At 40.1% G+C, this 72,089-nt stretch overlaps 3 protein-coding genes across 8 annotated transcripts in view; 1 reads left to right on the top strand and 2 right to left on the bottom strand.

Moving 5' to 3' along the window:
* Positions 1–8,242: 8,242 nt before the first annotated feature.
* On the bottom strand, positions 8,243–11,951 carry S100P (S100 calcium binding protein P). The gene is made up of 2 exons (XM_027899748.1): positions 11,637–11,951; positions 8,243–8,527 (listed from the first exon to the last, which is right to left on the bottom strand). The coding sequence occupies exons 1-2, from the start codon at positions 11,874–11,876 to the stop codon at positions 8,378–8,380; spliced, it is 390 nt and encodes a 129-aa protein (XP_027755549.1). The 5' UTR covers positions 11,877–11,951; the 3' UTR covers positions 8,243–8,377.
* A 20,283-nt stretch (positions 11,952–32,234) lies between these two features.
* MAN2B2 (mannosidase alpha class 2B member 2) lies at positions 32,235–63,801 on the bottom strand. 2 transcript variants are annotated; one of them, XM_027899743.1, is made up of 19 exons: positions 63,640–63,801; positions 59,935–60,081; positions 56,265–56,370; positions 53,745–53,917; positions 52,418–52,533; positions 51,423–51,600; positions 48,138–48,336; positions 44,689–44,879; positions 43,667–43,853; positions 42,635–42,768; positions 40,263–40,519; positions 38,152–38,343; positions 36,184–36,436; positions 35,968–36,078; positions 35,663–35,855; positions 34,851–35,003; positions 34,357–34,469; positions 33,371–33,488; positions 32,235–32,479 (listed from the first exon to the last, which is right to left on the bottom strand). In XM_027899743.1, exons 1-19 carry the CDS (start codon positions 63,775–63,777, stop codon positions 32,385–32,387), a joined length of 3,054 nt encoding a protein of 1,017 aa, XP_027755544.1. In that variant the 5' UTR covers positions 63,778–63,801; the 3' UTR covers positions 32,235–32,384. The 2 variants fall into 2 exon arrangements, with proteins under 2 accessions (XP_027755544.1, XP_027755545.1); XM_027899744.1 differs by having other exon boundaries at positions 34,851–35,000.
* A 3,330-nt stretch (positions 63,802–67,131) lies between these two features.
* Positions 67,132–72,089, top strand: part of PPP2R2C (protein phosphatase 2 regulatory subunit Bgamma) — a 198,045-nt gene continuing 193,087 nt past the window's right edge. For 2 of the 5 annotated variants that reach the window (XM_027899737.1, XM_027899741.1), the window contains exon 1: positions 67,494–67,574. Coding sequence is in view for 2 of the 5 variants with exons in the window: in XM_027899733.1 (XP_027755534.1) it covers positions 67,283–67,298; positions 67,494–67,574 (97 nt within the window). In the remaining 3 variants the exon portion in view is untranslated. Of the gene's footprint in view, positions 67,299–67,493; positions 67,575–72,089 lie in introns of those variants that run through there. The other 3 variants (XM_027899733.1, XM_027899734.1, XM_027899742.1) reach the window with 3 other exon arrangements.

Below are 72,089 nucleotides of genomic sequence, written 5' to 3'. Positions count from 1 at the left end.
CAGAGTAATAACGTGGCCAAATTTTTTCTTTGCAATAGCAGAAATCTATGTAAAGCTACCTCCTCTTGCTATCACCTTGTCCAGGCTCTCAAGGCCTGTGGGGTGGGTGGTGGGGGTGATACTTGTCTCCCCTTCCCATCCAGGGGTCAGCAGCCCTGCTCAGTTTTTTCTGAAGCACCCAGTTATCATCACCTGCATGCTGCTGTCAGCAACCTGTTCCTGATACACCAGGGAACTGGTCCAGAGGTTCCCTGGATCTCTTTAAAAACCATTCCCTCAGCCTTCCTGAGTACTTGAAACACTCCTGTAGAGGAGAACTTAATCCAAGAGTGGGATTGCAGGAGACCCAAAGTGACCCTGGACTTGCTTACCGGTGAAGAGCACCATGCTTATTATCCCAAAAGAATGATTAAACAGTTATTTAGAACTGTGAATTGTCTCTTGAAAAGCTGTCCTTTCATAATCAAAGGTATCAGAAAAATGAAATTATTTGTCCTTCTGCTGCCATTAGCACTGAGCTCTTCAGAGGACAGGCTGCCCATGGAGAGATCTTTAGCTCATGCTTCCGTAGACAATATCCCCCAGAAAGAAGGTTAACATTGCTTTGCTTTTATTGCTCCAAAACTGGGAGGGCTGCAAAACCCAAACTAAAGCACAGCTTTGTTTTATCTGAACCCTGCTTCAAACCAGTCCATTAACAAAGTAATTGGGCATGGCCTGAGCAAATTGGAATCAGACATTGCTTATATTCAGCTCCTAATGTGCTCATTCTCTGAGGGCTGAAAGACTGAGCTGCGATGCAGCAGGGTGAGACTCGCCAGAAAGGACTACGTTGTGCAGGCTGGACCGTGAGCCAAAACAGCAGCCGCCTCTGTCGAGAAGAGGACAGTTCATTTGCTTGTGTTTGGGGGACTTTGCAGGACAGAAACGCTGTGGCTTGTTATTTACAGAATAAACAACAGAGTGGCTTTTCTGCTGAAAGGCTCCTTTGTATTTGGGCTGCAAGAAAATAGGAAGAAAGAGAAGGAGAAAAGTGTGGAAAGCAGGGAAAAACAAGGATATGGGGAAAGCATTCTGTCCAGCAGGTCTGCCTCACCCCATTCTGATGTCTTGGCTTCATCCTGCCCTTTGTTATCTTCCCTGCCTCTCCGGCTCAAGGAGGTGAGGTGATGTGCCTGAAGTCTGTTAGCAGGGGCAGGCTGTCAGCCAGGATCCGCTGCTGCCTCATTACATGGGAAAGCCGACAGAGTTTCCCTATCAGAAGTCTGGTAGGGCAGTAGTTGGGTTTGTAGGAATTGCCCTTATCCTGCCCAAACCAGACACAAATCCTCCTGCCCCTGAGATGATGGCTGGGAACAATACCAGACTAAGGAGTGTGTGGCTTTCAGCATCCTTGTGAATTTGGAACGTAAGGTGGCACATGGCCAGGCACCCAGCTCCATGTTCAGACCACACATTCAAGCAGCAGCCCCAAGTTAGCTCTGGAAGATGCTTTCCAGCACCCTAAAACTGCAGCTTGAGCTTTCCTTTTCTTCCAGCCCCAGCCACAAGGTGAGTCCCAGGCTGAGCCCCTGGCAAGGCACTTGTCTTTGCCTCCAACTACAGAGCCCTCCAAGACAAACCTAGCACCACCCCTGCTTTACTTTGTGTTTTTCATTTGCTTTAGACCCTTTCCAGTTCCCCTACAGCTGCAACTGTGGGTTTTAATCTTCTCTCACCTGTTTCATTTGGGAAGTCAGTGATGGGAAGGAAGAAGTTGGTTTTGTCATGGGAGATTAAATATTAATTTCAGACAACCCTCTTAGTACTTGCAGAAAGAACAGCAGAGGGCATTGGGTCTTTGACCTTTTACCTATTCTGCAGATTTTACTGCTCAGTCTTTTAAACCTATTAACTTGGCAGTGACAGATAGGAAATCTCACAGAGAGGAGGGGGAGACTGAGGTCAGCACAGGTGAGGAACTTGATTCAGAAACACAAAATTGACTTTTGTGATGTATTGGTGGCTTCCACAACAACTCCATCAGGAACTGCTTAGTCAAAGTTAAGTCACAGACTTAAATTACAGAGAAGGGCTTGGAATGGAGGGGGGGGGAAAGGCTTTATAATCACTGTAACAAGGATTTTGCTTCCCTAAGTAAAAATAAATACTTGAACATTAAAATGCTTCCAAAGCAAACCCACAATCCCGAGATTTCAATCCTTCATCAGGTTTAAACCCTTTTAGGTAGCAAGGCTAAAACTGCACAAGAGACTTGCAGGTTGCTTCTGTCTCTCACTTCTTGCATCCTGGAGAGGAAGTTCCTGGTTCTTGCAGCAGATCTCTGCTCAGCTTTCTTACCCATTTCTTTTCAGGAACCTTTTGTTCCTTCTGAAGGCAACAGTCAATAGCTACCTAATGCTGCAGATACCTACTGCTTCTCGTCACAAAACTAAAGAAAATATTATTGGTAATTGCATCTAAATAGGAAGTTATAAAATCATGAGAAAAAAACCAGTACTTTTTTTGGATATAATGGAAAGTTTAAAAAGGCAAACTCAAATCTATTTATAGAATATTCTGATGCCTAGTCCTGCAGCATGATATGATGTATGTACACCTACTGATCACCTGCTGGAGAGTAGCAGAGCTGTGCCCTTAAAAAAGGAAGTTTTATCTCCCTTCAGATAATAAGCAGCTTCCAGAGTGGAGCTATGACCCAGAGGTCTGTAGATTGGTACAGAATCAAGAGAAAATTATTGAGTAAGAAGAAAAAAGAAAGGAATGAGCCTGGTGAAGAAAATGGCCCGAAAAAGCTGTACAAAAGCATAGTCAATTAGCTGCTGGAATGACTAATTTCCAGGTGGGTGGATCTGAGCAGCCTGCAGAAACCTGTGTTAAGCCCCAAGGCTGTGCTCCCGGCACGTGAGAGAGGTATCTCAGAAAGGGACCCAAAAGCACGAGCACATCTGCTGGGGAGCTCCATGACACAGTCAACAGGGGATGGCCCAGAGGAGGCCAGGCAAGCTCAGAACCCACCTGGGCTGCAGTCATGAGCCCTCTTTAGCAAAATAGAGACATAAATCCTTCCTTCCAGGTACCTGAGCAGGAGTCAGCTTCTTTTTCTTTTCATATAAGAGCTTTGCTGAGCTCTGCTGAGTGGTTAGAGTGGGGAAATGTGCCAACAGGACTTTGACTCTGCTGGAGGCAGGCTGAGCATCACCCACTGTTTCATAGGGCAGGAGGAGGAGATGCTCCCTCAGGGAGGTAGTTGAGGTTGAGGAGGAGCAGGAGCAGGAGGAGGAGGAGGAGGAGATGGAGAAGATGCTCCCCGTCCTCCTCTGCTGACACCTTTTTAGCCTATTGCAGAGAACACAGTCAAAGAGAGAGGACCAGAGCAGTGACCACAGTTCTGCTGTTCAGTGGTTTGGGAACTCACCTGGCAAGGAATGTCTTTTCAATCATTCCAGCTGTGTATTTTGTATTAAACAGTTACTAAAATACAGAATCTGCCCTTATCATGTATCTGGGACACAGACACCTCTGCTGCCAGCTATATAGCTATATACTCCATCTACCAGCCTACAGAGACATGCTGCTTCTCATGTACCCTTTTTCAGACCCCCCCAGCCTCACTGGCATCTGCCACAATGGAGGGAACCAGTGTCAGGTGCCCTGGGCCCCCTGCTATTTAGTGCACGCAGCTGGAGTGTGTGGGTTTGAGGCAAGGAAAGGTTTGAACACAATTTCCCAGCTCTTAAAGGAGCATTTTGCAGTCAGACTGTTACATAAAAGACAGGTAACATCTCCTCCTCCTTCTCTGCCCACCTTTGGTAAGGAAATCAGCAGCTAAAATATATTTTGGAAAGGGCTTGATTTTGGCACTCCAGGTCAAGTGTAGAAAGTGCATGTTGCTAGTGTAGGGTGCTCAGAGGGCTTTGGGAAAGAAATCTCCAGTTTCCATCCCCAAAATGGGTTTACTGGGGAGATAAACAGGATGGTTGACTGGGTGAATTATTTTTTTCCATGAGCCTCAGTGAACTTGAAGGTAAAATACTGAGGAATGTTCCAAGGTAAAACCACAGCATAAGTGACCACGAGTGGCTGCAGGGTTAGGTAACATTATTCCTGTTTTCTCCTGTGTACACACTCAGAAATCAGATTTCAATATGCCATTTTAAAAACTGAAGAGTCACCAGATTTCAAAATGGCAACTATAGGTACTGGAGTATCTTGATCCATAGAATTGATTAAGTGTTATTATGAATTTATATTTTTTTCAGTATAAGATAATAAAAATGCTTATTAGCTGGTTTGGTGACTTTTACTGACTTCTGCCTTTAAGCCTTGCTTAATTTGGAACTCAGCACAGATGATGATTTCCCACATCATCATTTGCAGGTAATATATTTTCGCATATATTTTATTTTCTGTTAAGATAATTAAGTCAAATATGCACAAGCCACAACTGTAAGCTTGTATATGCCAAGGTGTTCTTGATGTTGTCTTCTCCTTTCTCTTACAGCTGCCTACACTGTTTCTTAAACTATCTCATCCTACATAATGCATTTAGGTCTAAGAGCTGAGATTAAATGGCAGGTATAAAACCAGGTCTAGCATCCCTGTAGCTTGAACCTTGAATGACAAAAGTTTTCTGAGGGAAGGAAATACATGGTATATTCAGGGTAAACTGTGGGTTCATAGTGAAAATCAGTAATACTGTGAAAGAAAATTAATAGATCGAAAGATACTAAAGTGACTCTGTTCAGATGCTTTTAGGTTAAATAATATATTCTGAAAAGTCACTTTTGTTCTATGGTAAGGTGGGAGCCATATGTTAATTTCTTTTATTCCTGGATCATTTTCTCTCTGAGGTGTCATCAGTTGAATTTTCAGTACTACATTGAAATGAATATTCATTACAGAGTTACAGCTTTTGAAAAATCTGCAGGGAAAAGGAAAAAAACCACAAACCACCTAAACCCCTTTTTTGTTGCCTCTTTCTGCAGCTCTGAACGTGCACAGCTCCTTGGGGTTAGCAAAACAGTTCCCAGCATCCATGTGCTCCCAGGCACTGGCTCTGAGCTCTCAGGCATCCCCACATGGGTGGTGGGACCAGGGGGCCTAACAAGAGTTCAACCCAAGAGTTTGCAGGAATGGGGTCTGTAGGAACAATGAGAAAAATAAGATCCCACACATTTTAGAGCACACTTGTGCCAGTGGCAAGAGGGATAGCTCAGGTCCTCCCTCAGGGAAGTGAAGGTGCTTGAGCTCATCACGGTGGGTCTGAACCCCTTTTGGGAAGTGAAGGGGTCACAAAACAGCTTTGGGCTTCTGTGAGCAGAACTGCAGATAAGCAGGGTAAGCCAAGTCCTCAGAAAAAAAACCCTATGGAATAAATATCAGGAAAATGGGCAAAATAACATTAAAGAGTGAGTCAAATAGTGTGGCCATTGGACACTGGGGGCAGGAACTTCAGGAAATAAGAGTGAAACGCGGGGTATGTCACAGCTCTCACTGCTCAATAGTATGGTTTTAAAAATCCAGTACAGAAAATGGAGTAACAAGGTGACTCCCTTGGCTGACAAGACAGGAGGAGCTTTTCACCAACCTTCCCTTTAAGAGATATGTTTTAGAAGTTATTTCAATGGCGTGGAGAACAACACTACAATAAATTGCACAAGGGGTTGCAATTTACAAAGGGGAAACTCTTTCACAAGAGTGAGACTTGGCTGGTGCAGCCCTTCTGAAAGCTCAAGAAATTGAGCCTCTGCCTGTCCCTCAGCTCCTGCTGTTTCCACTGCAGTCAGTGAAATACTCTCGATGGGACACGGCTAGTATTTGTCCAGAACACTTTCGATTTCTTTAATCTTAACACAGATTCTGTCTCAATAATGATACATGCAATTTTGGGCTCAGTGAGTTATAAAAAGGCTGCATTTAGTGCCACACAGTGGTTGAAAAAATAATTTCAGTGAGGATGGGTACTTTGAAGCAATGCAGAACATTAGATGTTAATGCTAAACTTAAAAAAGGAACCATACATTTTAAAAAATTAGGATACACCAATCAATTAGTGAGAGGTATCACCAAGATTTCCTCACCTGAGGATGGTTTACACCACTAGCCAGCTAGATGTGCAATATAGGAAATGTCACTCTGGAATTTATAATCAACTTACTCTGCTTATTGCAGAGTACTTTGTTCATTTATAGCCTTGATGAAATTGTGAGGGATGTGACACAGCCAGCCCTTGCAGGTGGTGAGCTGCACAGCAGCCATTGGGCAGAGTCATGCTGGCTTAGAGCTGTAAAGATATCTCAAACAATGGAAATAATGCGGAGTAGTCTCTGAAAAAAAAAAAAAAAAAGCTAATTTGGGATCCCTGAGTTGGGAAGAATTTTGCACATTTTGGTGATGAGTAGTTTTCTTGCTTAGTTAGTGCAGAGAAATATTACTGTTAATTACACAAGTAATGGTACTTCTGCAAGTGTGATGCATTCTGTAATGCATGTGATGCAATTAATCTCCAGCCATCCAGGACCTTCAGCAATCCTCTGAACGTTGTCCAGAATGACTGTGTGCCACAAGGATTCGGGGATTAGAAGGCAGAGCCCTGCTCAAAATGGTTGGTTGCAAGAGCTCAGTCTGTAGCTGCGCTGGAATGGGGACAAAGCCCTGCAGTCCCTTTCAGCAGGGGACAGACACACTCACAGGGGAGGCAGACACACACATACAGACCTCCTTTCTGGAGAAATTTCTTGTGCACACAGATATTAATTTATGAACTTACACCAGGCTGTTTCAGAATGAGGTCTTACCAGGGTTGGACAACTCTGGTGGGGACAAGGGTGTTCACCAAGGGCAGCCCAGCCTGTGGATCATGGATGCTTGATCTCACCCAACAGCAACAGCAGAGCCTTTCCCAAAGCAGCCAGCAGTCACATCCATTAATGTGTATTGGGACGCTGGGCCCTTGGTATTAGGAATGAAGTTTTAAGTGGTGTTTAGTTGATAGAGCTGAACTAAAGAACCAGAGTAAGCTAGATGAGATGGCACCTGTAATGTTTCAAACAGGCTGAAATAAGTTAATAAGTCCAAACTTTTCCGAACTAGTTCCCCAAAAGATAAATAAACATACGTATGTTTATACAGGGTTATGAAAAGGTCAAAGCTGTGGCTTAACTTCAGGTTCAGGAAGCACAGTGAAACTGAGCTCTTGTTCCAGGCACGCAACTTTGTCAGTCAGCATATTGTACCAGGCCCCAGCAGGAAGAGGAAAATGTTTTTGCACAAAACCAGAGTGTGGCTGCACAGGGTGTTGCGGCACCTCTACCTGCACAGCATGTGCAGTAGGACAGGGAAAGACTTGGCTTTTGGTATAGGATAGGAATAGCACCAAACAGGACTGTTCTGGAGATAAAGAAACTAAATTTGATGTTTTTGCATTTTGCACTGGGATGCTCACCTGCAAAGTGCTTCAAAATACAGACTGAATCAGTCTTGTTCCAGCTACAGAGTTCCAGCTGATGCCTGTTGCCTGTTCCTCTGAAAGCAAACTCTTACAGTTCTCTACACAGACATTTTTCAGATAAAGAAACAATAATTGCTGACATTAGTCTTGCTTCAGGCAAAAGTAATATGGCACACTATTTGGGAGGATATTTAAATTTATTTAAAATAAAGTGGTTGTACTATACAACCCTACCTACACTGACAAGAGTAAAGCAATGTCAATACATTCGTATAAAAAGTCTTATGGCGTCGTAGGAAGTAAATCTATAAGAGCTGGATGAGATGGTTCACCAGCACACAAAAATGCACAGCATTCTCCAGGCTGCAAAAACAGGGGTGTTTGGCTTTGTTTTGTTGTTTTAAGAAAGAAGGAGCCCACGAGGCAGCCCTGCAACCACCACGCAGCTGAGGGTACCAACAGGCTGGAAGGCAGCACCAGGAAGGGAGGTGTACACTCCTGCACAGCTGTGCTGGCACGGGTGTGGTTGGGGCTGCAATCTGTCAGCAGACGCTTGGTGGCTGCATCCCAGAGATGCTGATGTATAAAAGCAGCCTCCAGCTGATCCAAGGCTCCAGCAGCATTTACCCTTGTGCAACCTCTGCACTGGGATGAATATTGAGCCTTTTGGCTAAGAATAGAATTTTAAGAAGCAAAGAAAGAAAGAAACTACTCCATATGAGTTAGTGGGAGCCACTAAACCCAGGCTGTTCCACAAATGAGGAGGAATTAACATTCAGGACAGGGAAGTTAAGCACAGTGGAGTTTATTTTTACAGCCCAGCATGCTTGCAAACTTCATGGCAGTACATGGAAGGAGTGAAGGGATCCATACCACTAGCATATGGAGCACAGGCAAAGACAGCTTCTGTGAGCAATTTGACAACTATTTGGCTGCATTCTGCTCGAAATATTTATGACAGCAGCAAGTCAGAGCTGCCACAAAGAGGACAAATTCTTTGAAGTCCACTTGGGAATCTCCATTTTCATCCAGGTTCTTGAAGACTCTATCAATAGCATCCTTGTCCTTCCCTGACTGCAAAAGAAAAGAGCAGGTTGAAGTGAGAGGAGACAAAACCCTAATGCAACAGCATCTCTACCCACACCCCAAACAAGGTCCCTGGTGGGGCTCTGGGCCCTTGCTGAGGTGGGGAGAGGCACCCATGGAGCATGAGGCTGGTGCCAGCTTAGACACATGGTACCTTTCTGTTGGGAATCATGATGGAGTAGCCTGGAGGTGGACGTGTGCTGGAGGTGTAAAGGCTCCCACCTGCAGCCCTGCCATCAGCCTACCCAGAACGTCAGGTTATCATGTTTTCTGCTAGTGAGACCTTTTTTTTCCCCTTCTCTTTGCTTGTTTTGTGCATTATATCTCCGGGTATAGAGCCATGAGTTCCAGGCATGAGCCCCATCATCTTCAAGGCACAGGCGCAGTCTCAAGTCTTCCCATCCCCTGCACAGGGAACCGTGTGCTCCCTGGGTTTATTACACCTGAGAGCTGCAGTCGTGGAGAAACATGTTTTCTACATTTAAAACCGCATTCATCGTGATTAAAGCTGTGTGACACAAAGCCCTGAGGACGTGACCCAGATGAATGAAATGCCGAGCGTTCCCCACCCGCCCCCCTGGAGAGGCTCGGCTGAGCTCAGGCGGTTTGTGGTTTTGTGAAGTGATGCTTTCCTGGGGCAAATGTCGAATTTAAGCTTCACTGAGTACCTGCAACCCGGAAAAGGTACAAACAGCCTCAAAAAGTCCTTCAAGTCCTGCCACAGGAGCTGGTGGCTGAAACCGGGGGAATGCTGAGCTTGAACTACTGCAGCAAAAACAGCAGAATAACCTAAGTTTTGTGGTTTTCGATGTTTGTTTTTTATTTTGCCAAAATATACTAAAAAAAAAAAAAAAAGAAAATGAAAAGGTATTTGATAAAGTAGCTAAAAGGAGGGCTTTTTGGCCTGAGCCCTGGAAGTGATTATCTCCAGGGATTTTAGAAAGCGCAGTTCTAAAAATAAACAGCGGATGGCAGTACAGACCTACCTATCTAACCTGAGAAACAACCCTGAGGACTTTGTTGAAGATAAAAAAAAATAAATCTGATATTATACTAGAAAGAAATTATATAAAATTTTGGAAAATTTCTACGAGTTTAAAATATTTGCTACCTTTATTTAAATCTGAAGGCATTTATTGATTGTGTTCTAATTAACTAAATTTCTCATTCTGTAATTTCATTTTTCACTTTAAATATATGCACCTTTAAAATCACTAAAAATTGAATAGTTCTCTAAATTTGACTGATTATTATGTCTGGAAGTTTTTATTCCTTTTTATTTTATAAATTAAAGTGAGTTTTAATTTTATAAGTGAAATATATGAGCTACTTTTAGCCTCTGAATTACTTCTGAAATGCACAAGTGGGAATTGTTTTTTTGAAACTCATTTTATAACTTCCTTCAGTCCTGTGGTATTTCTGCCCCTGACTGATTCAAGACCTTTCCAGACAGTTGTGAGCTGTGTCAGTTATAATGAGTTCTAAGGCCAAAAGTATACATGAGTATTTTAAAAACACTGTTTCCCAGAATTTCTTGCAAATAAAAAAATATGGATATAAATTGCAGGAAGATGCAGGTAAAAGTTTTTTCCTGAAGTCATACTTATGGCCCATGATTCTTTGTTGCAGTTTTCTGTCTGGCAGGACGGCAGCAAAGCAGGACATTGTTGGTTTAAATTTATTTGATATTCTGCCATAAAAGTGCTATTTTTTTTTTTTTTAGAATAGGTAAAGCAGGGAAGGAAGATGGAAACTGGAACATAAGAGGACATCCAGCTAATTATCTCCTGGAGAATTCCAGTTCTTCCAGCAGTTGCTGGAAATAAGTAGAGCCACTAAAAGTAGCTGTGGGCAACTGGAAAAAGTGGTGCCTGGCCAGTAAACATTGGAGAGACCTTTGAGCATCATCCCATTTGGCAGGGATCTGGTGCAGTGTCTCCCCAACTCTGTTTAGACCAAATCTTGAGTGTCTGGGGGATTTCCATGCCCTCTTAGAACTGTGGTTTTGTTGTTGACTTTGTTTCTCTTTGCCTGGGAGTGCTACAGGTAACACCCAGCTCTGGGCTCGGGAGCTGGACACTTCTGTGATGCTGCTGGGTCACAAGCACTGATCTGTTTGATACAGCTTTTTCAGGAACATTTTAATCTATTCCCCCTGAGCCACCCAGGTCCTCATTCTGAATATTGCATCTCTGTTTCACTAGATACATCAGGCATGGATTTCATGCGGTGAATTCATACAACTTGCATGTAAAGATACTAAACTGTGTCAAGTACCCTGGCTGCAGTGCCCAGAAATAGTTATTAAAAAACCCTGAATTATTCTGGATACAAAAAGTGGGAGCCACACATGGACCACTTGGTTCTAGACTTTTGCCATTAAGAACAATAAATGTACCGACAGAGAAACATTACTCTGATGTGGAAAGAATAAGACCATGAAAAGTAGTGAAGGGAAGCAAATACAAAACAATCGAAAATGGAAAGCATTTTGTCTCCCTGGCGGCGAAAACTTTTACTATAACATATTAGATATCTTGAATACCTACTTAAATGCACCTGATGATTACATACAAATCTATGTTGTAAAATGTATTTTCAGGTCTTTCTTTTGCTACTAAAGACAAATGCCAAACACTCTGCTCTGAGTTCATCTGTTGTTCTGGTTAATGCATCATTCTGATGAGCATACTCTGTATGTAGTTTAAATACCTGGAGAAGGTAAGTGTATAAATATTTAGAGAGATTCCCCATCTGCAATCAAGATCTTCAACTGCTGGCAACACAACCACCTTCACAGCAGTTGTGACATGAGCTGATAAATCCAGTGATAAACAGAAGTAGTAGGTGAATTCTGAAATTGAAATTCAATCTACTTCAAAGCCATTGTCCTGATAACTCGAGTGATTAATTTAGCAAACAGGAAATGGTCCTAAATATTAGAATCAGTTCAAGATGTTCAAGACCTCTTTTTTATTTCACATTTTCCTACAAGCCATTGCATATTTCTGTACGTAATTTCCCTGATAATGTACTAAAAACTGTGCCTGCAGGCAGCTCTTGCACCTGCTACACGGAAACGATGCTGTTCTCTTACCGCGAGGAAATTTGGGAACTCTTTTTCCAGGAGTGTCTTTAGCTCTGCTTTGCTGAGGGTTTGCCTGTTGCCGTCAGTCCTTGCATACTTGTCAAAGACAGCTATGATCATTCCCATGGCAGTTTCCAGCTGAGACATGTTGTTGCTGGAGTCCGGCTTTCTCCTGAACAGGCACAGTCGGGACTCTCTCGGAGGACGGAGACTGGTCTGAGTCCGGGGTTCTTTATGCAACTGTCCCATCCAATGAGCAGTCACACACCAGAGGGGCACTTATCCCTTGGCAAACATCCGTATCTGAGCACCGCCTGGAGCACACACCTCAGTGCTCACAGCTATTCAAAACTCGAGTTTTATCGCCCTGGAGTGACCGGCACAACCAGTTGCTCACCACTAGAAACCAGCCTCTCCTTCAAGGTACACAGTGTGACTAACAAACGAAAATCAGATTTTGTTATTGGCTGTTTGCTCAAGATTTATTCATTCAGATATGGCCATGGCAGCAGTGGGTTGGTAGCCCAGCTTTGGCACAGTATGTGCCAGTCTGCTCAGCAGGAAGAGGAGATCTCATCTCTCCTTCACTACCACACTTAGGGGCTCTGTGAGGGGCTGCAGACACAGACTGTCCCCTCTGCCATGCAGAGGAGCTTGTTACAGACTAGGTGGTTCACTAGCACACACTTGGGATGAGATTCTCCGGGTCAAAGTAGAGCTCTGCCATGCAGTCAGCTAACATAGTCCCCCTGAGCTTGCACTCAGTCCATAGTGGATGTCTCAAACAGGTCTTATGAACCAGCCTCTCTCCAGGGCCAGCAAAGGGAGTTTCGCAGAGCCCTCCACAAAGAACTTGCTCGGGTGGAGATACCTGAAGCAGTAAATCTGATACTTGAGCAAACAACCAGTGTCAAAATCCATCTTCATCTGCAGTAAAATAGCTTGCTATTTACCCTATGCAGCATCAAATTTTACAATAAAATGTCTTGTACTGGAAAAAAAAAAAAAAGTCAATCTTAAGTCCTGTGCTCCTCTGTGACTTCTGACGAACTTTGTGATTTGCTTGTAAATCATAGAGCCCCATCAGTAGATGCCAAACACACTGGACTCACATCTACACAGACCAGAGCAGTTTGAGGGGCTGCCCTGGGAGCTGGGCAGAACCTCAGTGTGAGCTCAGGCGGAGGGAGTGGATCAGCTCCAGCCACACCGAGTTTGAACAACTTACAATTTCTGGCCAAGCACGGGGTAACTTGGCCTCTGTCAGACTCCAAGCGCCTGCACCAGACCTGGAGGAGCTCATTTGAGGTGAGTTACATCTACAGTGGTGTCTGCAGAACAGACACAATCAGAGCAAATTATATGGGGAAACCTACCAAAATAGGGTATCTTGCATGAGTAGTGCTGATGGACCCCAGGGAGCAGTATTCAATGTAGAAACCCCTGCTTGTGGATTCCCAGAATTAAACCTGAGTTTGGATGTCTTTGGACATACCTCTGCATGCTTGAAGATAATTTTCCACTCATGATATGCTCTAGACATGTTAGTGAAAATTGGTTTTTAATTAAGAAAAAATTTAAAAATTAAACTCTTTTCTCCCAAATGCCTGTAGCCACCTGTTTCCCAGGTAAAATCTGTCCTGTAATATCAACAACATCTCAGAACAAGACTGTGCATCACATGTACATTTAAACCTAGAACCTTTCTGAAACAAACCCCTCATATCTTATATTTTCCAACAAGAGATTTTGCATTTCCAAAAAAAAAAATCAAAGCAGCATCTTAAACTGTGTGCTTTATTTAAACAGCTCATGAGAACTATTTGTTCCTGTGACTTCAAACTCATGATATAGTTGCAACTGATATGCATTACAGGGGTAAGGGTTTAAAGTAAACTTGGAAGTTTTTACATTTAAATGCATCTTGAAACCTGTGGGGTTTCTTTAGAAGGAATAAGGAGAGAGAAAACTGGCTCTTGTTATCTATGAACATCATCTGGTGTTTGCATCAGATGTAGAGTGCAAGAAACTTCTCTTTGTCCTTTTCTGACAAGTATTGGTAAAATGAATATTAAACAAGACCAGTAAAGAAAAATCAATTCATCCCTCTAAAGGAAAAACTAACAAAACAAAATGTTTACTTCACAGCTTCTCATGACTTTGAATCACTAATATCGGTGCAAGTTACAAGGGAGGAAAAGTGCCCTGCAAATGCAGAGAGGGAGAACAGCTTCAGTCAAGGGGATATGTCAGTGTGTCCACACCTTTGCCACATAACCTGGGAGAAAAGGTGTCCTCACTGTTGACCCATTTTCCTTTGCAAACACAGGTGACTCACAAGTTTTGAGAATACGGCTGCAAAAGTGCTAAAACACAGAATAAACCACCGGGCTTGAATTCCTACTGACTGAAAGGTCACCATGGTAGCACTGCCTGGTTGACTTCCTTTATTTTTAATGTGTCATATTTGCATTCATGCCCGTGCACACACATCAGCACTGCTCGGAGTTTTCAGTTCACACTTTCTGTATTGTTTAAATATTTTCTTATGATTTGTTATTAAAAATAGCGGCTCTGTGCACACAACATAGACTATTAAAACTGTTTGCAAAACCCAAGAGTACAAATAGGAGGCCCACACAGGAAAGCAGGCAGTGTTTTGATGCCAACCCATCTGTCCAGCTCCCCAGCAAGATAAATAATTTTCTGAGGGCTTGTTTAAATTTATGTTATTGTTTTAATGCAAACAATACCCATTATTTGCTTCCTTCAGGTTCCTTTCTTTGAAGAATGGTAAAGGCAACAGCTTGGATGAGTATTTACTGAGGGTTTATATAGAATTAGGTCTTGCTATTCCTAACTTGGACCAAAAGTTTTAATTATTTGTGTGATACCAATGTGGACTGTCACATACGTAATTTACAAAATCCATTCAGATATGCTCAAATTTTATGGCATTTGATCAGATATTCAGGCTTACATGAGATTTGTGTGACTTTGTGTTGATGCTCTCTTCAAGAATAGATTTATCCCATGCTCTTTGCAGCACTGACTGTTTTGGAAAACTCTGAATAAATAGATTTATCAGCCCTACTGTAAAGAGCCATTTGTGTCACAGCCAGCTGAACAGCTGAAATGGGATAGCTGAAGTTGTCAGAAAGGGACTTTTTGACAATTTCCACAAATCTGTTACATATTGGGACAGAAGAAGCGCATAAGAAAGAAAACACCCCCCCCTAAAATGATAAATTCACTATTTTTCTTGTTTGCTAGCATCAGTATGAAAACACTTTATTTTTCTCTTAGCAAGAGGGTAACATCTGAACCATAAAAAACCCTGTATGTTCCATATTGAGATAAAATTATCAAACCCCTCATATTTTCCAGTGTCCTGGACAGCTTGTTGAACTTAGAGTATCAACACACTTTATTTACTTTGCACTCCTTCCTAAAACTTGCTCTAAGTCTGGTTAACGGTTTTTAAAGACCATTCCATTTCTGCAATACATGGTGAATTTATTTACGTCTAGTGAGCAAATAATGCAGTTACTACATTGTTTTGCAAAACAGTAAGAAAGATCCAACGAAACAGGCAGTGGTGAGGCACAGGCAGAAGAGGAGCTCACACAGGCACAGTGTGATGTTCAGTGACACTCTGGATAGGTTCTGTTAATGAAAGACATATGGGTTTTCACTGTTTTATTATCATTTACTTTTCAAAATAGCCTTAAAATATATTTTAAAAATGCAATTAATAAGCTCACATACTATTTAAATGAAGTTTAAAGACAGGTAGAATGGAGAAGACCAAAGTCAGCTAACTGGCTGTGTGACTTTCTGAGTTGAGAGCTGAGATAATGACACTGTTGTTGTCTGGTAAAGCTGTGCCATGGGAAACACATTTTCATCATTGCATATTGACTTTAATCAAACACATTTATTAGTGTATGAGACATAGCCATATTAGACTGTAAAATCAATGAATATTTTACAGCCAGCCAATTAATATTTGCAGTGTAAATACCTCTGTCTGGTTTTCAATCCTTGACTGAATAATTTCCTGGATGCTATTATTTACAAGGTTTCTTATACTTTAGTTTTAAGGTTTTTGATATTAAGGCTTCCAAGACCACCTTTTTTTTTTTTTTTAAATATAATGACATAAAAAGAGGTCACACTCTAAGGAACTGAATGTTGTCCACACAAGTGCTGTAGTCATGATTTCTAAGTATGTGTTTCCTCATCCAGTCTCACACAAGCAGCCCATCGTTTGCTTTAACACTTTAACACTTACATAAAATCCCACTCAGCTGTCAGTCAATCATGCTGAGCTGTGGTGAGCACAGTAAAAAGTTGGTCTTGGCATGGTCAGAAAGAATAGGAAAAAAAGAAAAGGAAAAGTAAAGAAAAAAGAGACAAAAAAATCAGAAAGGATCAGGAAGAGCTGTGAGGGAGAATGGTTGTTTTGTAACCTTTAAAACAGACTGAGTGAATCTTTTAAAAGAAGATTCTATTTGCTAGAGAGAGGTAAGGACATGTAAAAATGACTAAACCAATTCCAAGGAAGCTTTCAAGAGACTTCTACATGCAGAGAGGAATATTTTGGTATGTTAACCTGTCATAAACTAAGCAACACTCTTTTTCCTTTATTATAAAAAACATTTTCTTAGAGGGAAGGAATCCCTAAGAGAAATCTGTCTTGTGTTGAGTGTCCATGCAGGCAACACATCAAGAAAAACCTCGCTGCATTCCCCATCAAAAAACTTTTTTTTTCTTTTTCATTTTGAACTATTCATTTATGTATACATTGAAGATATGGGTAGGGCCGGCCTGCTATTGCAGAACTGTATGTAAAGTGAGGTGATATCCATGTACGCCTCCAGGAAGATTTACAAGGCAATTTGATGGAGTGGAAGTTCCCCAGGCACACATATTTTACAGAACTGGCTGCTTTTGGTTTCCAGAAAGCAATCACAGGGTGCAGTGCAACTGATAAGCAGCGGGGCTTTTTCAGCAGGCAAACAGTGACATGGTTCTGTCACTGCTAACGGGGGGTGGGAAATGGGAACCAGAGCAGGCTTTTGTAACAGGCCATTTAACTGCAGACTTCACTTACCAGAAAAAGGGAAGGCCTTCAACAAACAAGGAAATAAAAAAAATTAAATGCCCAGATCTGGGAGAGTCCTTGCCTGGGGGAGGGGAACCCTACCATGAATGGACTCCCATCTAGAAGAGAGGATGCGTGGCTGTGTTGAGGAAATGTGGTCATGAACACAAATATAGGAGTTGGATTACTTTGGCCAAAATTTATCTTTTAAATGTGGTTATAATCTATCTAGATGGACTACCTATGTGTATTTAATAGAGGACCGATTGGTATGACAGGACACTGGTTATGGTGTCTCAGAAACAACCTGTATCTGTCTGAGATCCTCATGCTCAGTGCCCAGGCCCACTGCTCACACAATTTTGCTACTACACTGCAGATCTGAAGGCAAGGTGAGAAAGCAGTTGCAATTTTTTCTGCTCAGAGGCAGTTGGTTTGAATGAAACGGTAACTACTCTTTCCATTTCATTCTTGCTTGATAGCAGCCCCCGTTTGAGATTAGATCTAGAGCCTTTAGGTTAAGGTTAGTATATATTTAAAAAGAAACTTGAAATGATAAATTATAATGTTGTACTGCTGCGAAACTGACAAAGCACAGTTTTCCTATCTGAGCAAATGAAATAATTTTCGTATTTTTGGAGCGTCTGTCATCCTACTGCGTGACCTTTTCTGTTGTTTTTCTTAGCTTTTTGGAAGCTCATGGCTTTTTCCCACTCTTCAGCATTAAAAGCCACAAAGTGAAAAAGGGAGTAAGACCTATTACTTGGTTTCATGATTTATTTCCACAGCAGTATCAGAAGTCCCAGCCATGGAGCACAATTGTGATAGACCAGGCAACACACAGATATTTTTGGTTTGAGGAGCTGGACATTCACATTTACGACAAGACAAGCAAATCAGCAGGAACATAGAGCATTTCAGAGCAAAGGTACCTGGCAGGCCCAGTTCCTTGTTAAGATTTTGAACCCCTAAATTGTTTACTTACACCTCTAATCTCTGCCTGGGTTTTCATTAATAATACTCACCACAGATGCTGCACTCGCTCCCCATCTGCTTTACCCTTTCCATACTCCACCTCTGTGGAGTTGAATACTTCCTGAGACAGAGTTATGAACTAACTTAAAGAAGAGCAGCTTTGGCTGTATAAGATCCTGCCAAGCCTTGTCAAAAGGCTCTGCTCTGAAAAAAGCACAAAGAATTAATTGTTGTCACATCATATCAGCCAACAAAATCCATCAGCACCCACCACCAGATCACAGCAATTCAGCCAAATCCCTGTTATTAGAGTCCAGCAATTCATCAAAATCCTTCCTCCCATCTCAGGATTTCACAGAATCAATTAGGTTGGAAAAGACCTCTGAGCTCATCGAGTCCAACCTTTGACCCAACACCACCTTGTCAACTAGACCATGGCACTAAGTGCCACATCCAATCTCTTCTTAAATAGCTCCAGGGACAGTGACTCTGCTACATTACATAGAAAATAAGCATTTACACATGATCACCTGTCCTTTCTCTCGGTTGTAGAAAGTAGTTAATGGTTAATGCTCTTTTGATCTGCAATTTGTTTGTCAGTTGTATTTGGCCGTTTACAAAGTGCTGCCAGAAGACCACTTACTAAAAGCAATGATAATAAAATGCCCTTTGCAGGCGCCCTCGTTGTAGCTGCCCAAGAGAAGCAGGAGTGAGTGAGTGTCTCACGGTGCTCGATTGCCAGCTGGGGTTAAACCCCAACAACATCTCCCTCTGCTGTTCTACAGCGCCGTTATCAGGCACAGGAGTATCAGTCACGGCACCACACACAGATAGGGCTATTTTGCCAATACATTGGTTGGGATAGCTCATCATCCTGCCTGCCACTGAGGATCCGGGGTGCAATGGGGCCAGGAATACCTGCTCCATACTCTTCTTCCACAGATATTATGAGAGGAAAGAACCCCAATCCAGGGCTTGGAACAAAAAGTGTGGCTCAAGTCAGACTGGACCCAGGTGCTAAGACTGGGTAGATTAACCAAGCTGCAACTCCCCGGCTGATTTTGCAATGGATTAGGAACAGAGAGAGTTCAGGGCTGTAGGCTCAAGTTGACTATACTGGTTTTCCAAACCTGGGTTGTGGGTGTGACAGAGAGGGAGCCTCCTTTTGTAGGAATATGACTAAGCCAAGTACATTGATGAGACACTAAAAGCACAGAGCACATACAAGGATTTAGAATCCATTGTGCCAGTCTTGCTCCTAAATCAGTGTATTTTAGTCTGTGCTTAACACAGGACTTAGAACAGCAGATTAATCCAGAATGGAACCATCATTTTGCATCAGCCTGTTCAGAAGGGAATAACCAACAAAATTGGCTAAAAGCAAAGGCCCAGGACTCTCTTCAAGTTCTATTATTAGACAGATGTGCTCATTATATACTCATCAGTTAAACAGTTAAAACTGAGATCAGACTGGATGCTACAATATGACACCGGGGTTAATTACAGAGCTCTCTTTTGCTTTAAAGATAACAAAGCAACCATGAAGAAAAGAACAGAAGGGTTTATTGCTTCCCAAGTGGTACAGAAGCAGAGAAGATAATATATTTGATGCATAGGTGTCAAAAGCGGTAGCAATAAAAATACTCTGCTAGCTCATAGCCACTGCCAGCCACAGATAAAAATAGGTCATGATAAACTGGGTGTAGTCTTCGACTGCCAGATGTGGGAAATGACCATGTTAACACACAAAATGTGAACAGCTGTTAAGAAGGCAGCATTCTTTGCTGTTAGGAACCACATTTAATGAACAATGCAGTGAAAATAGGATTTGGAGACTATTAAACTGTGGTTTAGTGGCAATCTCTTAATTTAGTGGTTTCCTTTAACAATTTCCTGAACACTGTACAGCTCATTGTGATTAAATAGAGAAACAACCAGCAGTATGGAGAAAGACCAAAATTCACTAGACCTGCTTATAGCTCTGGTGCATAACTGAGAGCTTCCTTGAACAGGGACCTGGGCTGAAGGTCACCATCCTTTTACTGATTATGAGTTTCCTGTGTAGAGGACAAAGTTACAGGGTTTGTGTAAATCCAGAGTCCTGTTTGTGAGCCTCAAAGGAATATAGTACATGACAGTGTTTCATCATGCAGTAAAGGAAATGGATCTGTAATAATGAGCCTCAGGACGAAAACCACCAAGATTTTAAAGTAACTGAACTTCAAAAGAAATAAAAGAATAATCTCTTGCTTTATTCAATTTATACATAAATACCATGAGATGTACTGTAGCAAACAGTTTCTCTCGTATAAAATATATCACAGTGCAGTGATTACAATCTAGTTATGACAGGAGGATATTAACTGCAGAAGGGGATTCAGGGCAGGTTACAGAACAAGCCAGGAAAGAGGGTCCACACCACAGAGTGAGCCACAGCCAAACTACAGTAATTTGAGAGGTGGCTTTGTGAACTGCAGTCACTCCAGCACAGACAGAGGCAGACCATGAGCCGCTTTATGGCCACAAAGATTTTATTGCCAAATATTTAGTAGCCAGTAAGCCCCACATTGAGACTACACAAACTGGTTTTTAAGGGTTATGGGATAGTTTGTGTCTATTGCTCTGCCCAGGTACAAGCTGTAAAAACCTCTCGAGCAGTGAAGTCGTTTCTCCCTGAACTGCTGGCAAGATGCTCTAACCTCCAGCTAAGACATGAAAAAACATTAACTGAAGATGACATAACCCTGGTACATAAATAAATTCACATTTCAGATGTCCACTCTCGGTATTCAGCAGCTCTTGGACAACTGCCATTAGCTTTGCTGTCAATACTCTTAACCTCTGTCCAGACCTGCAAGCCAGGTTCTCGTTAACTTTTTCAACTTCAATTTTTCTTCAGTGATTTTTAAAGAAGTTTTAGAGCTGGCAAAAGTGGAACAAGTGTTAACACCCCCATCTCCTTCAAGCAACCCTCCTCCATCAGTTAGACAATAATTATACTTAATAATAATATATATATAGCTTCATTTAAACCTAGTATTTCATGGTGCGTGGGAAACTTCTTTCTCTGGAAGACTTTTCCAAGTGTGTGAATGAATTAACACTAACAGTCCCTTTCCACAGGAATAGAATCCCTTCTGGCATACCACTCTGGCTGTGATGTGGTCAGCAGTGATGACAGTTTCAGAGATTGGACTCTGTCCTACGTGTAGCAGTGTCTCTCTGGTCAAATGATTACCATCATATGTATTTTTTTCTCTACATTCTGCTATTTGTACATGGGCTTCCTGAAGAAATGCTTTTGTTGGAGAATGTTGTTCAGTCCAGAAGATTTTTCAAAGTATGGTAACACATCTGTCATTATTGCTGGACACCAGAGGAAGAGTTGAAGACAGTCTTCTAAATGACATACCCTCCAAATTCACAGACTCCTTAGAATGTTTTGTTAGTGACAAAACATTCAAAAAAATGCTTGGAAACAACCTTTTTTTTTATATTGTCCCACTGACGAGCTTCTGACAGGAAACTCATAATCCATCTTGCAGCAGTAAATTATCATGTTTTTCAGTTCCACAGTTATTTAGCCATATTTTGTTTATGACTTAGTTCTGAATGTCAAAGTAGATGGCAGATCCTTGTCTCATTCTAGAGTTTTTAGCTGCCCTAGTTTGTGGGATTTGCTCATATGCTGCATTGGATACAATAGTCGCAGTGGATTTGTCATCTTTTCCTCTTGATTCATTGCAAAAAAATTCAAGTGATTCATAAAGCGTAGACACAGCCTTGAAAAGCACAGAAAACTCCAGTCAAAACTTTTACCCATAAAGTAGATTGGAAACTTTTATCCAAGATACAGCAGGGAACAGAAAGAAAGGAGGAAAGAAACAGAAAGAAAGGGGAAGGAAAGGCCATGGAGCTATAATTTCAGATGGAAAGAGTGTCTCAGTACTAACACTGAAAGGCAAAGCCTTCCTAAATGTTTGGATTCAATTCTCTTAGTTAATTAGGTACCAGGCACAAAATACTTATTTAGAATACCAAAGATGTCAAGTTCCAGTGTAGATCAGGTTCTAAGAAATCTGAAATGGAAAGCTTTTTTATCCCCTTAATCTTTTGACTCTGCTATTTCCCAAAAGCTTCCTCCTACTCTTGCCTCTGGAGGGATGCTCTCTTCATGCAATAAACTACCACACTGCTGGGGTGTTCAGATGCTATTCTGGACTGTGCAGATATCACTCCGTTTTCATTTCCAAAACACATGTAGATAAGTCCTTCAGCAAAGCCTGAGAACTAAAGATCTGCCTGAAATGTGCACAAAGATCCGTGCTCACGGACATTTGAAATCGAATTCGGAAGCTGATGTGGCATTAACCAATAAAAAGGTGGGAGTCATTAAGGGGGAGCTTCTTCTCTTCACTTGTTTCGATCAACCATGTTCAGCACAGAGGGTACCTGCCAGCTGAATGCCAAACAGGGGGCATGGTAGGGACAGTCAACTAATCTGGATTGTGATTCTATGCATTTTGCACAGCCAGAGCCCCTCTCAACAGTGAGCTTTATGTGTGCTTCTGTGAGGTGGAAGTTTGCATTAATGCTACAACAGTGCTCAGATCGCAGCTGGAACCCACAGAACTTGATGAAAAAATCATCAGCTGCTACAGGAATTCCCTCAAGGGCCAAATTCCCCTGCAGCTGGTGGAACTGTCTGGAAAACACTCCCTAAACATTTCAACTGAGGAAATATGGGATGATTCTTGAGAGACAGAGACAAATGCTGTACAATCAAAGCACAGCTACAGGAGCAAGTTGTGCCATGAAGATGTTCCCTCTCAGGTTAAGTTAGGTACTTAGAGCTATGTATTGTCACCTGACCTCATTGCTCAGTGTTGTCGTGACACGTGATATAGGTGAGAATAAAATCCATGCCTTGGTTCAATTCCTGTGCTACAAGATTGCCTTCACAACCCCAGGAAGTGGAAAAAAAGCATGAGACTGTAAATAGCCTTGCAGGGGCGGAGAGAACCCTCATGTTCGCTGTTCTAGAAATGATGCCCAAACCTACCCAGAACATTCAGCAAATTTCCAAACTTAAAAAGGAAAAAAAAAAAAAAGGGTAAGCAATAAAAACCAGTGAACCAGTGTGAAGTTTTTAGAGACTCTCACAACTGGGAAAAAAGTTTAAATTAAGCTGACCGTATTCTGCGAATAATTGAAAGGCAATGAGTGCAGTTCCAGGGACACCATAATATTTGCTAACTACTACTGGCTGAATTTGTTTGAAATACAGTGTCCATACACTTTTTATGCACTGGCTTTACTAACCTGCTGGATCTATTGAATGATTTATAAGATCCAATTATGCTTTAACATTTAAAATTATACCACTATGAAACCACTCTTTCTGCTTTCACTAAGACAGCAAAAAGGTCTGTTACATGAAAGAAGACACTGAATCTATATCATGACATGTTGCTGTGGCCAGTACCTGCTAAATTATAAAGCAACTAGAAAAGTTAGTTTATAATTGCCTTCACACAGCCTCTGGAAGAACCTTGCCCATACAAACCCTGAGCAATTAATGGCTACTAATAAGGTTTTCCCTCTGCACCCCCTCAGATGCTTGCTTTCTCATTCTCAACCTCATTTTCTCATGTCTTTATTAAATATTAATAAATAGAAGAGTTTTCCCTTTTTAGCTAGTAATTAGAATATTTTATTACTATGACCAGACCCTCTCATGCCTCATATTCCTGAAATTTTCTACTATGATATTTGCAGTAAAAGTAAGTCTCTTGGCTTCAGTAGGAATCTAGTTATTATAGAGAACGAATTTTCCCAGGTATACATTTTCTTTTCTTAGGATGCCTATTGCTCAATAAAAGATAGATATTACTATTTCACTACCTGTGTCCTGATACTCTCTCTCACCATGACTTCAGTACCAATGTGACCAGATCAAGGCTGAAGACAGGTTCTCTACCAGGAGAATTCAGGAATCTGTAAGCTCAGTGACTGCAGTTGTGACCACAGGCTTGAGCATTTTACATCACTTCTGCGAGGCTTGCCCAAGCCTGTCCAGCTGACTGTAATGGAAGCTGCATTTGCCTAGGCAAGGGTTAAATTAGGCCTTCTTTCCCTTGCTTACTTCATGTTTTAATGTAATTGAAAAATAAATAATTGCCTGGGAAAAGGAGGTTGGCAGAAATCTGGTACCTGCTCTCAGCAAGCGTTCCCTGCTCTAATGGCCCTACGAGCTGAAGCTGGTCCAAGGCCTCTTGAGCTTCATTTACAATTATACAGAAAGGGACTTTATTGCTACTTTTTACTTTTACACTTCTTTTTTTTCCCCCTCACTTTCTATACTGATATTCTCTGCTTCTTTGCTTCTTCTCCAGACAATTTTAGGGTGTCATTAAATATAACAACAGAATTCAATACTTTTTGCTACTACATGAATTTCTCTTTTCTTATTTCTGAGTGTTGTCTCTTGCAAGAAAAGCTTTTTTTTTTTTTTTCTTTAAACCTTTTTAGTGTGTAGGAAGATGCTGTTCTAGGAACAGCGGGTTGTTGTGTGCTTTCTCCTCAGTGCCTCACCTTGAAAGTCCTCTCATAGCGAGAGTCTTTTTATAAACCACTTACCCATTCAGCAGAATTACATGATGAGTTTTCCTCAGCTGCTTCTCTGGTGGATTCATTTCTCCCATGAAGCTCTGCAACCTCAAGCATCTGTTCCTCCTCATGCCTTGCTGTCAGCACAAGGGGTTGTGCAGCACTTCAGCAAACCAATTTATAGTCAGTGCTTGCTTACTGTCCCTTTCCAGAGTGACACCAGTACTCTACCAGAACTCTATAAAGCACTGAAATGAAGAGTGCAGAGCTCTTGCATAGCTAGTCTTGATGACAGGCCTAGAGTGGCATTCAGGCTGCAAATTAAATAAGATACATTTAGGTGGCTTACTGCTCTCTTCAATAGGAGAGCAGAGCAACACTGGAACCTGCATCCAGGTGGAAGGTGTGTCCTTGGAGGGTTTCAGGATTCAGCTAGACTTGGCCTCAGCTGGTCTGATCTACCATTGTTGTAGTTCTGCTTTATCAAGGTATTGTACTAGATGACCTCCTGAGATCCCTTCTAGTTCCCTTATTTATTTAATTCTGTTATTTACTATTTTCCCTCCCCTCCAATATATTGGAAAGGTCAAATTAAAGTTCAGAAAAAAATTCTTTCAGAATATGAAGCCATGTAAAAATGACCTCAATATACTCCTCTAAAATAGGCAAGGATCTTTTAAAATGTAATTTGAAAATAGCAGGAGGACACAGGTCTGTGTAGTAGATCACCAAGTTAATGGGACCAGTAAAGCCTTTACTGCCTAAGACAATACATAGAAGACAATGGATTTCACTTGATTATCCCCCAATTAATAATTAAAAAAAAATTAAATTAATCACACCTTAAAAAACCACAACTTAGAACAAAGTCTCCAAGGCTGAGCCTTTCAGTTGTCACTACCAAGAGGTAAGACTAGGATGCAGAGCTAAGTTCTGGCTTCTCACTTTTTCAGTCAGAAATCAGTAAGAAATTTTTAGAATTGTTATCCTCCAACACCCTGGGCAGGTCAGGATCTTCAGTCGAAGTGATCATTCTCCTTAGGAAGATAAATAAGGGATACAAGTGGCTGCAAGAACACTCACTTGAACTACAAGCTGTGCCTCTGATTCCTCCCCTCAGCTCAAGGCGCCCCAGCAGAGCAGACCAGGACCAGGTGAGCAAAAGTTATACACTGAAATTCCACTTAGCAATACCTCTTGAGTGCACCTCTCCAGCCACCTCAAAACAAACATCTGACTTACAGAATATGTGTTAATGGAAATATTATCTCTCACCAGAGAGTGTGGAGAGCTGTTTCTTTTTGTAGCAAAGATACAAACCTCCCACTGCCACTAAGAAAGGAATGATGGCCCATACTACCAAATCTGTCTTTTTCGGTGAGTCAGCTTCTGCAAGTATATATTTTACATAAAGTTATCTACTGTTCAAAGATAAAAGAACATCATCATAGCAAAAAACCCACAAAACAATTAAAATTAAATATTACCTCAGGAGTCAATCATACATCCCCCCACCCAAATGCAAGGTCACTTCATCGTTCCTGGGGGATGCATGCCTCATGAACAGTAATGTCAGTCCCTCCTATAGCTCCTGCAGATGCACAGTTTTTCCTCCCAAGAGGATGATTTTTAAATTATTGGGACCTGTAGCTAGTGGAGAAATATACACAGATTTAAAGGTTAAAGCAGCAAATAGATGTCATTACAGCTGTATTTAAAATAATTTTAATGCTGTAAAATCAATATGACATTAACTTTTAAGATTAGTTACTACCCACTTCTCCCTTCACTTACTTTCTGGCTGAAGTAAACTTTTAATCTGGTGTGTTAAAGTCCTCCATCATTCTTTGTGTGCAATAAATGAAGATTTTATGTGTACTTGACAATAAACATATTTTGTACTTTCAAGGAAAAGCCTTATAAAAAGAGATTGAGTCGGATGGATATTAAACCCTACCTGCCAGATAAAGGATGACCAGAAGAGTCACTCAAAATGATTCATTAGTTAATAGCGAAGAACTCATCGAGATTAAAGAAAAACCCACTACAATTTTTGTCACCATGCAGGAGTTCCTATCCTGCGCTGCTTCTAATTAGTGACAAGTGTACAGCATTTTACAGATGGGTTCTTTTATTTAGTTTTAACTTCTTCCATTAAGTTTTTGCTGAAAAGTAGTTTATAGCATCAGATTCACCTCCTTCATTTATCAAGTATACAATATGCCATGCAGACCCCAGTTGTCTCACCAGGTGTGTTGTCTGGCTTTTAGCTAAGGCTGACTTGGACAGTATCAGAAGAAATCAAACTTTTTACTCTTTCCTGCTTTGAATCTCTCACTCACTGTCCACCTGCAACGTTAATGATACATGAGATACTGTGCAATACTGCATAAAATATTTTCTGCCAGTGAAACCACTGTGGGGATATCAGATAACTTTTTACATTCTAATGGCATTGATGCTCATCACAAAAGTGCTAATCCTATCAAATCTATCCCCATGACTGCTGAGACCATTAGTTTCATACTCTGCATGAAGAATTATAATTTCCTTTTTTCTAACATTTATACTATTAAAGTGAAGAACTACTCATAATGTGAGTAAACTGCATGATTTTCTTCCAAATTTTATCCTGTTTGTCACTCAGGCACATTTCATGCCAACATATAACTAATGACATCATTTTTCCCATATCTCATCCTAAAATGGCATTTGATAAGTTCTATCAGAAATATGCAGCGAAACTTTTCTCCTTTGTCCATAGGCAAAGCCACGTATTCATCACACTTTAAGGAGTTAGGCACCTCTATCTTCTCCACAACACAACGTTCAACTACTTGCAGAGAACAACACAGACAGTGTAGGAGTAATATAAACAGCAGAAAGAATAAGGGAAAGAATTGATTAAGTGCAAATGACAACTTGGAAGCTGTTCAAGTGTTAAAGAAATGATCAGTAATTTCATTTTTCCTGTTCATTTGGATTGTCATTTAAAATACAGCTGTGCTATCCACATTTCCATATTGTGACTTTACTGCTTTTCTGCAAAACCTCACTGAAAAAATCCTTCTGCCCTTGCTTAATCTCTTAATCTCTCCCTTTCTTTGGCTGCATTTTTTAATTTATACTGAACCTTCAGTTTTATACAGTGCAATTTATATTGAATCAGAATCATGAAACCTTACCTGCTTTGCATTTCAGTACCTATCTAAAGCAAAACACCATTAACATCTTAAAATTCCACATTCAGTGTTTGTCATAAAAAAATATTCAAGTCAGAAGGCCTAAGAAAGACGGTGCTTGCATTAAATGAACATCATTTTGGGTGTTAAGTCATCAGTTTGGTCCTCTACACTTTTTTTACAACAATCTCTTTGTGAAAATGCATTTTGACTCCCCATGCATTTTAATCTTGCTTTCAGCATTACAAAAATATAGTTAATATTCTCCTTGTCTCACACACAAGTGTATTTTATGTGGATATACCATAAGATTTTTAAATCCAGCTCAAGAATTATTGGTGGCTAACTATAAAAAACCCCAAAGAAAATAAGCAGTGCTTACCTAAGCAGTCAAAACACATTGCTAAAAGAAGTTTCAGTGAAATTATGATCATCACACAAGATTATTAGTGCTTGCATTAGGGTGTCTTGTTTAAAGATCAACAAAACATCAAATGAAATCATGTCAGAATTGTAGCTTAACTTCCTCTTCCCTTGTGGTGAGGATGGTACAACCTAAATGCAACTCAAATTTTCCCTACACTCTGTGAAACTGCTGTTACAGCTGTGTCTCTTTTAGAGTTCAGCCATCCTGTGTGAAACCAAAACATTTCTGCTTTAAATTTTAAACTGTGTCCTAACTGATTGCCTTTCAACACTCTTCTGGTATGATAAAAAGAACTGCTTTTCTGCACTTAGAGTGGCTTCACGGGAGCATTTGCCACTGTCCTTTTAAAACCCTTCATTTAAAGGCACTCTATGAAGATGAAATTTCTTTAGCTACCACACAGCCTCTTCCAGCCAACCTGATGAACCTTATCCAAAGCCAGAGACAGTGACTGTATGTGGGTTACTTTGAAGCCAAGTATGGGTCCTATCTTTCCTTATCACCCATTTCATTGTCATCTCGCTGAGATCTCATCTAAATTCGTTCCTCCTGTGAAAAGTGCTTTAGTACTTTTGCCTTAACAGCAGCACAGCTCCACTGACAGGAGCAGCTGAGGAAGGCTGAGTTCCAAGATCACACTGGCAGTGGCCCCAACATCCCAAAACATCAGTGGAAACAATCCAGGACCCCACAGTGTGTATGCAAACCATCTCACCACTACCTCTACACTGCAGCTGCATTAATGAATGCCAGTGCCATGTACATGAACTAAGGCTGATTTCAGCAAGACTTTAAGCAGAAGTAAAATGACCTATGGTTACATTGTCAGGCTAAGGGTCATGTTGAAATCATTTACCTTCAATCATTAAAAAATTTTCTACAAATGTAGATAACTGTATGCTGCTTAATATTCTCTAGCACTGTGTTTTGGCTGCAACCCAGAATCAGATTCCCTGGCCAGAGACATTGCCTGGAAGATAAAACATTGCTTCCATTTTCAGCTTATTTATTCCCTGGATAGCTGTTTCAAATGCAAAGTTACCAGGCTAGACAAAATTGCCCCACAAACACTTTCAGTTGGGTAACATTCAAAACTGCAATGACAGAACTTTAAAAAAAAATAATAAAAATTAGTCTAGAAACTAGGTGAAGCTTTTCCCATAGTGCTGATGGCAGCTTGTATTTACTCTGAGAGATGCTTTGGTTCTAATCCAAAGCATCTACTGTCAGAGATGAAATGAAGTAGCACAGAGCAAAAGGGGTTGGCTGAGAGGTTTATTTTTAGCCCTAGTTACTTCATTGTACTGCTTTACAACACAACCTCACAAACTCTCATCACAGCACTACTGAGGGGGTGCAAAAACATGGTGACAAAATTTCCTGAGCGACCTTTGCTGCCAGGGTAAGTGCAGCACATAAAATGACCATGTGGGTCAGGGAAGCACCTGCAACGGAAAGATCCTATTATAGTTTTTCTTTTCTTTCTGCAACTTAATCATAGTTAACCTTGGAAACTGCATTGATGAATTTGGATTCTATAAATGTGTATATTTATTCACCTGTGTGCTACAGATGACTGCAGAACAGTTGCTCAGTGCAGTTATAGCCACTCTCTTATGGATGCTTTCCACAAATCCGCCTTCCCAAAACTTTTCTCTGTCACATTCAAAGAGTATCAGTTGAGGCATATTGAAACATCCATTCAAAAAAACCAGGATCAATCAATTCAAAAAGAGGATCTAAACCCTATTCCTTCTCCTTACTCTTACGTCAGACTTGCTTGAGAGCACGCAACACAGCATTTTTGAGGTGTAAGTGGCAGCACTGAGAAGAGTGTGTATGAAATCAAAATTAGCACCAAGGCTTTATTTACCACAGCACAAATACGCTGCATGCATGTGTGACTTTGTCCTCTGGTTATAACATTCCATCAACCCTCTTTTCTCTTTTGTATCTTGTATGATGCAAGGTTTGAAGAAGTATTTAAGCAGAGTGGCTTGATTTCTATCGAGTCTTCATGTAAAACCCCAATATTTCTCCTCACTATCTTCCCATATGTGAGGGAAGAAAAACGATGATTAGTAAATGGGTCTCTCTACAAAGATTTGAGTGCCTGCAGGCATCTTTTTGCTTGGGCTGAGATTTCTCAGGAAAAATAACATATAAACTATGCAACAACATCTTCTAGCAGGAATGCCATGCTTTTTACAGACCAGTCTTGGATGTCTCTGGTGAGATATAAGACTTGACTCTGGAAAATTATCTCCTGATGACCAATTGCACTGAACTAACTCCAGATAAATTTTTTTTCTTTTTTAATTTTTCTTTTTCAAATCATGAAGTCTCCGCAGATCAAAGTAGAAACCCTCCAAACAGATAAATCAGGTGGTAATGAGGTATTCCTGTTTATATTATCCCATGTAAGAAGGTTTTTGTAGGATTTGTTCTAACGCATCCTACTAGAAACTTATCAACCTGCCATCTGGCAAAGCAGCACTCAGAGTTAGCAGCTGTAGGATCCTTTGCTGCTTGGCCAGGACTGACCATGCCACTGGGCACTGAAGATACAATTTAATTTTTATGATCTACCCACATGACTTGCTGTTCCCATCACATGTACTAGTGATTCAGTCACAAAAACACGAATTGTAATCACACCCCTGTATAACCTACACATTATAACAATTACACCACATGGTAGAACCAAGCAGGGAAGGTGAGAAGATGTGCAAGCAAAGAAAAAGACTCAGTTGAAGACACTTAATTTCCCAAATACATACACAAAACAAAATAAGAAACATCTGCCATCATACTTTACTGCCTCCTACTTACAGGGCTATGTGCTTCCCCTTTGGGCTTAATGTTGCAAGAAAATGGCTTTCACTGCAGCAGAGCAGGTCAGACTGGCATCTCACCAAGTATTTATAGCCAAGTATGAAAAACAACCAATAGAAATATGAAATAACCCTTCTTCATCCAGTAAGTGAATGTGGCAGTTTCTGCAGTGATTTTAATGAGATGAAACCAGTGAGTATACAGAGGCTGTCTTCACGAAAAACTGGCCACACTCCTTTAGCATAACTGTTTCCCAATAGCTATTCTGGAAGAGCCCCTTTCACTCTTTTTCCTTTGTTCTTGAACAGTGTCTCCATGTGCAGTTCATTATTGCTGAACAGCTGAAGTAAATTAGAACAATTGCCACAGTAAAATGCCATTTTTACGTGATTCTAGATCTGGGATTATAACTGGCTGAAAAGGCACCCATTTTCCTATCTGTTTCCTCTTTCAGTTTTATGTTTCACTCATCAGAAATACAGTTTTGTACAGTGTTGCACCAAGCACAATTCATCATTATCACTGAAGTGAAGTGACTGACTTGATTCTCATCTCAGCTATGGGCATTTTCATGGGGAATAAGTAAAAGAGTAGAGATACCCAATGGCATGTGAAAAGAATAAGATTCTACAGCTCCACATTGTTTAGGGCTAAGAAGAAAAATAGAGAAATGCAGTTTTTATTTTGGACATAAATGCACACCAGCTATTAGGAAATCTAGCTGCTGTTCAAATTTCCTTTTCCCGGTGCTCATTCAGATCTGCTTAGAATTTGCACTTACTGCCAGTTTAACCTCTGCACACAGTACTCCACAATTAACCTTGACTTGTTGTTAATGAAACACTTCCTGCTTCCACTGTGCACGTTCTCTGAGCTGTGAAGGAAGTAAGTTCACAGTATCCTAAGAATAATGTTCCTCCTTCAGGTTACATGATGTTACTGTAAGTTACTGGCGATAGGGCAAGAGACCTTCTGTCGACAAACCAGCTTCCCTTTTACCCAGAACACGAGAGTGAACATCCAGGACCAGGATTCTGTCAGGCAAAGTCCTTAAGAGACATAATTTACATTCCATTTCAGTTTACAGCAAAGCAGAAAGTTTGCAGTTGTTGCCCAAAAGACAAAGGAGCTGAAACACAACAGGCATTTCTCCTTGCATGTAGGAACAGAACATCATTTGGCAAATCACTATTCTGTGATTTGGAAGTCATCTCCTCTAACAATTAAAGTCTTAAGAAGACTCTTGAAATCACCACTAATAAGAAAAGCAATTCAAATTTGTAGGACTAATATGACTTTGTTAGTGATCCCCAGTGAAGCATTATAGAATCAATCACTTTAAAACCATCCACAGCAAGCACAAAAATGTCCAATATGCTTGCTTTGCAACACCAAGGTCATTTTTGCATTGAAAAAGTTTCAGGGAAAAAAGAAAGAGTTGTAAATAATTAACCAACAAAAATACCCACAACTCAGGCCAACAGTTTAATTAAATTTAGAATTTATTCAAAAATTATTTTTTCTTTCATTAACAGTAGAATGTTTTTCAAGATCATCACTCGTATCTTGAAATACAAATTGGACGGTATTACATACTCATTCCTGAAACACACTGCCAAACTTTATTGACTCTGAAAGTATACAAAGAAAGTCCTTATTTCCTTTGGGTAAACAGTTACTGTAAAATCTTCTGATGTCTTTGTGCTGTTGAAGAATCCTGTAAAACACAAAACCGCTGGTAATGTATCAAAGCAGCTTTACTCCAATGGACACATTATTCTATCACAACAGTTTTAACCCATCCCTTCCCTAAAAGCCAGTGCTTCAGCAGATTCTCCTCCTTAAAACTACAACTAATATGGAGCCTAAGATGCACCCATTCATAATGTTCAAACATATAAAAATTTATCTTCCTTTCACACGTTGACTTACACAGAAAATGTGAAATGAGTCCCCCGTATGCACTTTTTCTTCATCATGAATAAACAGCAAGGAAGTTCCCAGCTGCAAGTCAAGTAGACCTCTAAACTCTCACCCAGCACGTCCTAAAACCTCTGCAAGCTTTTTACAAGGCACATACATGGATATAAATGACAGTAAGGACAATGTCCAAGCAACTGACGGGGATGAGAAATGAAATGAGGTCACCCACAGCATGACTTGAGTGCCAGCCCTAACTTGAATCATATCCACAGAGTCCTTTAAGCTGATTACAGTAGAGATTTTTAACTGCAGCTGTCTGTTTTTCTGCAGCAGAGGCTTAAGCTTAGATAAACACTCATCAGCATCTAAAAAAACCAATCTGTGCCAAAAGTGTGATTTCGTGAAGTAGCCACTTCTATCTGGACAAAGGCAACTCCAGGAGGATTTAATGGTTTTTAAACACTTCTAAGCAAAACAAGCCATCAGAGAAATACACCAGTCTGGTACTGGCAGGGAACCTTAGCTAACTTTTACTACTTGCAGGTTGTGACAGGTACCAGGTCTGTCATACAAAACAATAATACATTTCTAATCTTGTAATTTTTTTTGATATTTTTAATTAGACTATTCCTCAAGCTTCAACAGTCAACAGCAACATGGACACCAACCATCTTATTCCACCTACCTTTGCTGGGATATTGTGAAGTCTTCCATTTCCACCGTTTCAAAGTGTTCACATCCCAGGTGCCTGTGAGTGATCGCTCTTCCACTGCCGTCACTGATCCTAACTCCTTAAGCAAAGACTGAGTAAAGAAAACACCAGGAATCAAACCAGAGTTTACTGAGAATAGTACCACACCTACAAGTCTAGTACTCAGACCAGAGTAGAATTTTCAACTCTAGCATTGCCCTGTTAAGTAGAGCAAAGAAACTTCAAAAAATCTGCAAGGTCATGCAACAAAGGGCAAATAGAGATTCACCAGGCTTCAAACTAAGCAGCTGAGCTGCTGAAAGCTTCCTCTGTGTTGTGGCAAAGAGCCTATCAACCTCTTCATCATATTGCATTTTTTTAAACAAAGCAGTGAATCCTACACCTTGCTCCCCTTGTTTCTGTCATGACAATTAAAATTTTGTATTTTAAAACAATAACTGCCCTCCATGGATTCTAAAATAATTCCATGTGAAAGATCCAATAAACAAGAAACTGAAAATGCTAGTACGTGATGGAAGTGACCAAAGTTTCAACAACTTGTAGAAATAAACTATAAAGAAAAAAATTTTTGTTTCCTTTAATCTTGTCCACTTTTCATTAATTATAGGTACAACTTGCAATAACCAAAGAAACAACAAAACAGAATCCTACTCTCTACACTGGTTAAGGTATGGCAGGAGATGTTCTGTAATCAAGGGCTCAGAAGAATCAGTCCTACCCACATTTAAGCAGATCTTCGTGCTGTGCCTATGGCAATCTCATCTGAAGTGATGGCTTCTGTGCTGCAAAGCTGAGTAAAGAAAAAAAGGCCCACTTCCCTCTGAGGTTAAAGGTATACTAATATTTTTGTATCTGTCTTTTGTGGAGTTTCTAGCACACAGGATGTGTCATTACAGAAACAGTTCTCTCTGGAATAAAACCACCTCAATTGGTGTTCTGTCTTAAAGTGTTAGATTTACCTTCAGATCTACCATCACAGGTTTAGACAGCACAGGATCCTCTCCAACTTCATACAAGTGTCTAATTCTTAGGAGGACACGACTGAAATCTGCATCACCTTCCTTCTGTTTACCTTCAAGAGAAATCAAAATACAAATATTTTCTTGCTTTAAAAATAAACCCAACTTCTCAACTTTTTTTTTTTAACTTTACAGTCTCATCATTTGAACTTAATGCCCATTTTTTAAAGGTAGCAAGAGGACTAACATCAAGAAGAGGACTAACATCAAGAAATACCCAGCCCCCACTGTTGACAGGAATGTCACTAACAGGCATGAAGAACTCACGCAGGAGAAATATCTTACTATTTGAGTAGGGAAATCGTACAGCACAATTAACTTTCATGACTGAGGAATTTAACAGTTTCAATAAATAAAAGTACTGGCCGCAGAAGACAGAATAAACCCAGCTTATTTAAGTGTAACATCCAGCAACCCCTTTTGAAGGCACCTACCCATGCGGATGCTGCGGATCTGCTCTGCATGATTAGAGCTGTATCTCCACCCTGGAATGCTCAGGGTCTGGAGATGGAGATTAGGTGGCACAGTTACAGGTGAACCGTGGACTGAATTCTGCTGAAGTTGTCCAGGTAGCTTTGGTTTATCTCCTCCATGCAAAGTGAAACAAAGCAAACACTAAACATCCATCACACACACAAGCCCGGCTAGGGTACTGTGGAAGGGTCAAGGGATTTTTGCTTATTCTGCCAAGGCAGAGGAAAGGCAGATGCTATGTTTTCTCCTCCAAGGCCTTCCAAGATACCAAACAGAGGGCAGTATGATTTGAACTGCTCGAGAAGTGCATCAGAGCTTTCCATAAAACAAGTTTAATGCAGTTTGAAATTGCTCTTTCACTTCCAGGCTTCAGTTTTAGTTAATAAGCCAAACAAATATTTTTAAAAGAATGACTCAGAAATGGTCATTAAGGACTCAGCATCCAGGAAGCTGATATATGGTGAACTAGTTACTTTCCACTAATTCCCTGTGTGAACATTTTGTTCTCATTAGATGCTTTAAAATTTACTCTCCTTTGAAAGTGGAGATAATTACATAACAAGAGAAACATTTCATACACTTGGACAACATCCATGTTTGAAAATAATGCAAAGTAATTAGCAGGCTCTAAATCTGCCTCCTAATTCACTGTATACTAACTTTGCCACACAGGAGGCTTCAAATCTGCACTTACAAACTTGACAGCATAAATCAAAGCAACATAATAAGCCATTCAGATGCTAAAAATAGCACAGGAAATGGAATGAGTTACCTGGTAATTCTCCAAACATTACTACTGGCCTATGTTCTAATGCCAGTCCGCTTGTCTGATACAAAATATTGGTGACAGCCTTAGTTCCTAAAATAAGCCAAATTACAGGGCGAACCACTGAAGAGTCATTTAAAGTGAGATTGTTATTCACGTTCCACTCAAGGTTGTTCCAAAGTCTCCTGTGTAGCATCACCTGTATCGGGAAGGTAAATGTCACAACAGTAATCAGCCATCAGGCTTTACTTACATTATCAGCAACCATGAAATTATGCTCTCCTAGAAAAAAGAATTAATTTATATGTTACCTCCACTTGTCCATTCCCTTGACTTGATACACCATGAGCTCTTTCTGCAAGCAGCATCAGCCTTGTGGTATCATCTTCAATGTAGGCAGTCTGGACCATAGGATAATAGTTCTGTAAACACACAGCAAATCATGCAGAGATAAAATTAACCCAGGCATCAGTAATGGAGAGCAAAGACAAGACACAACTGACTTTGGATTCCACCATCGTGCCTACCCGAGCCACTGTGTTATTCACATACGCCTTGAATGGTCTTTTCTGCATCTGATATCCATTGTTGTCAGTGTAGAGAAGCTGCTTAGTGTTCAAATTTGTGCTTGTTCTTAGAACTGCTTCACGATTTAATTCCAAAGGCCCAACACTGTATTCTTGCTCTATTCTATGGCAAAGCAGCTTCCCATCGTAGCCTTCTGGTACTGCATAAATCCTGGTGTACACTGCATACAGGTAATCCTGAGAAGTAATATTACTGTGAAAATGAGAGGAAAGATGCAGAGTTTATAAAGTGGAGCACTTGATTGGTTATGTGCATACAAAACTTGCAAGGCATTCATGACGTCATCCTAAACATAGACAACTTTCTTGCCTGTTTTCTATATATTTCATGTATGTGTGCAATTACTTTTAAATTTTCAATTTAACTTTCAAATATATAGATATTCAACTACAGTAACTGATATCCTACAATTTTCCTTAGTGTTGCGAGTGTAAAGGGGATTCTTGACTGGTAAAGGTTCTGTTTTTCTCAAAACTAACAACAAATTTAAAAATAATTATGACTCCTGAAGCAACACATTTACATTGTACAGAATACACACATTTTTTCAATCTGGCAAACATTAACTTTGATGCAAGAATTTCACACTGTTTTCCAAAGGTCCTTCTCAACTACCATGCTTGTACCATGCCACATAAAGAAAAAGGCTTGAACCAAATGGCCAGATTCAAAAGAGCTGGTTCATCAGGGATCAGAGTGACCTTCTGTAGGATTCCTTTCTCTAATTTGCTTGTAAGAAAGATATTCACAGTTTTAAAATTTAATCATTACATCCAAATTCCACCTATGTAAGATGTTAGCTGCAATTTTCATTGAGTTGCACAGAACCAGCTTCCCAACAGAAGAGGCATTACAAAACCAGAGAAGATCACTCTGAACAATCTTCACCTCCCTCCCTGCAGCAGTATGTGATTCAGAAGTGGGCCCATGTGAACACTGTGAAGGCCAAGTGTGAGGTCCTGCACTTGGGTCAGGGCAATTCCAAGCACAAATACAGGCTGGGCAGAGAAAGGATTGAGAGTAGCCCTGAGGAGAAGGACTTAGGGGGTTTGCTGATGAGAAGCTCAGCATGAGCCAGCAATGTGCTCTCACAGCACAGAAAGCCAATTGTGTCCTGGGCTGCATCAAAAGCAGCATGGCCAGTAGGTCCAGGGAGGTGATTCTGCCCCTTTGCTCCACTCTCATGAGCCTCCACCTGGAGTGCTGTGTCCAGCTCTGGAGCCCCCAACGTGAGAAGTACACGGACCTGTTGGAGGGACTCCAGAGGAGGGGTCATGAAGATGGTCAGAGGGATGGAGCACCTCTCCTATAAAAACAGGCTGAAAGAATTGGGATTTTTGCCTGAAGAGAATTGGAAGAATTGCCTGTAGAAAAGAAGGCTCCACGGAGACCTTACAGCACCAGCCAGTACCTAAAAGATGCTTACAAGAAAGCTGGAGAGAGACTTTTGACAAGGGTGTGTAGTGAGTGATAGGACAAGAGGGAATGGCTTTAGACTGAAAAAGAGTAGGTTTAGATCGGATATCATGAAGAAATTTTTTACTCTGAGGGTGGCAAGACACTGGCAGAGGTGCCCAGAGAAGCTGTGGCTGTCCCATCCCTGAAAGTGTTCAAGGCCAGGCTGGATGGGGCTCTAAGCAACCTGGTCTAATGGTTGCCCCTGTGTCCATGGCAGGGGGGGTTGCAACTAGATGATCTTTATGGTCCCTTCTAACCCAAACAAATCTGTGGTTCTGTGATTTAAACAAGGTGCTTTCTTAGTACTACATTTAGCAGATCCATGCTAGTTCTTCTGTCTAAATCCTAAACAGTATACAGAGCTCACTGTTTAGGAGCAGCTGTACAGAATTAACCATATACATACCTAGAAGATTAAACATTCCAATAAAGTTGTAATGGTATCATACCTGTAGAAATACTGCCGTATCTCTGTCATCAAGGCTCCAGAAACCACTTCCAACCCCACTGCTTTTGATACTGGAACAGCTGAAGCATTTGGGCCAAATAAGTAGTTATCTGAAATTGGCCCTTTTGTCGTGTCTCCATTCACATGGTACTCAAGGAACTCCTGGGTCATCTGGACAGTCTGGTTAGTCTCCCTTTGAATCCATAGAAAAGGAAAAATTATATCACTTGCAAACACATTTTGTATATAACAGATGCAAAGTTGAACTGCAACAGGAACAAGGATGGAAAAAAAAAAACCTGTTTCCTCACAGTGGATAATTTATATTGTAACAAGGAAATGAGGACAGCTGGAAATTGAAGTGCTTCCCATTAAGATATGTCAGTGTGTAAATAAATGGAGTTTCTATGTCCTTTTATGCTTTCACGAGAAAGAAACATCTTAAGACCAACCATCATCCACATAAGCTCATTGTTTTGATGTGAGTTGCTATAGAATCAAAACTACTGATTTCACAAAAATTAGGTACATTGCACTATAATAATGAATAATCAGGTTCATTTAACTTTGTAGCTAGGTAAATGAGCACGATGCAGGTTCCCATGTTTAACACTGGTAATGACATTCATGCTCATTCAGTACCTACTTTGCTTTTTCCTCTCTCCCTGAAGCTTACAATTTAGCTATTCATGACTTATTATCACCATTTCTGGAAAGTCATATGAAGGCAACTTAAGATTCTGCCCTCAGCTATCTGCTCTGCCTTTGGCAACTTGCTGTGAAAACAGGAAAAAATCACTTCATCTGGCATATAAACTGCCAAACATTTTAACTCATGCTAGTACAGCTACTCACAATTTGTAATGACTGAGGAGAAAACGTATCCAAGTGTTTTCTACTGCTCGTGTTATGAGGCACTTCCAGTGCAGGGGCAGGATCTAGAGGTTCCAACTGTCACAGCTGAACTTAAAAGGCTTCACAGTTTAAGATCCCAATTTTTTTTTAACCTTGCCTCCCATAGTGACCTGACACCTCACTCTTTCCAATTACCTCACAGCAAACTTGCTGAAACTCAAAACATTTTGAGCTTGCCTGAAGGCTTGTGAAGAAAAGTGAATATCTCATTTCTCCTACGTGCTGAGTTCCAGCTCTTGCTGCCTATCAGAACAGGATGGAGAAAAATGGAATCTGAATTTCGATTTTTGCTCTTCCTCATTATATTTCCCATAGATTCTGGAGACAGTTATGATCCAGAGGCCCTTTGAGAAAATTCTTCCTCCAGGGCTCTTAGTTAAGACCCATCTATACTATACTTCTAAAGCTGATTTTAACTATACTGGACAACAAGTTCTTGCTCTAGGAGGCAGAATTATGAACAAAACCACAAAGGTGAGAGAGGTTTAGTTGTCACCAGGCAATGTCAAAGGGGTCAAATCTTCCGTCAGTATATAACAGTTGATAATCTGAAGCCTGAACAGGCAAAAAGAAGAGCACTCCACTGAAGCTGAAGAAATTGGGCCAGGTTGCATCAGCTGAGAAAGACCTCCTGCTAATTCCAAGTCTCACCTAAATCTTGATTATTCTGCCACTTTATCTGCCTGAGTAAATGGAAATTCCAGAGTTAAATGTTTCCTTTCAAACAGTTTTGTAGTTTCCTACCATAGAAAGAGCGATACATGACTCGCAAACACTACTCATTAGTGTAAGCAAGCTCTTGCTTTATCACTTAAGGCTCATTGTGAAGCCATAGTGTATGTGCTTACTTAGTAGTTTTTAATACAAACCCAAATTCATAACTCTCTTTCATTCTGAAGTACACTAAGACTCTGCTGATCTACCAGTTATTACTGTGGTATGTCATCGTAGACCAATTACACAGTTAAGCAGGGCACCATCATAGAAACAGTACAGAATCACACCTATACTAGTGCTGCAGTTTCCTGTAAAGAGAAGGACATGTGAACTGGAGATAAAAAAGAATTGTAAAGACTGTAAAGGACATCCTGTGAGTTGAGTCTTGGAATTAAGACACACAATACAGTACTTGGACTTATTTTTACAAAGTGTTTTACAGAATCTGAAACATTACTACAACCAAGCAGGCAGTCTCACCTCTCTGTAATGCTGTGCATTAGATTCGTGCTTTGGTCAAACAGCACCTGGTAGCAGTTGTTAACCACAGGAAACAACTGTTGACTTTGTTGACCTGCACGAGTTATGTCTCTTCGTTTGTACTTGATTGATCTCCCAATAAATGCAGACTGCTTACCATCCAAGGGTTTAACACTGTATTTTCTGTAGCTCAGACCACTTATTGCAACTAGGATATACAGATCATAGGTAGATGGGGACTCCACTGAGGTTTGAACCTGTACATTAACATACACAACAATGCTTCATTACAGAAGATTAATTAGCAAGGCAACTCCTTTCATGTGCCATAAGCCCTAAATTAGAAAAAATAGCTACTACTTTAATAATAAGTCTCTAAACCTGCCATGCCTATAATTCTAAATTATAAATTCATGCTGCTTTTAATTGGGAGTCTGTTGAACTTGGATTAAGCTGAGCCTTTCTAGTGAAAGAAAGGTCACTAAGCAAATTATAAGGTTCAAGCTTATTTTAATGTGAACATGGAATTGTAGATTTTGATTTAAGATTGCACTGTAAAATGTCTATATGAGCAGAAATAATCACAAATTAAAGTAATCAGTCAAATGACAAAAAAGAGACTGACACATAAGGGACGTGACTAGTGCAAGGAAGAGAAAACTCATGGAAACAGGAGGAAGGACCCAGATGCACCCTCACCTTTAAGGAAGGCACATGGAAATGAAGCAGAAGCATGTAACAGACTTTTGAACAGTAAACAGAACACCAGTGTTACTTAATACTGAAATACCTTAAGCAACAGTTTTTAATCATCTTTCCATGACATGTATCCTACCTGGTATAGTTATATAATTTAGTACCACTTCTGGTTTGGGGCAAGAAAATGGGACTAGATAAATACTGAGCAGATTACGTGGACAAAAAGGTTAGTTATGACTAATGAGAAATTAAAGCAAGTTGTCTGTACTTCACACTGTGGACTGGCATATGGCCAGTTACTCACACCACAGGAAACCTACTGCAGTGGCATCAATGGTTCTACTCCTGATCCCTCCATACATAATACAACTCATGCATCTGGTGCAGAAGGCAGCAGAGCACTTGCCAAGCTTCAGTTCCTCTCAGCCACATACTCACATTAATGTTCTGAGCTAAAGCTTTCTTTCTCTCAGAAGGAAGGAGCGTGTGATATGAATGCACTTTTGGACAGCACATATTGGAAACAAAAAGGACCCCAAACTACCTTGTCATTACTGCTAAAGAGATTTCCTTTAGCCTCAAGTGACTATCCACATGCATATATGAGTAACTTCTAGCAAAAGAGTACAGAGCAACTCCACAACACAGAACTTCATCTTTTCAAAATAAAGAATGACAGCCTTACTTAAGGGCATCCTAAATCCTGAATAAATGCTTTAAATACATGTCAATCCCTTCCTTGTATCTTACAAGCCTGAAGTAATTCAGACAGAAGGACTTCCGGGAGGTGACTGACAGATAAGCATGACCATGTGCTAACCCAAGAGACTGATGGATTCCAGGAGAAGGCAGCGTGGTCTAATGCCATCATCACGTATAGAGGAACAGGAGAGAGCTGATAATATCACTGCCTGACCACACTGTGCCTTGATGCACACTGACAGTCATAAGCCACAGGCAATAGAAGCTCTGTCCCCCTGGCAGAACTCGCTGAGCTATCTGACATCTCAGGCGCAGAGTGGAGCATCTGGGATTGCATCAGGCCTCTTCAGGTCTTACATGCAGGAAGCATTCCTAGAGGTTTATCAAGCCATCGAAAACAATACACTCTCTGCAGCAGATGCTCCTGAGAAAAGCCAGTGCTAGATTTCACTTGAGGCCACTTTGTTCCCTCCCAGGGAACAGCTGGATGTGTCTTGGAGTTTGGCTATGACAGAATGAGCTGTCAAATGGCAGCTGACTGACACCAGTTTCTTTTGGGCTTGTAACTAAGACCTACATTTCTTAAATCTCTTCTTCTCCCTCCCCAAGGCAATCTGTCAATTGCACAAACAGAGCTGTCAATTGTAAGTTGGGGCTTCAATGAAAATGGCTTTATTGGAAACAGTGTTTTTATAGAAAGAAAGACAAGATAAGAAGTGCCATGTCCCACACAGCAGGCATGCAAAGGACAAATCAAACACAATACAAAGGCAGCAAGTCTTTTTGTGTAGAAAAAAAAAGTCTCTCTGCTGAGAGAAGAGGCAAGTAAAAAACAAACAAAAAACCAAGCAAGCAAATAGAAAAACCTTGAAGGATGACTAGGAAAATCCCACTTTGACAGGAGGTAGGATCAGCTCAATGAAAACTGACAAGTGAGAGAAAAGTAAGATGAAGAAACAAAGTTAAAATACCTGTGCAGGTACAGGATGCCCCAGATCATCATATACACTCATTGCCAAGTTGCCCACAGAAACTGTGACAAAGGTAGTGATGTTCCATGCCAGTGGATTGTAAACAACAACATACTGGTCAACCTCTGCAGCCCCTTTGTGCATGCAAACAAACAAAACTATCAGTCACTAATATGATGTATTTTAAAAATAGGTTATTAATAAGCATTTGAGAAATATGTCTAGGTAAAACTATCTTACAAAATTTTAACATAAAAGTCTGCAGTAAGACTTCATGATTGAAAAAAGGAAAACATTTTCTAGAACTTGAGAAAAACCTCTTCTGCTTTATTCTTCTACTTTTTAACCAATCATAAGAGACTATGTATTCAGAAAATGACACCTGAGTTGAATGTAAATGCATTTAGTGAAAATAAGCTGCTTACCACAACTCATTGTCAAACCGTATTAATTTTATCACAGTTATACAGAAGATTAAATGAGAAACCTAATCTAAAAACAGCCCTGTAAAAATCCAAATCGGTCTGTTGCGCAGCCCACGGCACCGCTTACATTTGACAGTTTAAAAAGTTTCCAAAGTAAAGATAAAAGGGAATGTACAGTCTTTAGAACAGACTCCTTAAAAATCCTTTTACATTTTTTACACAAGCTGGCAGTACATTATAGCAAGAACATTTCTTAAATCTGACTGTTCTTCTTATCATGTAATGTTATGTTGCAGGGTAAGGTTTAGTAATTACCCTGATCAGCACCTTGTCCTCCCCTGTTTTAGAGCTGAGGTCTGAATCTGGGAGCCAGGCAGAACGTATGCACTGGGGTAGGATTCTGCCCAACATCAGTTTAGGGGTCCTGGTTTCAGCCACTTCAGATCTTAGAGCACATGAATTTACCTGAGTACACCTCAAGTCTAGCAGGATTCTCTAGCTCTGGCTGACAGAACTCAGGTGTACATAACACGTTGACTGTTTTGGGGGAAAACATGATAGCTCTCATAAGGTAGCTTGAAAATTGGAAAAGCTGTGTAAAAAGTACCTGATATTCCTGAGTCTTTAGGGTAAACAGAAGAATAGACCTCTCCGTTCTTCTTCGCATCGTTCATGTCAAAGATTATGGAAGCCATCAGCTTCTTTACGTTGAACACTCCATACATCAAGTTAGTCATGTACATGTCCCTCACCTTGGGGGACTCTGTGCCTGTTATACCATCGTGGTGCTGGACCTTACATTTAAGAGTAGTTTGAAAGGTGCAACAGGAAGACAACTTAAGGTTTGCATTTGTACTAACACGATCCACTAAACTTCAGACATATAACTAAATAAGCTACTGCAGCTATATTCACAGATTCACATTTTGCCTAGTCCAAATTTCTCTATATTGCATGAAGTGATCAAAGACGAGATGCATGCAGATTTCCCTCCATATATATTCTTCTTTTAACATTTAGAAATTACTGAAGTTACACACTTAAGAGAAAAAAAAAGTTATCAAAACCAAGAATGCAGCAAAAATATCATAACAGGACAGGTTTTTCATTTTCTTCTAAGATCTAGTCCTTAGCTGACAAAAGAATTATTACCAGCAAAAGCACTGATGACTGTAAATGGTTAGTGGTATGAGGCTGATCAGTTAGCTGCTGAACTTTGAAGAAATAAATCTGTCCTTCTTCTAACTTGCAGAAGTAGAGTTTATCAGTGGTTTTTAGTTAGTTCAGTTTTTGGTATTTTTTTACTTTTAAGAACAATTTTGTAAACAATAAAACTAAAATGAATAAAAGGAATTTCATATGCAAAGTTTGAAACCACATACTCTTTCACTGGTTAAAGAAAACATTTGCCAGTAACCATGTCCTGAATGTATGGTCAAAGGGCTGAAATCGTGTTTCAAGACAGTTTTTTGAAAAATTGCTTTATAAAAATAAATATGACTTGCAAAAGGTGAAAATTATTTCTAAAAACACAAAAGCAAGTTTGAGTCACTACAGCTGAAATGCAAAGCTTTACGTTTGGACAATAAACATTTTCATTCAAATTAAAAAAAAAAAATCAATGTTTACCTCTGAAACTGCCCATCTAAGACTCTGAAGTTGCTTTAAGGCTTTACATTTGCAAATAGAACCTGCTGGGTGTTTCAGGATGTACTGTGTGAAAAAGGATTCTCCAGCATAAAGCAGTGAACTTGCTCTCCTTGCAATTCCTTTTAACGTGCTCCGAGAGGTATAAAACCCAGTCCACGCTTGAAATGGCTCTGTGAAGAGTTGAACAGATCCAACACATGTCAAAACACCACTTCAGTTATCACTTACTTGTTACTTATTAGGCTATTACTGCACAGTTTCTTACATGAGTCCTACTAGGGGGTTGCGACATCAGCCATCAAGTAGAATAGTCAAGAAGCCTACAAAGAAACCCAGCCATAAATGTGCTCTTTGGGAAACTACCACCTTTCCTACAGGCCTAGTAACCTGCAAGCTGACAAAAAGCCAGCATGACTAAGGTAACCTCTGTTTGCAGGAATTTCCTCCTTGTGGATCTGCAAGAGAGAACTTTCAAAGTTTCACTGAAGCATGTATTATTATTAGTCGTTAATAAAGTAGATTACAATCCTTGGTTACTGATACAAGCTCTCTACATTTCAACCTTTTAATCCTAGGGGATTTATCTTAAATTTTATTTCCTCAAAATGGAGTAGAAGTAGCGATGTGATGGCTCCAAACTACTCCAGCACTTCGAACTACATCACAAGATGCCCCCAAGTGGACACTGCAAAGTATTTCAATAGTCCATTTGTGCTAATGTTTCAATACCCTACAGAGTGAACAAGGAAAACAAATATTTGCTTTTAAAACCTCCAAATCTCTACTTAGTGTGTGTGTGGTTTTTTGTTTGTTTGGGGAGGATTTTTTTCTTAAATAAACCAGTGATAGTTTTTCCAGAAAGAAGTTGCAGAAAGTGCCTTCTAAAGTGCACATATGCAACCATAACAATCTGCTACCAGCCTAAGATCAACCAGAACAATTAGAAAATAGGATCTTTTGCTCAAAAAACTCCAGGACAAATTCTTTTTGGCCTTAGAGAGGCTGTAAGTTCCAACAGGATGAATTCCATTTTAGTTTTCAAGGTTACAAGCAGAAGAGTCACACACACACAGCAGCACAGTACAACGAATGCAGAGTAGAAGGAAATACTTACCTGGGACTTAAAAGTTGAGTTTCCATGTGAGAGAAGTGACACTGAGCCCAATAAGTGACTCACAGAAAAAAACGGCGTAGCAAGAATGAGAGGGGATTAATCATCAAGAAGCAAAACAGTATGTGGGAGAAAAGTGCACTCAAATCTATACTGCAATTGCAAAGCACAAAAAGCCATTTGGGGAAAAAACTGCATCTATGTGTGGGCACCCACCTGGAACACTGAAGGGGTTGCTATTATGCAAGTTAATAGCAACTGACTCCTGCCGGTATATTATGCCAAAAGATAAAACTAAGAGCCCAGATGCAAAAAGATATTAGCAGTTAGAGCTGGCAATGCATTTATCAGCAAGTTGTTAGATACGACATGATCCCTAGAGGGAGGTGAGGGAGCCAGGGATCAGTCCATACAATGACTCACAGGAAGCAGTGGTTATTTTTACTCATTGAAAAGTTAACAAGACACATTACAGAACAGTCTGAAATATACATCCACGGTGACAAAAAAATGTGATGAAGCAGTGGTAGCTACAATTATACACATAGGTATTCCAGTGATATCCATGACACTTTATAATAAACCAGGTAATGAAACAAATCAATGAGACAGAGAAGTTAGCTGTGTCTTCTCTACGCATACTTTCATATAAGGCCTAAAAGGATAAATTTATTGGGGAAAAGAGTTAAAGGGATGCTGGGTATAGCATGACTTCTTTCCTGTCTTCTTTGTACTTTTCAGCTCTGCTTGAAAAGCTGAGTTAATGCAGCATGTAAGATGCAAGCAGGCAACAAGCAGCTGCAATGAATTTCTGCCACATCATATTATGAAATTTCAAAAATACTGATGGCATTTTTACTTTTTGAGACTTCTGTTATGACAGAATTTTCTCCCCCCCTCCTTCAGAATTTAAGACCGTTTTCTTTAGTGAAAAAGACAAGACTCTCTCCTACAGGAAACTTTAGGGGTTCCATCTACATTAGCATTTTGTTTAGATCAGGCCATCCTTACCTAGTATGCTTTGCTTTACATAAAACATCAGGTTTGGAGCTAACAAACTGGACTCCTGATGAGATGCAACAAGCATTAATGGGCATTCAAGTCCATATGACCAGATTATATCCAATTTTCCTGGAATTACTTAGAGCGTGGACATCAAATCCTCAGCGACTGCTTCACTTTTTCCTGTTCCACTGTACTAACACAGAAGTACCCTAAGAGCTGGCAGACTGCCTTGGTCCCTTGGGTACCTGTCGCTTCACTTTCAGACATTCACAGATCACTCCTTGTCACATTTTCCACCTCTGCTTTAAGCTGTGCATAATCCAGTTCTTTTAAACTGTACCAGTGGGACATTGTTTTATTTGGTCATGCATCCATCTGTTCCTAGGCATCTTTCCATTTATCAGTTTCCTTTTAGTTCCCTGGATCCTAGAGCACTGTGTCCTTACCATAGCTTAATTTGGGGGAAGAGGAGGAGAGTTATAAGATACATATCCAATATTGCAGAATGCCTACGAGGCTACTGGTTATTTGTGCAGGCTATTGTGTGGAAGCAGAGAAGAGAAAGAATTCCAAGTTAAACACTCAAACATGAAACAAATAGTCAAAATCTATATTTGAAGGAGAATGGGTCCTAGGATCTCTGCTTTATGGAGTTGAGACAAGACCCCTCCAATGTCACCAGAGACTTCTTGTGTTAGTTGTGCTGATACACCTCTGCAAAACCCTTTGCTACCACTGCTGTCTGCTAACCAGTTTGAAGTGCATTACACACTTTGCAGTATTTTTCACCTTCCTCAATCCACTGAAATACCTGAAATACCCTACTGAATTTCAGCCAGGTGGCCCAAGCCTAGAGGTTTAGCTCACTGCTCACTGTTTTCACTGTAAAAATGTGATTAGTGCAGTATTTATGCATTTCTTCAGCACATTAAAAAAAAATATTGGATGACATTACATACTTATGAAGATACCTTATGCTTAGCTTTCTTTTGTACTCTGTTGTTACTCAGACAGCAAAATAAAAACCTCAAGTTAGATTGCTTGTCAAATTTCCCTATTTTTAGACTCACTCTTTCTTTGTCTCTTTCTTTACCCATTGTTTCCAACGTTCCCAAAGAAATATTGCAACTGTGGCCCTACCATCTTTTTTACATAACTAAGTTGGGATCCAGGTATTTATTGGTGACACCTGGCAGGACAAACAAATCTTACAGGGAGAATGTGTTTTTTTTCTGTATTTCTCATTTGCCATTATTAAAATTTTACATATGTACATTCGAGGCAGACATTAGGCAGCTGTGAACTTAATTACCTGTTGAATATGGGAGAAAGTCTTGAAAGTTCCGAATTTCCCATGTCAGATTCCTGCTATAAACCGCTTGGAAGTAATCACCAACAGTGGCATACTGGACAGTCACTCCAAACTCACCAGAGTGCTCGTTAATATAATCCAACAACAAGTCCATGTTAGAGTACTGAACAGATGCATTAAAGAACTGTTTGTCACAGCCCTGAAATTCCAAAAACAGAACAGCCAAATGACTTTGGGTCATGCAATTTAGAAGGATCCTTTTTAATACCAGTCTATATTAAAGTGGTATTTCCTTTGATCTTGACTGCCCATAAAAAAAGATATTTTTTACAAAACTGCCAAGAGTGGATAGGGTTACTTACACAGATCGGCTGATAACCAACCAGAATTACAGACAGGGAGAAGTGTGTTGACACACTATATTATGCAAAAGCATGAAATTTCATGGTACCAATTGAAAAATGCCTGGAAAGATGACCTTTGTTTCTTTTCAGACTGTACTTCTCCCACTCAGCAGAAAATAACGAAGTTCTTATGTTCTGCTAAGAGTTCTTACAGCTTTAGGAAGTGCTGAGGACATGATGTGAAAACAAATAGTCTGGATGGAGATCACTGCAGTATAAATGTCACACAATGTGCTGCTGATCCCCCCTCACAAGAGTAGGCTACAGTACTTCTGATACTCATCCAAGCAGTTAAGAGAGGTGATATACTGTGTATTAAAGCCCCTCTCTTTTTGAGTATGCTGGCACAACTTCTGCCTTCTGTTGAAGGTGTCTCAACACAGACTGTTTGCATGTACAAACATTCAAAAAAAGCGTAACTAAGCATAACTTTGTTCAACTACAGTAGCTGAACAGGAAAATAGAGTTACTCAGCCATGGCACCACATGCATCCTTCAGTTATCAGTATTACAGTACATCTAAACAGTATTACATTCATCTGAAGCACGGTAACATGCTAAGATATCTCCTTCACATAAGAAAGCCAACACTGACATCAGCTTAATGCATCCTCATCTTTATGTCTCTGTGCTTGAGATAAAAAACACTGCATATGAAGTCAACACTTTGTTTTTGTGAAAGCCACATAAAATCCTGATCTCATTTGCAAAATAAAGATGCTTTCAGCACTATTCTTCCAAAACTAAACAATTTTTTTGCAGAAATAGCCAAGGAGGATCTATTTTCTTCACAATTCCATCTACCATCCCAATGCTCTACCTGCTGTGCTCTATGGGTTTCACTGCACAAGCTGAACTCATTCACCTCATGCATGAGTTGAATTTGATAAGTTCAACTGAACTTAGAAGCAAATACTCCCCCCCACCTCTTTCCCAGATGAGAAGGCCACCTCCACCTCTCTTCCATTTACTACATTTTTCAAGTAAGGTTTCTGTCACATTCCTTATGAATCCTAGTGCACACGCCTGTCCTTCAGACCTAACAGGTTAAGCCACTGATGAGAAAAGTAGAAATTCTACTTCCAAACCAGAAAAGTCCTTCACAGATACCTTAAGATCTTCTGCATGCGTAAAGCACTAACTGGAAAACAACTTCAAACTGGAATGAGCTACTAAGACATATAAAAAAAACCAACCCAGAATTGAAAAGTCCTGCAGTCAGTGCAAACCAAACTTCCTACTGCTGACTCCAATTAAAAATGAGAGGAATTAATATGTTAACCAGTTAAAAATACTTCACATTTATAGAACACTACTTTCAATCCTTGATTCAAGAAGACTTCCTCATAAAATGTAGACACTTTGCACCACAGAAGAGGATGTGCTGGGCTGACAGACACCACCCACGCTGACACAGAACACAGTAGCTGAGGAGCAGTGCAGCTCTGTAGAACAAGGACATCCAGGAGGACCTGCTTTAGTTTGCCTTCACATCCACTCACTAGGTGAACAAAACTTTGCAAAGGAACACTATACATTACTATACAATTAGTTCAACCACACTGGCCAAAAATCACCTCCAGGATCAGTTCCAGCCCTGAAGACAATACATCTGCTGCTACAGCCTTCAAAGAGGCAGGTTTGAACTTTTACATTACCCTACAGCCCAATGCCTCCTCCAGCACAACTAGGTGCTAAATAGTCTAAATGTGAGGTCTGAGCTTAAATGGGAAAGTATATATTTCCTCTTTTTTTAATTAAAAGAAAAAAAAATCCAAGTACTTCAAAGTATCTGTAATCTTGAAATAATAGTACAAGATCATGGTATATCTCTTTCTTTCTATTTCTATACATAGTACCATGAATGAGCAACAAACTTGGTTTAAAACTCATTATCACAAGCACACAAATCCAGAAGTCAGAGACTGAAGTTTTCTTACATTACTGCAAAACTTCAGGCGTGGATCTAGATGTTTGGGATTTATTTGTACTATCCAAAACTTCCTCCCCATTCCAGCATAACTTTCATTATAGCACTACTACAGAGTGTTATAGCCTACCTTATCTTCTTACTCTCTATAAAAAATAATAAATTCAATATAAGCAACAATGTCACAAACACAGGAGAAAAACAAATCAGTGATTCAAAGCTGCATCAGTCAGAAAACATTTGTTTTCTTTGCAACAACAGATATGGTGGAGAAATAGCCACTTTAAGAAGATACATCATCCTTTAACATTGTGAGACCTGCAGCATCCACCAAAATTAAAAACCAGACTATACCGTTTATTCAGTTTAGGCAAAGTTACTCTTTCCTAAGGACTTAATAACAGCAAGAGCATATCATTGCTACGTGTCCATGCAGGATGCAATTAACACAGCACGCTGCTGAAAAAAGTGTTTGGATGACCAAGCTGTTATATGCTTACGTTTCTAACTACAATACAACAATGGTGTAAGAAAATGATTACACATTTTCTGTTAGAAAAGACCTTGTCTACCTAATCTGTCATTTGTTTTATTGTAATGCTATAATTTTTATTAACACAGTTATGTTGTGCTAAGCAGTTACCTAAAGACACGATTTAAACAGACAAACCAGAGAGAGACAAAGGAAGTCATATTGCAAGAGATTATCTTTACAGTTTTGTCACATTTCTTTCTATGTTAAGTACTGTGAAGACTTGATAGACAGCTGGCAGACTGTTCAAAGAAGTTTTAGAAATCATTACACATTCGGACAACACTTACTAGAAAAAACACTTAATGTCACGTGGTTTGTATGTGCATTTGTGCAGTACACGCTGCAGCAAAATACCATTATCCTACTGCCCTCAGTGTACTTGCCACTTCTAAAGCAAATGCTGGTGAGGCACTTACCCAGGGCCACAACACATCACTTGTTTGGAACCAGGCTGCTCTCTCCTTTATGTTTGCCACCATGGTTTGTGCATACTGATGGAGGTTAGCATCTGTAACAGGGAGACTCATGTTCGGATAAACACCATCTTTTGGGGGATCTGGGAAAGTTGCAAATCCATTCCAATAAAATGCTGACCTAAGTAGAAGCGGAAAGCAATAGGTTATAAACAAGATTTATTCAACTGGGAAAAACGCATCAAACTCTGCTGGTACAAAATGCAGACACACATACGGAATTAGAGGCAAAAAATCAGTTTATAATCGTTGCTAGTATTTAGGGTTTAGTATTTACTTGGGAGGTAGGGGGAAGATTGCCCCTGAAGTTTTCTTTCAACACTGTGCAACTTTTCAAGTCCCAGCTGCTTGCTGGCATAGAACAAACAAATCATAGGACAAGCCAGAAAGCTTTGTAACAAAGATGTTCCCCCAAGTAGACTTAGTTTACAGAGTATTTTACTGGGTAAGCCAGTGAGCAAAATAAAGTTTTCAAAAGTTGTTAGATTTCTTCAAAAAGTAAATGGAAAAGGACTGACATTTTATACATATATTATTATATATGTACATACTCATATATATTTGTATGTGTGTGTGTATATATATATATATATATGTATGAAAGCCATACTTGAGTTCCAAGCTTCCTAGTGCTAGAAAACATTATTTTTCAAGTCTGTCAATATTTTGAAGTATTTTAATGCCTGTCAGAAGAGTCACTTTTGAGAATTTATTTGCTAGGTACTGAGAAAACTTCATTTATTATGGTGGGTAGCTGGGGGTGTTTAATAATTCTTACTCTAGGTCTACAGATCTAGACATCTCCTTGACCTACCACAGGTCAGAAGAAAGCAGCAGAACACTGCTGAAAGAAAACAATCAAAGAAAATGTTTAAACTCCAACAATGTAAACGGTCAGAAGTGAACAACATTTCTGCTTATTTGGGAAATCTTCAGACCTGTTTGAAAAAGGTAACTGCGAAGGAGTACAGTAGCTGTACTGATCCATAACATGGGTGAAGATCTCCTGTCTTTCAGATAAGGAAGGAGAACCCTGCCATACAAACTGAAGCTTCTGGAAAACAAAAAGGTAAGAAACCATTACCCTTGATGACAAGCACAGAAATACATCATTAACTACCCAAGACTTCAGAGTTCCCATCTTCTCTTCCACCACTTGTAATACTTTTAAGTGCTTTTTTTGAAGAACAGCCAATGGTACCTCAGGCAAGGTCACCACTATATACAGGAGGCTACAGCATTGCCTTGTTCTATTATAACTGATGGAAAAGGAGAGGAGGCAGCACACTGCCAGCATTCTAAAATCCAGATGTAAGCCTGACTTATCACAGCCATCACAGCTCACTTGTTACAGTGGAGGGTGGAAACCTATAAGCTAGGAGAGATCCAGATGTAGTCTGATTCCCCTGTAGTCACTGGAAATCAATGTTTAATCAACTGAAATAGAGTTTTTACGGTTTTGGAAGACTTCAGATTGTGAAGTGCCAGAAAAAAAATTAGCTGGGCAAAGACTGTCAAAAGCTCATAAAAGATTTTAGCAGAAAGGAAGCATTGCACTTCACTGCCAACACAAGGTGATCAGTCCCTGCTTCACCAAATTCAGCAGGAATTCTATTGTCTTCTTCAAAGACGCTTGAGTTTTATCCAAGATTCCTAAAAACTGTCTCATGCCCAGATCACAGTGAAGGCCCTTATTTTCACATAACCTAGCAAGTAAAACTCATGACAGATCAGGATTCAATGCTGTGATATGAAAAGCCTTTACTGTGTATAGGACACTGTGTGAGAGAAGGCAGAACATGAAACAAAAACTGAATTCAGCAAAAATAGTTGCAACTCTTAATTGCACCTGTAAAATAAATGTTGCAAGCCTGACAACAAACATACACACTACAGTTTAGAACAGTCCACACAAAAACTGACAGATCCAAGATTTTCTCAGGGAATTCAAACTTATTTGAGATACCTCTGATTCCAACACTCCTAATTCAATGCCCGCTTAGACTTGCCCAACTGCCCACATTCCGTGTCTTCTTCAAGCTAGACTACATTTTATCCTTGACCAGAAGTCATGAAGACATCACTTGACCACATAACACAGATTTAGTGTGCTCCACCATAACCACATGCAATCAGCATGTCACTTTTAGACAAGAAATACCTGCATTTTCTTGCATAGATCTGAGAGATGTTTATCTTAATGTCATGGTTTAGATTACTCTAAGGAGAGGCTGGCAATGGTTTCATTCCTAAGGCCATTTTTACCTTGTTTTTCTGCATGTCAGCCTTCAGATCATAATCAATCCGAGAAATAAGATGAGCATTAAAACCAGCCAGAGCAAAAAGAGTTGGTGTTGTAGCCGAAGCTCCGAAAGGATCAACATGCCAAGAAAACTGAGGCCTGAACCCAAAAGTTTCATACAAAAATCCATGGCCTTCTGCAAAGCAAAATTTGTTTGGGTTAGGAATACTTTTCAAAGTTAATTTTATAAATTAAATAGGCATATAGAGTTACAGATAAGCACTTAAAGGATAGGTCTTTGTTGCTATTTTCCAAAGCATTCAAAGTTTCAGGAATTCAGTGATTCACAGCAAAAAGTGTCACACTGACAATATTTGTTTTGCTATGCCTAGTATAACTCATCAGCATTATAAAAGATGAATAACAAAAAGAAATTATGATCAGAGACAGGCCTGGGAAAAAGTGCTTAGAAACAGATTAAGTTAAGGTTAATAGCGAGGTTGGAGTCTGCAAGAAAACAACAAGCTGAGGTTTAATTTATATTTGCTCAAATCATAAAATCCATTCTCAGAAAATTTCAGTGTCATATCAGTGACAAAGGGAGAAGGAAGCAAGCCATCCAGTAAACAAAACTAGAATTAATACAATCCTCAGTCATCTAAAAAGAAAAAAGCCAAAGGTTAACAACAATCAAGATGCTATTTACAACTAATGTTATTCAATTTTGTATAGAAATGAGTTTTGAAAAAAGAAATACCCAAACTAGAAAGACCAGATAACACAGTAAACTCAAGAAAAAAAAAAAAGAATCACTTAAATGAAAATAAAACAACCACTGAAGCAGTAGGTTTTATTTGGAACTCCAGTATTTCCAACTAGAATCCTCACCATAAAACAGCCACGCCCCCAAAAAAACCCCTCCGCAAAACAAAACCAAACCAATCCCCCCAAACAAACAAACAAAACAAAATAAAACCCCAAACCAACCAGCCAAGTAAACACACACAAAAAAATCCCCCCTGGCAGATCCTAATTTCCTAGTTACAGAATTGTGCTCAGAACTATCTGAAAACACAATAATATTTTTCCCTATTTTGGACTAATTCCTGTTCAAATGTTAATATCACATTTGAAAAAGTGAGCTTGCAAGGCCTCTTTTCACTTCATCTTTTCCACAGTTAATGTCTTCCGTAGGGAAAATATTCACAATGTGTTTAATTTAACTCTCCTAATGGAAGCACGTTAGAGTTTTCCAGGCTCTTCCAAAACACAGCTGGCTGGACAGACAGGAGAAGACATGACATGAAGAGCCCAAATATCTGCACTGGCTTTGTCTTCTCAACTTGAACTCCACTCATTCAAGGATACTTTTTTTTTTCTCGTATGTACTCAAACTGAGCAGAGTGCTTTCAGGAAAAATAAATGAGAGTTTTAAAATATATTATTACTTCTGTTCCTGATGAGTAAGCTGACAAACTTGAATTTTTTTTTCTTTTTTAGTATGTTTATACACAGAATAAAATATTAAATTAGAAATAATGTCTTTTTCAGCTAACTTCAATAAAAGACAAATCTGTGTTTACAGTAGTTCATCTCCTCTGTTCCCCTTGGCCAAAGCGTGATGTGGTGACTCACTGAGATACAAAAGCAGCTGCTAATCTTGTGCTCTTGATAAAGCAAGGAACAAGGCCAGTGGTGCTGTGCAGACTCAGAAAATAACAGAAGTGTTTCCTGGCCCTTTACCCTCCCATGTAGAAAGCTGCACAGTGTAGTCCTGAAATGGGCAGGGTTTCTATCAGCCACGGCAGCTGGTACTAAAACATCCCCTCCCTGCTACTCCCTCATGGCACATCACAGACATCAGTAGCACAGTGGTGGCATTATTTATCCTGTTTCCTTTTTCATTAACCAGATAAACCTATGTGCTAAAACACTCTCTACACCATCACATGGCCAGGTGTAACACACAAGCAACTGGATGCAGAAGCTGGGAGATTAATGGGAAATAGTGCATTTCTTGGAAATATGCACATTCTAATAGAAGCTGATGATTACAAATGGGGGTTTCTTCATCAAGCAAGTCCTTCAACTAATTTCAGATGACCTCAGTGACATTCCATGGCTCCCATTATGCAGAAAACTATGCCAGAACAATACAACCTGCCCACACTCTGAATTGCTACCAGGTATTTTCTTGCAGAGTGTTTCATACCCTCAGTTTCACCATAACTATCTTCCCAGGAGCTTAAGCTCTCAAACACACACACACACACATACAAAATGCCTCTGCTCCAAACGCATTTATAACTGACAAAACAGCTTTTGGTAACCCTTCTGCTTGCTGCAGAACTGTCATGGCTTTTATTTTTTTTTAAAGCAAGGATTTTTATATAAATAGCCCACACTAAGTAAAAAATATGAGATCTTTCATCAGTTCTTAAAGAATAAGAAAATAGTAGCAATTTCTGAGGTGGAAAAAAATGAAAAACAAAACCTCCAAGGTCATAACAATGAAAAATAAAAGTTAAATGCAAATATGATACCCGTCAACTGTAAAATTTGATCATCAATTAGTGTCACAGCTTCATCATGCATCACTTGTCCTCCAATGACAAATTCCAGTCGTCCCTCCTGAAGCAACTGATGGACCTATAATATTGAAATTAAGACACAGAACATAAACATCATTTCAGTCTTATCCAGAAAGGCTGCAAATTCATTTCAGATCACAGCACATTACCCAGACACAACACTTGTCAAGACTGCATCCAGGACCAAAAGTGGGATAAAAGGCTGTCTGTACTGAATGCTATCAAAAGGAGAATAAGGAGGAGGAAAAAACATACTAATGTGTTGCACAGTGCACTGAGTTACCCAGCTTGCACTGAAACCAGGTAGCAGACACAAAGGGTGCACTGCCAGATACACACTGATGTTTTGGTGTTTCTCAATAGGGCTCTTACTGTGCCTTTTTATGCTGTCTAAAGACCAGACTCATCCTCATACACTGCACTGGCAGCAGCCTACAATCCTGTCTGCTGCATCCTTCTTAGCTTAGGGAAGGTATTGGGTGTCTGGATGTGGGAACAACATGCAACCCCCTGCAAGCAGCAACAGAAACCCAGGCATGCAACAATATTCAGGCTTCCAAGGTTTCCTTCCTTTGGAGACTGAGATCTGTGGAATCCAGGAGAGAGACAGTGTGTCATCACACACATACCTCTTCTACTCTGTATGCATCTGTCTTGCCTTTGGAGCACAGACAAGTTGCTCAACTTGTGACAGACAGATTGCTTTATGAAGAAATAGTAAGTCCATTGTTTTACCTGCCTGATAACCTCACTGCTTATCTGCATTTCTGGTCTCTTTTTCCTAGGTTTAAAACTGTTCAACTTTGAGCGGTTTTTTTTGCATGGGTTGTTATGGGGGGTTTATTCTTTTTGGTTGGTTGGTTTTAATTTTGTTTGATTTTGTTTGGGGGTTGGTTTGTTTGCTTTTTTCTTAAATTTCAGCTACTACAAACAACAGGTATGCTGACAAGTATAACTTTCAGCAAATGCTGGATGAAGTAGGGGGTGGTGTTTGGAGGGAGGAAGGAGTAGCCTGTGCCTCTTTCTAAAAGTCTTTCTGAGTCTTCTGTTTTTACTATAGTTACTTCACTACAAATTGAGAGCTATCTCAAACTTCCAAAAATAGAGTTTATATAAATATGTATCTAAATCCCCACCTTTTTTTAAAAAATCTGTCATAGGATGCCAGTTCCAGAGCTATTATGTTTATTTCCCCAGGAACATTCAGTGTCTGCTAAGATAGGATGCCAGATTGTCAATTTTGATTATAATCATTTCTCTCCTTCTCAGTGTTGTGAAAACGCTTCAGGGCTCAGCATTCCTAAATTAGTTCCAGCTGACTGTGGTGACTGATTAGCATGCTGGGAGACCAGATAACTGATATCTGGTGTCAGCACAGAACTGGCCCTGACCTACATGAAAAGAATCTGTGATTATTATTCCCCATTTGGATGGATGTCCAAAATATACCTCTGATCCAAACTTTGGGCCACAGAAACATTTCTTTAATGTAAACTTTGTGGAACCACTGAGAGGGTGAAGACACAAGAAAAATACTTCAAGGAATTTAAATAATACCTAATCCCCCATCAAAAGAAAAAAAAAAAAAGAGTAAGAAAACAGTATCTGTAAAGCCAAGCACTTTTTCTGACCAGAAAAGGGCAAAAGGAAGGAGGAATGGAGAAAACAGATACAGTGGTACTATAAGCAGCAGCTTAGAACATATCTGTGACCCATGGGACAATATTACAGCCCTTACATCAAGTCTTGTCTACAAGCCAGACAGAAGTGGCTACACATCTTTTTTTGTTTTCCTCTAGTTAAAGCAGCCAGACATCAAACCAGGACAAGGAGGTAAGAATAGTTTACACAAGAGAATACTGTGGGAATAACATGTACTGAGAACTACATGGTCCATACTGATGCAGTATCTTTCACTCCTACATATTCTCTTGTCTGAATTGCAAAACTAGCTTCTGTACCCAAGCTGTACCTTTTCTTAGTTTTTAATGCTATTGTTTCAATCCAAAGCAGACACTTCAAAAGAAACTAGAATTAAATCCTGTATTCCAAGCAAGCCACTAAGAAAAAAAAAAAAAAACAGGAAAATTAAAACCAGAGTGCCTGTGCTATAGAAAATCATTAATGCTAGAGTTCATGTGGAAAAAGCAGGACAGTAACCAGAGTGACCTAATTCAGGGACCAATATTTGCAACTTGCTAATGTTAAAAACAATGTCATTTATCTGCAAGCATCACAGCTCCTAAATTAGAGATTCAATGTTAGACACACAGGTTCTAGAAGAATTTGGTTTTAACTATTTTATTTTTCAGAGTTATTTAAAAAATAACTCGAGAACTGACTATAAAATGCGTAAAAGCAACAATTATAAATAATTAGGCTAGGAAATTAAAGGCTGAATCATAAGTACTAGTTTTGCACTACTGAGGTCAAATGTGACACACATTTATTCTTCTGGATTCCACATAACAGCAAGAATAGATATTAAAAACCTGGGCCATTTTTATTTCAGTTATAGCAGCATGACATATTTGAAATAAGATCAACTTGCCTTAGAAAGTTAAAGGACTCTTCCGTCCCTGTAGAAAGCACTTCCTATGCTATTTTCTTCCCCACCCCAGACTTACAGTATAAGTTTACTAATTTAAAAAAAAGATAAGAAAATTGCCCTGCAACAGGCAAGTATGGGCAGTGTCCACACAAAAACAGCAAACTGCCCAAACCCAGCAAAATCTCTCATGCAAAGATCAGCTGCATGAAGGCTGTATGTAAGCTGTTATTTAAATACTGGACACTACAGAAGATTCAGAATTTAGTGAAAGACTTTGTAAAAAAAACCCCAAAGAACATACAAGAGGTGTGTTTTTTACACAATGCTTTAAACATCTAGAACTTCCAAAGAACTACAATGTGAAGTACTACAAGTAACATGCTACTGTTGGCTGGACCCTGGTAACAAAAGACACCATGGAGCTCTGAGTAAGTTCCTATGGGAAGCTGCACCTGTATACCCTTTAGTTTTAGGATCCAAAACAAACATCTGCACAGCTTCTAGGCTACCAGCCCAGCCTTTGATTTCAGTATGTTTGTTCCACGCCAGAAGAAAGAAAAAGTGACAAATAAAACCTCATGATGTCTTCACCAGAATCATCAAAACCACAGTGCCATTGAATCCACAGTCACCTCTTTGCTGGAGTATCCTTGTTTACAAATGGAGGTTTTTGAGCAGTACTTAACTGAGAAGAAAAAAAGGTTCCTTCCTGTGAGCAGTGTTAGGCTTCAGATGTTTTAACAGATATTGGTGCAGCCTCTTTCAGAATCACCCAGGTCTTATAGTAGCATGCCCCCAGATAAGTAAGTTGCCAATGAAACAAGAACTGCAAAGTCTAAAAAGTCTTCAGTGCAAAGGTCACTACCTCCTACTGCTCTAATCTATAGCTGGGGCTTAACCTCTTGCAACTGCCCTTAGAATTACAGCCCTTTCATACCAAGTACCAGATTCAGAAACAGTTTGCACAAGACCTGGGTAAAAAGCAAATGGTGAAGTACTTTGCCCCTATTGGTCCCCTGAAAAGTGTGTGGATTCCTTGTTAGCAGGAACCATGGCTCTAGTGCAGTTTACCTGCTGCTTCTGTGTATCTGTGGCTACCCCAACCCACCAGAGTCGAAAGAATTCCTGCTCCACTGCAATAAATTTGCGCTGTTTTCCTTTCATTAGCTCTTCTATAACAGTTGTGTAGACGTTTGCTGCATAAGCATGCATACTTTCCTGAAAAAAAAAAAAAAAAGAGAAGTAAATAAGCCTTGTTTTGCCTATATTAAAAGGGCTGTTTTAAACGCTCATCGGGCTTGAAAACAGAGAGATTGAAAACTTCACATTGACTGCACAATTCCTTTGTACTCTCAGAAAGATCAAGTTCTGATTATGTACACCCCTTTGACCCTTCTGTTCCAGAATACATCCCCATGACTGGGGATCTGACTAGATCATGTTGATACTTCTCCCAAGGCCACCAGACACTAACACGGGTTTTCTTTTTTACATACGGGGAACAGCTTAACCAGTTCCTCATTGTTCACCTTAAATCAATGTCACGAATGGTAAGACTTTGCACCAACAGAGTTAAAACCCCCTCATGCACACCTTATTCTCCCGTTCCTGCTCTTCTTTTGATGGCCTGAATTACCAGAATTGCTTCTTCAGAGCGAGTATGACTCTGTGCTGTGGGTGTGCATTGCCAGTACAATACAGTGATACATATACTGTAAATTATACTATTATGAAAAATAACTCTAATGTGCTTGATGTTTATCTAAGGATAGAGTAAAATCAAGCTGGTAAAGGAATCTTAGAATAAGTTTGACTGTTGACGCAGAAACACCCAGTGTGAGAATTTGTGCATCTACCCTGTCTATGTCCCTCCTAAAGATACCTCTATTCCAGAACAAGGCCTACGGATTTTTATTGGAATGCAAATATTACAGCTGTATCCATCAAATAACCATCACACTGCTATATTCAATGATATGGTATCAAATTAACAACATCACATTAATTTTGAAGATATTTTATGTACACTTACCTTGGCCAGAACAACTTCTGCTGACGAGATACAGTCTTCCACCTTTTACTTAATTTCAAAGTGATACAGAATGTCTAAAAACAACAGCCGAGACTCTAGGATTTCCTGAAATGTCTGTCTTTTCTTGTAACAAAGTAATCTGCATTTATAGCACACTTATTTTACACTAACCATAACATTTTTCTACTTAAACTGCTGGTACTTAAGAACACACAACAACACCTACATCTTAAAATGATTGACATGCAGACCTCTGACCCCTTTAAAAATTAATGGCCATGACATGTAAAACATGAATCTACAGTTTAAATTTAGGCAAATTTCCTACACAAAAATTACCCTTTGAAATAAGAAGAAGATGAGCTAATCAAAATCAGAAATGAACTTTTCCTAACCCCTTTATTTCCACAACAGAAATTCAACCATCTTTGTAAAAATGCTCATGTCATTAGAAAAAGGAAAACATGTGAGCGTAGGAGAAATGGCTTAAAATATTGCTGTGCTTATCTAAATAATTACTCCCTCATTGATTTCTCCATTGGTTCGTAAGGGTTTTTTAAACTCAAGATTATGCTTAGATGTTTAATACAATATGAAATTTTAACAATGGATTTTAAGTTTTAGCAATACTCAAACACAACACAGGCAATTGATTACTAACAAATTTTCATTTTTCACTGGCAATTGGCTACAAACAATATATCCTAAAATTCAAGCATATGTGCAAGGATTACAACATCAGGCTCAATTTTAGTTCTTAATAGCTGAGTGGAGTACACTAGATTTTAAGAGCTGAACAAGGACTTTTCAAATTGAATACAATACTAAAATATTCTGTGTGGTAACCTCCTGAAAATATTTTCTTAAGGTATTCTGGAGATTACAGATAGTCAGTCTTTATTATGACTCAAACTACACTGGAACTAAGCAGTAAGATATAACCCAATCCTACAAAGTTCACAAACCCCAGTTGTCTGGGTGGTAACTGAAAATAATTGTTCTCATAAACCAGGACACTTTGCAAGCAACAATAAAAACTTTCTTTCCAATTCATATCCTCTATCAGCTAATGAGATACTCATTAGGTATTTGCTTATTTTACTTATTTAAATACAGATTTTGAACTTGTACCAAGATGTAAAAACTGTTTTGTACTGCATTCTAGACAATGGTGAGGTGTCTTTCACACATATGGTTACGACCCGTCAATGAGTTGCCACATCTCGTGTAAGTTATGGTACCACTGTTATTACTGGATTGCAACAGATAGGTTGCTTTGAGAGGAAAATAAAAGGTTTTATTATACATCCAATGTTGGAATTCTCCATCAATACTATAACTTCCAGCACAAAGTGAAGATTGCTGTTCCAAAATCGCAAATAAAATGCTTATATTTCACATTACAAATGGAGAAATAGAACACTAAAAAAACCAGTATGCTGTCATTCATGAGTGAAAACTAATAATTATGCAAACCAAAACCACTAAATAGGCTGGGATCACATTAGTATTACAGAGTTACCTTCAAGTTTCACTTCACTACAGAAGTATTTTAAATGATCCACAGGTAACCTCTGTGGTTTTTCACAATAGGAATGGCTGATGCTTTTGATTTAACAGCAGAGGAACTGAGCCTTCATGCAACTGCATCTTGCAAAAAAAAAAAAAAAAAAGTAAAACAAAAATGGTATGTGTTTCATTTCTCTTGGAGATCTTTGACCACTAATCAACCCAAAATAAAAATTAGTTTTGTATTCTCTGATGCAATTTCTGAGTAGGAGTTTGACATATTAATGGAGAATTTCACTAATCTTTGCTAAAAAGGGGAGACAGAATACATGCACAGCAGAGATTCCTGAGTGAGCCATCACCTCTTTTTTATTAGCTAGGCCTCTTGCCACTCTCTAGAGAGTGAAGTATCCCATCTTCCACATAGAAACTAAGAAATTCTACTAATGAAAAAGGGTTCAGAATTTAAGATTTGAACTAACAAATATCAAAGACACCAATGCCCCACCTGGTTTATTTTGCTCTGCATGTCATATATTTACCAAAACTTAGGTTTGCTACTACACTTCAGCGGCACCAGACTCCAACCCACACCACCCATAGAGGACCTGGCATCCTGCTCTCCTTGCTCAAAAAAAGACAGAAGGTTTTCCTGGGGTTTTGGCTTAATAACAAGATCACAAGAATAAATTAGGCTGGAAAAGATCTCTGAGATCATCGAGTCCAACCTTTATCCCAACACCACCTTGTCTACTACACCACGGCATTAGGTGCCACATCCAGTCTCTTCTTAAAACACCTCCAGGGATGGTGACTCTACCATCTAAGCACCGTCAAAACCTGTCACATAATCAAAGTGATCAAACATGAAACAGAGTGACGATTTTCCTTAAAAAAACCCCATATATATATATATATATATATATATATATATATATAAAATCCATCAGGATTCTGCAGAACGCGGGCACAGACAAATCCACAATTCAAGGGCAAGGCTCCTGGAACAACCATGCCTCCTCCAAACGAGGATCCCGAAACACCAGGGCATGAAGCGCGCTCCAGGCCACACTCGGGGCAGGAGCCGCAGCCTGCAGGGATTTACGCGTTTCTCCGCAGGGTGTTCTCCAGGCGCAGGCAGAGCCTTACACGGCCCGGGCAGCTCTGCACGCCCGAGGGCGGCTCAGCCCCAGCCGCTCCAACCCCACCCCACCGCGTCCTCAGCCCCGGCCGACCTGCACCGTGTAAATCCAGCCGACGTCCATGTGGCTGTGGGCGACCACGAAGGCCCGCAGGTCGCTCCGGCCGCCGGCCCGCGGGAGGAGGGCGAGGATGAGGAGCGGGAGCAGGAGCGGGATGCGCGGGGGAGCCATGGCGGCCGCGGCGCTCCCGCCGCACTTCCGCGTCCCCCGGCGCCGCCTCCCCGCCCTCAAATAAATAAATAAATTACTAAAGTAGGCGGCAGGAGTTTCCCGTCCAACGAGAGGGTTTTGGGGCCCGAGGGGGTGGCTCCGCTGCGGGCGTGTGAGATCCACACAGCGGGAGTGGAGGGCCGGTGAAAGCGCACGCTCCGGGGTGGTTCTCGCTGAAAATTCCGGAGCTGGTTTTCTTGGAACACTGAGAGGCTCAGGGAGAGGCCAAGTTCTGCGTTTTAAACATCTATAAATATATAAATATATATAATATAAATATATTTCTATATTTATAAATATAGAAATATGTAACATATAAAATATATAAACATAAAAATCTATATAATATATATTTATATATAAATATATAAATATATTTTTAAAAATCTAGGAAATTCCTTTGAATTGAGTTGCAAGTTCTTTATTTCAAGTTCATCACGGTTTACTGTCTGCATCTTTGAAGTTTTGAAGTTGTAACAAGATTAAATTTTATGTGGTTGACCTTCTGATCCCATTTAAATTGATTGTATCATTTTTTTTATTGCTGCTAGCAAGAGGTGAACCCTGTGCTGAGAACCGAAAAGGTAGACCCTTCTCTCTGCATGAGGTCTTAGTGAAAAGGAAAAAAAATCCAACCCCAAATTAAAAATGTTATAGTATAATGTAGTCCCCTTTCCTCAGAGGTTTTCTCTGCAGTTGCACCAGTTTCTGCCCAATAAATCATTGTGATATTGAAAGCCAAAATAAACTATTTTTTAAACTTTGATTCTTTAAAATACACTTTAGTATAAATCAACTACCTGAAATGACAAAAATACCATACCACACTCTTAGCTCATTTCCAACAGTGCAAAAGTAAAGGACATCAGATGAAGTAACTGCTCCCACCTTCAGTTTATCTGTGGATTTGGCATTACTAGATTCCAATCCTAATTAAACCAGTCATTTCTCTATGACTGAAGGAAACAATCATTTAAGTATCCACTTACAGACTTATACTGATAAAAGTAAAAGATTAATTTGTACTGGAGTAGATGGCACCTGGGTGCAAATTAGTCCCTCTCAGTATTAAAGATACCTGTAGAAACTGATCATACACTGTAAAAGCAATTTGTATCAGTCCCCTCATTTTACAAAGAAAAAACCACACGTGCTGCATTACGTGCCAATTTCAGTGATTTTTTGAACATTTAAAGTTGGTAAATTATTGGAGTCCAGAATGAAAAGTGCCATGTAAGTCAGACATATTAAGTTGAACAGCATAAAACTGCCACATTTCATTAAAATTAAATCTAATATTGAATGGATTCATCCAGAACAGGGCCCTTGATTGCTAATTAATATAGGAATCTAGAGTTTTCTGCAAAAAGAATAGGCTAACACTGGAATGCTAATTACTTTTATTTGTGATAATACTTAGTCATGAAAAGTAATCAAGGTAATCAAGGTAATTTTTAGGGGGGAGTATCACTGTAAGCAGCTGGATGAAGCTTTACTTGAACACAGCTCTATGATACTTTTTTTCCCCTCAAATCATTGGCTTAAACTGTTTCAGTTCCAAGAATGCTAGTGCACATCCAGCAAACATATGGCTTGGGGATATTTATACACACACTGTCTAAATGAACTGATGTTTTTTTACCTCAAAAGGCTTTACAGTCTTTGTAATTTAGGTGAAGTTGCCAGGAAAGCTTAAGTGTTGGTGTTTTTCTTTGCTTCCAGAATAGCTGAAAATGTTTGCAGAATGTTACCCCTGTTTAAAACCTATTTACTTCAGAAACTGCAATTGTCCTACTTACTCTTCACAAAGGCCACAGTGTGACACTGTCTTGGATGCAGTGGAGAAGAATGTAAATATTTGAACAGAATACTTTTATGAGGAAAAAATCAACCGAAATGCCCACAGTTTACACACCTAAAGATGTATCAGGAAGGTGTACTTCCTGCACAAGTATCACTTGCTGCAAAAAGGGATGAACGTTGCAAATGTTCAGAGCACTTACGCTCTGATAAGAGGTTTGCTTTCTTACTAACCTCTCAGGGATGCTGTAAAGAGTTTGTGGATCCACATGGGCCGATGGACCAGATGAAAATGTAGGTATGTAAAGTAGAATTTATGCCGAAAGTAATTCTTCCTTACCATTTCCATACCATTTCACAAACAGCGAAAACTAGATGGAGGAGCCAGTGTAACTATGCCACGACAGCTGCCCACATTGATATTTTATCCTCTTGTTGCCTCCTAATCTCATAGCGTGGCTTGATTATAGTCATCTTGTATTCTTTCCTAAGATTTCTCATTTGCCCATACAAAGTGTGTTTGCTCTCTTTGACATTAGCTGTGCTATGTGGGCTTCTGACATGCGCCTAAAAAAGACAGAGGATGTCGGCAGGATGCCGCCAACTACAACCTAAGCAGTCACAATTGCCTTAAGTATCAAGAAAGTCATCTGCTTAACAGAACAACTAATGCACCTTCACATTTTCCTCCTGTCATGTTTTTGGGGTCGATATGTGTCAGAATAAAGGTGTTTATTAACATGAATTAGCTCTAGCTGACTATTCCAGTGTTTTAAAATTTGCCATTCCCCTAACCGTTTCCCATTGGAGGCAAAGGTCACCGCACAGAGCACTTGGGCTTGCTTGGTAACAGGTTGTCTTTCTTACCAGCCTCCCAGGAAGGCTGTAAAGACAGTTTGCAGAATCACAGGGGCTCTCGGACCAGATGAAAACCACTCTCCTGCCTTGCAGTGATTTCCATATATATAAACCCCAACAATTTACATGGTATTTCTTGCCGTTATCCGTAACATAGCTGACACGGACTAGGGCTGGTAAGTGAACTGAGGTGAATGTCAAGGGGCAAACTCAACCACGGGTGCTTTGCGTGGAGAGGCGGGAGCGGCAGCAGGGCCGCTGGCACGGATGCCGCTGGCGAGGCCCTGGTGAGCGGTGCTCCCCGGGGATGTGTGTCCAGGCTTCTGGAGCACCGGGACGCGCACCCATGTGCGCCAGGCTGCCCACACCGCGGCACGAGGGGCACCCGGTGGGGAGCTCACAACGGCAGCGGGACGGGCGGCATCCAGGGGTTGTCCTGGACGGACGCCACGGAGGGATTCTCCTGGACGGAAAGTAAGGAGGATTCTTCCGGCCGGGGACGAGGTCAGGCTGGCGCGTCGCATCCCACCCGGGGCCGGGGCCGCTCGCACCTGTTGGAGCCGCGGCGGGGTCGGCCCTGCCGGGCGCGGCGGGTCCTGGCGAGGCTGCGCCGCCTCCGCCGGGAGCTCCGGGCGGAGCCTTCCCTCCTTCCCGTCCGCCCTCCCCCGGTTCCCTGAGCGCCCCGAGGCAGCGGCGGATGCTTGCGCCCGCTCCGCTGGGAGAAGGAGAAGGCGCCCCGAGCTACGGGCGTCGGGAGCAAAGCAAATAACACTTCAGAGCAGTGGGCGCCTTCCGGAGGGCAACACCCATGTCCCACAAACAGGGTATATCTGGAAACGCGCTCCCTCCCCCGGCACTCTCTGTCCCCTTTCATCCTTCTGTTCCCTCCTCAGCTCTCTCCATCTCTCCTCCCCACTCTCTGCCTCTCTCTCCCGTCGCCCACTTTCCCTTCTTCCCTCAGCCCGGTCCCCCCGCCGTCCCTGGGTGCCCCGACTGACTGTGCCTTTCCTCCTGCCCAGCCGGCGGCCCCGCAGGCGAGAGCGCGGCTGACTGGTGCCTCTACCAGCTCAATGGAGCAGCCGAGTTCGAGGTGTCTGAAGGTGAGTGCAGGGGTGCCGAGGGGGGCGCGGCCCCTCGCCCGCTGTGCCGGCCGGCAGCGTGTGGAGAACGGGAATCGCTGTTGGGAGAGGGACACTGTCAGCACGTGGCAGCCCCGGGGCTGTGGGGCGGCGGAGGTGGCGATTGTGCCCAGGAGAGGAGCGAGGTGTGGGCTGGCGGGGGGTGCCCGCCGGTGGTTGGCGTGTTCCGGGCCTTGTGAAAGTGTCTTGGCTGGTGTTTGTGTTTGTTTCTGTTTTTGAAAAGTAGTGCTTCGCATCTGGCGGCCTAGGGTGGCATCAGCCCTCCTGGCCTTGGCGTCGGTGGGTGCTGGTGCGAGGTGGTCAGTGTGGTACCTGCCGTAAAGTTCTTCTGTCCTTTTTTCACCCCTTTGACGTTGAAAAAAAGAGGAAAGCTGTACAGTTATATATTTTTTTAATATTCTGTGATCAAAAAAGAACAGTCCTTGGGTGCCAGGGAAGAAAGTTTCCCCACTATCTTCAAACCATGTATGGTTTTGAACATGCAGAGACTTAGGTGTGAACCTGTATATTTCCATGATGCCAGACGTGTGATGTGCAGTGCCGTGAGCATCTTTTGGTGTCTGTTTTCAGTGAGTTAAGTGGAGGTAAGACCACATCTCCATGCTTTTGTTCTGCTGGTGCTGTGTATTCCTGAGAAGAGTGTATTTACTGTTTTTAAGGGTTTAAATTGCATCAGAAGTTCAGCTAGTGAAAAGCTTTGCAGTACTGAGGAAAGTGGCACTCTGCAATAGATTGGCTTCAGGTTCAAGGTTAGCAAAAACTTTTCAACAGTGAAGCACTTGAATATATGAAGTAGGTAGACAATGAAGTCTCACTGATTTCAGATATTTAAGGTTGGTTTCACAAACATAGATTGAAGTGATAAAGCTATAGACCTTACCTTGGGGTAGGTAGAAAGACTACTTTTTTGGGGTCTCTTTTAGCTTTATTACCTGTGACTCTTTGAAATGTGAAGTTTTGTGTTACGTCTTGTGCTTTGCTGTTTGGAGAAGTGATTTAAACCCTGGCGTACTACTAATAAGCTATAGCTTGATTGAGGCTTTGGACTAAGATTTTCCTCTCAGTTATTCCATGGTGGTTTATATTTCAAGGTGTACTTAATAGTGTGTGTGGTTACACAGTCTTGCATACTAAAGCATTTCTCAAAAGATGTTGTGATTTTGTGCCTACGTGACTTTTTTTTTTTGTGAAATTGCATACCAAACCAGATGTGATGACGATAGGTGGGGGTGGAAATTACATCCGTGTGAGGGAGTGTAATGAGTGAGTGACAGCATTTCTTAGGCATCACAGAATGCTGAAAACAAGCTTTAGGTTGGCATTTACTTTCATTTAAAGATTTGAATGAGTAGAATATGCTTCTTAACCTCATTTGTCTGGGTAAATACCAGTGTTTCAGCACTGCTTTGAGATGATAATGTTTTCTTCTCAACAGGTGCTTTATTTCTTTGATTTATTGGGTAATCTTTTATCACAGGGCATAATTTTTAAAATTACTTAGCTAACCTTAACTTCATTTCTCTTTAATGCTGGCATTTTTTGGATTCCAAATTTTACTCCATGACTTAAATACAAGTATTACATATTTTCTCTTTAATTCAGAGAACAGAAAACTGAAGCAATGTAATTTGATCACACAAACTGTAGAATCAAAGTCTTCTGCAGGTAGTAAACCCTGTTTATTTTAATAGGATTATATATAAATAAGGCATGTATTTCACAGAGTAAATTGTTGTCCGTTAAATGCCACTGATATCTAGGAACACAAACAGCAGTGTAATCAACACACTTTGCAGAAGTGATAAACAACATTGCAAACAAAAGTCCATGGTGGCAGTGACTTCTGCATGGGAGTGTTTTTGGATAAAGTCCAAACCTTTTCCTCTGCTGAAGTTTACCGCTAAAATAACTTAACTTACACAGAGCCAAACAGGGTCCTTAGCTTAAAATAGATTGTTCTTATGATTTCCAGTGCAGGCTTTTTTTCCTATCCTTACCCCATTTCATTTTACTTTTCAAAAAGGCCACAACTTGTAATTCTAGCTGCATTGGTTGGGATCACCTAACTGAAGGACAGAAGGACTAGTTAATCTATATTAAATATTACTTTGTTGTTTATGTGTCTAGATAGGTTTTTGTGTAGATAAACCTTTACATACTAATGTTCTAAGTTCAGTGAGTCTTCTGGGCATCTCTTGCTGCTTTTGCTATTGAATGCTGGCAATGACCTTGCGGTACTCTGTCAGTTAGACTTTAGAACTGTGTTCTGCAACATTTCTGTCTTAGCCTAGGAAAGAAAATTATTCCTTTTCTAAAAATAGATATGTTAGATGAAAAACATTCATTTACATAACAGAAAAGCAAAATTGCATATTTCAAATGCAAGGAAAAATAGAGCATAGTAAGTAAAATATCACAATCAAAGCCAAGATAATCATGTTTGATTTAGTCTTGCAGCCTTGAAACAAAATCCCATTTCAAATATTTCTACTTCTATAATTAACGTTTAAGTGCAAAATATATTTTATTCATGCTACAGATCTCAAAGCACTTTGCTCACATTAAGTGCAGCCTCACAAAAGTATGAAGAACAGTATTAGAGTATCCCTTTACAGGCTAGAAGAATTAAATATAAAAGTTAAGGATGTGATTTTTATAGAAGCTGAATGTCAACTATTAAGCAGATAGTACCTTGGGACTTCTGAAAAGTCAAATCTTTTGCTTGTTGCCCAAATGATCTAGTGGATTGTTAAGAAGACTGCTTATTCCAGACCTTTTGCTTTAAGTTCCAGATCACATTAACTTCTTTCAGACTTCATTGAAGTTAAAGCATGTTTGAAATATTTTATGCTGTGAACTCTAAGCTGGCATTATGTTTTTCTAGATAGCATTACATTCAGTCATGATTATATGGTTAATGAAAAGATTGAGTCAAAAATCATATTAAAGTTACCTCATCAAAGACTTGAGATTGGTTTACAGTGTAAATTTTCTTTTAATCTATTTTGTAACTTTATGCTCTGTAGTTGAATGTGGTTAGCATTAGTGCCTTGTGAAGTGTGATGTGAACCTTCCTGTTCACGTACCTTATGCTGCTCTTATGTTCTCTTTTATTTCTGAGTAATATGAAGAGAGATTTATTGAGACTATAAGATTGGTAATATACTATTTTGCTGTAAAAATACATTTGAACAATGTACCATTTTAGGGAACTAGAAGACTTGTGAGCTCATTAACATGAATTTAATCACTGTCAGGTTTACCTCCAATAGCTTTTTGTTTAGTGTAATTTTCAATCGAAGACAGTAAGTCGGATTTGGTTCAGTACTGTCTTTTCCATTATTTCACGAATTCCATGGAAAGCAATGTGCTTGCACAAGCTTACAACTGAAGTAATGTCCTTGTTAGTCATGCCTTCATTAGTAAGGTCTAATTAAACGGAAGTCTCCATCTGTAGATGCCCAGTGCTATTGTCGCTTAACCAAACAATTGATTTTTCCTTGGTCTTTCATGAAAATGCAGGGTAGCAGCTCTTTTCTTAACACTTCACAGTTCACTGACATTTCTTTTTAAGGATCATCACCATGAGTGGACATTGTGTTTCTGTGACATCTTAGCTGGACGGTGTGCTTTACAAAGTTATGGGCTTCCAGTTGTCCAGTTTGAAGATGTAGTGTACTGAACAGTGCCTCTTCTGCAGACCACAGTTCTGTGTTTGTTCAAAGGAAACCAAAATGCTTGGAAGGGGCTGATATACCCCTTGTGTCACCCCAGGGTATGTTTAGGACACTGCCAGCTTGCATACAGCACTGTAAGGTGTGTCCCGGGAATCTGTGTGTATCACCCTGATGTACCATCTGATGCCATGTATATGGACAATACAGTTATTCCAGTCTTGTCTCATACATCCCTGTTTATACATTCAGCAACTCCCAGTATTTCATACCTCCTTTATTTTACAGTCACTTATGGTGGTGTTTGGTTGATTTACTGTCACTGACACCTGAGAGCTGCTGCAGCACATGGAAAGGGCTTCCGTCTGAAAAGTCTTATCATCATGCTTTGCTTCCTTTATAACATTGTCTGTGACTGTGTAAGGCCAGATCCAGTAAATGACTCATTGCAAGAAATTGTGTGTATTGGATTATACTTCTGTTTGTTGCTGCACAATTTGACATTGTTTCAATATGAAAAGCTCAGCATGATAGACAAAGTGGAAAGGTTAAGGTATGTTGAAATTATGTTTATTTGGGTAGCTTTACTTCTAGTAATACTTATCTACATTAGTCCATTTTGTGGTATTTTTATCTCTTGTTTAGGGAGTCTTTGTTTATACATAGCATGGGTTTTGTAAGAATCTTTTGTTCAAATATTTCTGTAGATTACTACAAAGAAGACATTGAATGTTAATTAAATACTGGAAAGTATATGTACTTGTTATGAAAGGGAAAAGGTGAGTGGCTTATTTACATTTAT

The sequence above is a fragment of the Empidonax traillii genome, unplaced genomic scaffold, assembly GCF_003031625.1.
Source record: "Empidonax traillii isolate 1590-97213 ecotype Southwest subspecies unplaced genomic scaffold, ASM303162v1 scaffold687:size894609, whole genome shotgun sequence".
NCBI classification, from domain to species: Eukaryota; Metazoa; Chordata; class Aves; order Passeriformes; family Tyrannidae; genus Empidonax; species Empidonax traillii.
The sequence above is the reverse complement of the archived record's forward strand: the minus strand, read 5'-3'. Positions and strand labels throughout refer to the sequence as shown.

Bases quoted from the DNA above. Each gene is read 5' to 3' on its own strand.
- MAN2B2 (XM_027899743.1), bottom strand. From the start codon at position 63,777: ATGGCTCCCCCGCGCATCCCGCTCCTGCTCCCGCTCCTCATCCTCGCC. The intron at 38,344-40,262 runs GTGAGACTGCCT...ATGGATTCAAAG, and splicing joins ATGCACAGCATTACAGAGAG to GGAGACTAACCAGACTGTCC. The intron at 36,437-38,151 runs GTATGATACCAT...TCATTTTCACAG, and splicing joins ATACGGCAGTATTTCTACAG to TAATATTACTTCTCAGGATT.
- S100P (XM_027899748.1), bottom strand. From the start codon at position 11,876: ATGGGACAGTTGCATAAAGAACCCCGGACTCAGACCAGTCTCCGTCCT. The intron at 8,528-11,636 runs GTAAGAGAACAG...TTTCTTTTGCAG, and splicing joins AGTTCCCAAATTTCCTCGCG to TCAGGGAAGGACAAGGATGC.